The 64,861-nt window shown below is 35.6% G+C and overlaps 6 protein-coding genes across 13 annotated transcripts in view; 1 reads left to right on the plus strand and 5 right to left on the minus strand.

Moving 5' to 3' along the window:
* Positions 1-14,582: 14,582 nt before the first annotated feature.
* Positions 14,583-17,367, minus strand: LOC107653139 (torsin-4A-like). Its single transcript, XM_016439780.1, has 2 exons — positions 17,048-17,367; positions 14,583-15,398 (listed from the first exon to the last, which is right to left on the minus strand). Exons 1-2 carry the CDS (start codon positions 17,363-17,365, stop codon positions 14,583-14,585), a joined length of 1,134 nt encoding a protein of 377 aa, XP_016295266.1. The 5' UTR covers positions 17,366-17,367.
* Positions 17,368-28,666: 11,299 nt separating this feature from the next.
* On the minus strand, positions 28,667-31,512 carry LOC107653145 (RING finger protein 183-like). Of its 2 annotated transcripts, none has more exons than XM_016439793.1 (2): positions 31,407-31,512; positions 28,667-29,623 (listed from the first exon to the last, which is right to left on the minus strand). In XM_016439793.1, exon 2 carries the CDS (start codon positions 29,552-29,554, stop codon positions 28,976-28,978), a length of 579 nt encoding a protein of 192 aa, XP_016295279.1. In that variant the 5' UTR covers positions 29,555-29,623; positions 31,407-31,512; the 3' UTR covers positions 28,667-28,975. The 2 variants fall into 2 exon arrangements, with proteins under 2 accessions (XP_016295279.1, XP_016295283.1); XM_016439797.1 differs by having other exon boundaries at positions 31,381-31,512.
* Positions 31,513-35,394: 3,882 nt separating this feature from the next.
* Positions 35,395-41,513, minus strand: LOC107653158 (WD repeat-containing protein 31-like). Of its 6 annotated transcripts, none has more exons than XM_016439833.1 (12): positions 41,288-41,513; positions 41,072-41,082; positions 40,861-40,989; positions 40,665-40,796; positions 40,468-40,594; positions 38,838-38,912; positions 38,532-38,676; positions 38,348-38,448; positions 38,189-38,256; positions 36,830-36,971; positions 36,584-36,746; positions 35,395-35,599 (listed from the first exon to the last, which is right to left on the minus strand). In XM_016439833.1, the coding sequence occupies exons 4-12, from the start codon at positions 40,709-40,711 to the stop codon at positions 35,439-35,441; spliced, it is 1,029 nt and encodes a 342-aa protein (XP_016295319.1). In that variant the 5' UTR covers positions 40,712-40,796; positions 40,861-40,989; positions 41,072-41,082; positions 41,288-41,513; the 3' UTR covers positions 35,395-35,438. The 6 variants fall into 6 exon arrangements, with proteins under 6 accessions (XP_016295319.1, XP_016295300.1, XP_016295328.1 ...); XM_016439814.1 differs by adding an exon at positions 40,081-40,170 and having other exon boundaries at positions 40,558-40,594; positions 40,861-41,082; XM_016439842.1 differs by lacking the exon at positions 41,072-41,082.
* A 1,703-nt stretch (positions 41,514-43,216) lies between these two features.
* Positions 43,217-54,879, plus strand: LOC107653192 (solute carrier family 2, facilitated glucose transporter member 11-like). Of its 2 annotated transcripts, none has more exons than XM_016439867.1 (13): positions 43,217-43,407; positions 44,295-44,393; positions 46,031-46,191; positions 46,339-46,463; positions 48,525-48,654; positions 48,831-48,979; positions 49,933-49,982; positions 50,408-50,545; positions 52,046-52,156; positions 52,524-52,625; positions 52,835-52,910; positions 53,688-53,815; positions 54,060-54,879. In XM_016439867.1, the coding sequence occupies exons 1-13, from the start codon at positions 43,369-43,371 to the stop codon at positions 54,246-54,248; spliced, it is 1,497 nt and encodes a 498-aa protein (XP_016295353.1). In that variant the 5' UTR covers positions 43,217-43,368; the 3' UTR covers positions 54,249-54,879. The 2 variants fall into 2 exon arrangements, with proteins under 2 accessions (XP_016295353.1, XP_016295347.1); XM_016439861.1 differs by lacking the exon at positions 43,217-43,407 and adding an exon at positions 43,711-43,863.
* Positions 54,880-55,920: 1,041 nt separating this feature from the next.
* Positions 55,921-57,753, minus strand: LOC107653205 (glutathione S-transferase theta-1-like). The gene is made up of 5 exons (XM_016439875.1): positions 57,574-57,753; positions 57,271-57,358; positions 57,045-57,195; positions 56,735-56,908; positions 55,921-56,593 (listed from the first exon to the last, which is right to left on the minus strand). The coding sequence occupies exons 1-5, from the start codon at positions 57,695-57,697 to the stop codon at positions 56,420-56,422; spliced, it is 711 nt and encodes a 236-aa protein (XP_016295361.1). The 5' UTR covers positions 57,698-57,753; the 3' UTR covers positions 55,921-56,419.
* A 4,084-nt stretch (positions 57,754-61,837) lies between these two features.
* The window catches only part of LOC107653214 (serine/threonine-protein kinase Chk2-like), a 14,926-nt gene continuing 11,902 nt past the window's right edge, over positions 61,838-64,861 (minus strand). Inside the window, exons 12-15 of the mRNA XM_016439886.1 lie at positions 62,661-62,776; positions 62,447-62,532; positions 62,234-62,287; positions 61,838-62,015 (exon numbers count right to left, since the gene is read on the minus strand). Coding sequence (XP_016295372.1) covers positions 61,956-62,015; positions 62,234-62,287; positions 62,447-62,532; positions 62,661-62,776 — 316 coding nt within the window. The 3' untranslated portion in view covers positions 61,838-61,955. The remainder of the gene's footprint in view (positions 62,016-62,233; positions 62,288-62,446; positions 62,533-62,660; positions 62,777-64,861) is intronic.

Raw genomic sequence — 64,861 nt, forward strand, 5'->3', positions numbered from 1 at the left:
ATTGCAGGGAGTTAAAGTTAAAAGTTCAAATTGCGTGATGTAAACACAGAATTCTAAGAAGAAAAAGCCAGAATTGAGAGGAATTTTAGCGTTTATATCTCAAAAAATGCAAGATATAAACTCAGAATTCTAGATAAATGTTCACAATTCTGAAAAAAGTCAGAACTGCAAATTTTTATCTAGAGTTCTGAGTTTATATCTCACATTTTTCCCAGACATACAGTTTTTTGCACTTGCAGCAGACGGCTAGTTGGTTAGCAAGCGGGTCACTTGAGATGCACTGCACCATGAAATGCAGTGAACTTTTATGAGGATTCCTTGTGCAAGTGTTTGTGGCCTCATATGGACTAATTCCCCCGTGTACCTGTCATTAGCTTCATGATATGAATGATTTTATTCTGTCCAATCAGATGGCAGCACCTTCATGTCTCACCCTCTGTGGTCTGTGGGGAATGTCTGCTCCGGGTGAAACCTCAGGCCTGGCATGTTTACTTTAGGAAGGGTTTTACGGGCTTTGCGTCACCTTACTAAAATTAAGGCTCAAGGTATGAGAGTGAATATACTTGTGGGTGTGAGCGTTGAGCTGTATGACTTATGGTTTCAGTGGTGTGAAGCAATGTAGCTCGGCATGCGGTGACTTTAACATTGTGCTCTTTCAAGTATCTGAGCTTAATCATGCAACAATTGTGTTATCACTAAACTATGGAAGAACGTGCTTCCTCCACGGAAGAAATAAATCTCTTGTAATTCTGTCCTTTTTCTCACAGTTCTAAATTTATATGTCAGAATTCGGACTTTGCTTCTCGCAATTCTGAGAACAAAAGAACTGCGAGATATAATCTCATAACTGCGAGACAGAAAAAAAAAGGGTCAGAATTGCAAGATAAAAGCTGTGGGATAGAAATTCGTGAATAACTTTCATTTATTTCTTATTCCGAGAAAGTAAAAAAAGCATTTGCGAGAGCGAGATGTAAACCCAGCTCAGATAACAAGGAACGTTCTCAGAACGTTCTGACAACAGTCTTCAACGGTTCTCTCAAAGTTATGAACAAAGGTTCTTCCAGTAGAACATTTGTTCAGTGTTATCTGGTCTTTAAGGAGCCCCGCACATGACATGCAAGAAAAAATAAATAAATCGTACGCACGATTTCCTAATTCGTTCCCTCGATGTACTAAAACGTGTATACGATTATTATTTCGTTCCCTCGATTTGCTAATTTCGTTCTCTCGATTTGCTAAATCATGCGCACAATTTACTAATTTGTTCTCTCTATTTATAAATCGTGTGCACGATTTAGAAAATCGAGGGAATGAATTAGTAAATCGTGTGCACAATTTATAAATCGAGGGAACGAAATAGTAAATCGTGTGCACGATTTAGCCTACCATTTTTTTCTTGCATGCCATGTGCGGGGGCCTCTGTAGGTCTTTAATAAAATTATCAAAACGTTAGCACAAAAACATATTTATACATTGTTGGAATGTTTTTATTTTCTTGAAACCTTTTAGTTGGACGGTAATGTAACGTTTTTTTTAAATGTTACTAGCCTACATGTTTCAGAATGTTCAGAGAACATTCAAAAGCTACGTCCCAGTAAGGTTTGCAAAATTCTAAAATGGAATGTTTCCTTTAACGTTCCCATAACCAAAAACATTTTAAAAACTGGACGTGTTGAATGGTCAGAGAACATTCCGAAGTAACGTTTTCACAACCTAATAGGAACATTAGCAAAACTTACTTAGAACATAGGCTATTTTGGTCAGCTGGGAGCACAGAACTCAGGGAAATAAGTCATAATTGCGAGATGTAAACTCACAAGTAACAATTAGCTTAATTCATTCATTCATTCATTCATTCTGTGGTGGAAATGGGCTTCCATACTAAACAGCATTGCGGCTGCACCAGTCAGTGTGAACTAATGCAGACTTCATCTGGAGCTCTGAGTTTAATCTGGTGTGACTGTAGAGTATAGATTCTCAGTAACAGAAGGGAACAGTTCTCATGAGCATGTTTGACTGAGCTTGTGTTTTTGCAAAGGCAACAGATGCAACTTGACAGGCAGAACAGTGAGTTCTTGGTTTGTTAGCGAGATGTGGGTCATTGTTCGCTTTTAATTCTCATTACAGTGTGTCCTTCATGCCAAGTGTCTACGTGCTGATTATCATGACAGTTGAACGTCATTTATCAGCAATGCCGCTCATTAAAGACAGGGGGTGGACTGTTTCACCTTCACATACAGTAGCTACTTGTATTTACAGTGTGCCTTAATTACTTCTTCATTCAGTTTCATTCAAACTCATTTTAGTGCGTTGCATATAGTTTGATTAGGGTTGAATAAAGTCGGATCTCACAAAAACATGCTCCTTTTCACGCCAAAAAAAAAAAAGATGATATTTTGCAAAAGAAAATTAAGCTCATTCTAATATATTAATATCAGTTAATACAATTCATTTTTTGATGCATGATAATGTTAAAATAAATGTAAAGAAGTCTTAATGGTCCAAAAGAGAAGCTTACATCTGCATACATTTGCAAAATATAAATACAATATGATATAAATATAAATTCGCAAAAATAGAATTTTCTTAAATGTCCTTAAATGTGCAAACTATAATTTCTTATTTATTTATTTATATTTTGAATTTTTAAGATGACAGACAGTGTGTCTGTTTATAGGTTGGAATGCTTCCTCATTGTGTCGGAATGACAATGTCTGACCTTTTCTAAACAATTCAGTTGTCAAAGAAGGTGTGAGAACTCTGTGTGTCTGACACACGTGGCGTCATACGGATTAAGGCATCTCATGTGTCTGAAGAATTCAAGACATATTTGACCCCCAATTAACCATCAGCAAGTCTGCAATTTTAGACGAGGGTGGATCAAGCACTTACGCATTTGGCAGAAAGCTTTATCCGCAGGGACTAACAGTGCTTTCAGGTTATTCATATGTGTGTTTTGTTTGAGAATTAAACCTGTGATGTTTGTAATGCAGTACTCGACCAGCTGAGTTACAGGGTCACTTTCAACTCAACTGACAAGTCAACAGGCTTTAAAGGAACACTCCACTATTTTTGAAAATAGGCTCATTTTCCAACTCCCCTAGAGTTAAACAGTTGAGTTTTACCGTTTTCGAATCCATTCAGCCGATCTCCGGGTCTGGCGGTAGTACTTTTAGCTGTAGCTTAGCATAGATCATTGAATCTGATTAGACCGTTAGCATCTCGCTCAAAAATGACCAAAGAGTTTCTATATTTTGCTAGGAACTATACTCTCATTCCAGCGTAATAATCAAGGAACTTTGCTGCCGTACCATGTGTGCAGCAGGCACAATGATATTACGCAGCGCCTGAAAATAGTCCACAGCTAGGTAATATCGAAACTCTTTGGTCATTTTTGAGCGAGATGCTAACGGAGATGCTAAACTCAACTGTTTAACTCTAGGGGAGTTGGAAAATGAGCTATTTTCAAAAATAGTGGAGTGTTCCTTTAAGTCACACTGACTTCTTCAGAAGTGCATTGCTTACTTCAGAGGTCATGGTTGGTCTGTCTTGAAAGCTTCATATGTTTTAAATTCAAATCAAATTCTCTGTAAGGAAATGAATGAAACCTTCGGGAACCAGACTGATGCACTCTGTAGAAATCATTATAATTTGGTGTGGACCAAATGACTAATGATCGCAAAGAAATCACTGCAACGAGAGTTTGTTGAATGATTTATCATGAAATCAATGAAAACGAAGCAGGTGTACAACATAAGCGGATGTAATGCATCACACTTGCTCTGTATGAGAGATGAGAAAACTTCATGGGAAAGCATGAAGTCATTGTTGTTCAAGACTTCCTCTTCTTAGCCGTAATGTATGCTAAAACACACACGTACACAACTGTAAAGAGCTAAAGGGGTTTTCTGTCAGCCTCAGGTGTTATACGTTGTCATTCATTTTAGACAGGTGTTTGTCTCATGTTGTTTTCACAATGATGTAATGATGACTGCTGGGTTTCAGGCAGTGTAATGTGTGAGTAGTGAGTGACTAATGAGAAATTAAATTAAATTAAATTAAATTAAATTAAATTAAATTAAATTAAATTAAATTAAATTAAATTAAATTAAATTAAATTAAATTAAATTAAATTAAATTAAATTTAATTTAATTTAATTTAAAATGTATTTGAATTTGTATATTGTATATTGAGTTTAAGTGAATCATTTAAGAATTGAATAGAATTTTTTACATTTTAAGTTTTAATTTTAATTTTATTTACAGTTTTAGTTTTTGTTATTTTTTATTCGTTTTTCACTTTTTTGGTATATGGATTTAATTCTTTAAATTTCAGTTTTAATTTTAGTTCAGTTTTAGTTTTTATGTATTTCCAGTTCCATTTTGTGCTTTAAATGCATAATTTTCGTTTAGTTGAATTTTTCCATCTAATATTTTATTTTATTTCAGCTTTATTTAACAAAAATGTTTAATAGTTTTAGTTTGAATGAATAATAATAAATATAAATGCAAAAGATATATATTTAAATATTTTCTACATAAAATGTAAATACATTTAAATATTTTTTAACAACAATTTACATATGTTTTCTACATTTTATTGTTTGTTTTATTATTATGCTTATATAGAGCAATACAGGATTTCATGTAGAATTCAGTCTATTTGGTTTTAGAGTTACATTTAAGACTAGCAGCTGGATTCATATGCAGCATCATAATGACACAGTGACAGTCATCATTAGCAGAGAAGTCATATTGCATTAGCTCAGATATAGGAGGGGCAGATAGATTTAATGGGAAACTTGTCGTTAAAATACAAGTATATCTTTCATCACAGATGCCTGAGGGAGGTCAGATAATGTGTGTTTACGGAAGATAGAAAGATAAAGATTGTGTGTGTACGTGTTTGGAGTGTCATTTCTGATGAGACTGATGTTTATGTGGCACAATTGTGTGAAACCAGCTGCTAGTCAAAACAACAAAAATGTTGGTAAAGTGTCCTGTCGTTATAAACATGTCTTTACAGTGTGTTGTTCTTTTGTTAGATGTTAAGATTTATGCTTAGACTTTAACTTATTTACCTACAATTGTAGGTACCTAAAACTAAACTGAATTAAAATGCCTCATACATCTTTTCCTTCTTCAGAATTGTCTGCAGTTATAACAGCTCAAACACAAAATCATTAATTACATTAGATTAACTTTATTGATTCCCCAAAAATGAACACAATAGATAGATAGATGCACAATATATACTGTATATTAATCCATTAAAATTGACACAAAAAGTATAGCTTTGAAGTAGATTTTTTTTTAATACATTTTAGAATTTATTGTGGATCTCTTGGATTATTTTACTTTTAATAAATACACACCTAGTTGGCATTTCTTGTTACATTTGTCATTTGAATATTAATGCATTCTGCTCAAGGAAAAAGTAAAAATAAAAAATCTTTAACTGACATGATGTTACATGCAACTACTGTACATACCAAAAACTAAACAAATTAAAACTGAATTGAAAGCCATCATACTGTTTTAATCTTATTCTGTTATCATTTTTATTTTTCTTCTCCACCATTTTCTGCAGTTTATCTACAGCAGAATTTATTTTTTGTTTATTTTTCTTAATGTACATAATCATTAGATAAACTTTATTGTGTGTGTGTGTATAGATGTGTGTATACATATGTATGTATGTATGTATTTATTATCTTGTTTTCATATTTTATTTTGCTGCCTTTTAAGGAATTTAAAGATTAATTGAGCACTCACAAAGAAAACATTCACACAGAAAGATGTAATTACATATTTATTTGATTAATGATGCATATCACTGCTGGTATGTGGTCTTTGTAAGAGTTACACAGTGATTTTTAAGCAGACAAAGGAGGACTCAACACATCCAGACAGAGCACCGACATTTTACATCATCACACAATAATGTTTTTTTATCCATTATGAATATCCCCCGGAAACACGTTCAATCGCACACATAGTATTACACATATTTTACAGTCAATGACAGAAGCATTCCCAGACACACACACACACATACACACGACTGAGTCTCAGCACTGTACAGTGTTTAGCGCAGTGTGTGAGATTGTTTTTCACTCTGTGATTCATCACTTTCCCCTACACTGAAGTGACGTGCGTGCATATCAGGTTACAGTCAGAGCCTCAACCCCAGCGGGCGCTTCAATGAACGCAGGAAATCCAGTCCAGCACAGACGAGTTCATTCAGTCACGCTGCTCGTTTCTGCAGAAGGGCCCTTTCTTTTTTCCCCTGTGTGTGTGTGTGTGTGTGTGTGAGCGTCTGCACACATTCTTGTGGCCAAGTACGGCTGGAAACGCTCACTCAGCGAATAGACTAACCCCTGCAGCCCGCCGTCTGAGCGTCCTGTACAGCTTAGCATGCGTGTTTGCATTCACATACTGCTGTTGCATTTGGCACTGGCCTCAGAAACAGCTCCTCATTTCCCAGTACAAGTTGCATGACTGTTCGATTCCCCTGCATTGAGCCACGTCTGCCTCTGAAGGCGGCTGGCTGAAGGGATTCTCCTCAAGCGTCCAGCTTCGATCGTCCTGGGCCTGCGGTCGGTCTGGGACACCCTGAGTGTCGCAGAGCCCTTCCTCCATGTAGATTTGGAGAAAAAGCAGAGCGGAAAGCAAAAGCAGCCAGCGTCTGGCAGGATCTGACTCCTCTTTTGGCATGATCTTCCTCAGGCCAGGAGGGTAAAGGACCCGTCGAGCACGAGGTCTATGGGGTCTGGAAGGTTTTGGGGAGATGGAAGGCAACGACAGTGGTGGCTTTTCTCCATCTCCAAACCTTTCCAGACCAGAATGAGGATGTTTTGTGCATGCAGAGCACATCTTTTTTGGTGTTCTGTTCTTGTTTTTCTTGAAAATCTTCTGACTCTTTGTCCTAAAGATCGCAGCTTAGTCTCAAGTTTTCTTTCTTCTCAGCTTATTTCATTTCTCCTTTTTATAGACGCACTTGGGATGGGTGTAACCTGCACACCTGAGGTTTCTGGGCCCGCCTTGTATGCGGTTGAGTGGCTCCTTGGGTTATTTTTAGAGATGCACATTTGACAGGAAAGCCCTCATGCTCCGCAACATGCCTGGCATACTTGCTCATTTTCTGTTTTATTTGTTGAAACCGTTAACTGTTTAAGCATGTCGCTTCAGATGCTGATTAATATCACAATATTGCAACATTTTTGTGGCTTTTCAAATTAGTGTGTTTTCAGGAACGCCTTGGTTTGCTATCCTGAGAGAACAAACACGATCTATACACACTGTCTCAACAATTCTCAGGTTTTCAGTAAAAGTTAGAGGCTCTGCATCCGCTATTTGCACAATCATGATGCAAGTTGAGCAGTGTGTTGAAACAAAATGTAAGAAATTGGGTGTTTTTCATTGCTTGCATCTCCGTGCAAAACACATTACTTACTTTCTGTACTGTTTTTTTTTAAAGAAGTGCAACTGCGAGACTAGTACATCAGGCCCAGAACATCACACTTAGGTTTTCACAAATAGGTTTGGGTTATGTAATATTTCACGATGTGATAACTTCTTCAGGAATTTAATTTCAGTGTGACCAGTACTATAACCTACTTCATCAATAATAATTCATCAATAATAATAATAATAGCCTACTAATATTATATATTTAAGAAATATATGTAATATATATTTTATTTATATATACTAAAAATATATATAATTTCACACATACACACACACACACACACACACACACACGTGCAAACATGTAAATATTTCTTACATACCAGTATGTGTGTGTATTTAGATACATATAAATATACACAGTACACATATATTATGTAAACGCGAACTTTCATTTTGGTATGCGTTTAATTGCGATTAATCGAATCGATTGAATCGAAATCGATTAATCGTTTTGACAGCACTTACAGTATATATATATATATATATATACACACACACACACACACACACACACATATATATATATATTGTATATCTGTGTGTGTGTGTGTGTATATAGATATATAAAATATATAAAAATGTATATATATAAAATGATAAAAGTTGGCAGTTTTATGTAATAGTAATGTGATGGCTCATAGAATATATAAACACTTAATAAAAAAAAAACATACAAAATAGCTACATGATGCAAAATGTGAGGAAACAAAAACAAGAAATGATAGATAAATAGATAGATAGATAGATAGATAGATAGATAGATAGATAGATAGATACTTTACTTTCACCTTCGATCAATTTAATTTATCCTTGCTAAATAATAATAATAATTTCCTCAAAAAAAAAACTTACTGATCCCAAATTGTAGTGTACTGTATATTTCCAATAATTCTGTTCAACAGACTTTTACCTCATGGTATTTTAATCAGTCTGGAGACGTCAAAAAGTGATACATGAAGTGAAACAGTATCCACATCTGCTGCTGGTGCTATTTTGAGTAGTTTGAACAAGTTCTCAGAATATGTTATTTAAAGTCCCCAGTGATAATATTATAGGCTTCTAAATGGTAGTGAGCAGCCTGAGGCACAACGAAAGCAGACAGAACATCCTGGGCGTTTCTGAGATCTCAGGGAAAACCTGAAGGAGAATGTTTCGTTTTTACATTCCACACAGGATTATTATAGGCTCTGGCCTTCAAAGAACTCCTCATAGATGCTCATTTGTTCCTCTGTTGCCAAGAAAACTGACAATTCACTCACCTGGAGAATCTATGGGTGTTTATGGTTACTAATATTAAACACAGCTAGAAGAAAAGCCAGGCTCCTGCACAAAAGCGTGCAGATGGCACTGATGACTGATGCGCATCAGAGATTACAGACTCTTTGAACCTTATAACAGTCCTTATAATCACCACCCACACAAACATCCAAAATGTGCAATTAGTGTTTACCCAGATGTATTTTTTGGGAGAGTGATGGGGTCACGCTACCTTTTAGATGATGTCGTAGTTGTGAATGATTTCCACTTCGTGACCAGCTGTTTGTGGAGGCGTGTTTATATAGTAGCTGCTGCATCACTCACAAATGAACTTTCACATAGGTCATGTACAAACTCTTAAGTCCTTAAAACATTTAGGATCTCCTGAGCGATGGACATAGCAAACTACGGCCGAATAGTGTAATTATACTCCTTGATATTGCTTTTATAGCTAAAATAAAGATTATAAAATTCATGGTGAGATTCTAAGATTCTATATTGAACTGTCTACAGTTGTACTAAATTACACTTTTAAAAAATCCATGCAAATAATAAACAATGTACTGTATTAATATGATTGAATGTTTGAATGATTGTATTTTTTTTTACAGGTTTTATCTATATTTAAAATGTCAAACTTTGGTTTTTAAGGTTATTAAAAAAGTATATTAAGTATATTAAAATCATGTTCCATGCGGATATTTTGTAAATTTTCTACCATATATCAAACCTTAATTTTTGATTAGTAATATGCATTGCTAAGAACTACGTTTGGACAAATTTAAAGGCGATTTTCTCAATATTTTAGTTTTTTTGCACCCTCAGATTCCAGATTTTCAAATAGTTGTATCTCGGCCAAATATTGTCCTATCCTAACAAACATCAATGGAAAGCTTATTTATTCAGCTTTCAGATGATGTAGAAATCTCAATTTCAAAAAAATGTACCCGTATGACTGGTTTTGTGGTCCAGGGTCACAAATATATTAATTTATGTATTATATTATAAATTAAATATTTCTAATTTATATATAAAATGACTAATTTATATATTAAAGCTCAATGTGTGGTACCGGCATGTTCAGTCAACAGGTTGATTATGGTACAGTACATAGTCTTATAAACACCCCGCTGAATATAAACAGAAGGAGTTTTTGTCAAGGTGATCAATCACAAAATAAACTAGATGTTTACATATTCTGTGAACAACTGGGTGGTTCTTACCCACTGCTATGGAGCTGTTTGTCGTCGTCAAAACATGGTTTTGCAATAGCTAAGGTAGTCTTTTTAGAGTGTTGCTATGTGGTTCTGGGTGGTTGCTAGGTGGTTTCTTCCTGGCCTAAGTTAAAAGAGCCCAACCCTAGTCTCTATATGATATTCTGGTCCCTAAATATGGCCTGAGGGGCTCTTTCTGTGCTCGTATGTGGCATTTTTTCACCTTTTATAGTGTGGCAGATCAAAATCAAATCCTATTCACAAATCATTCACATCTGTACACGATCAGAAAAAAAGGTACAAACGCTGTAAATGGGGTGGTACCCTGTCAAAAGATACTAAATTGCACTTTTTTTTGTATTAAAATGTACATCTGAGGTACTAATTTGCACCTTTTATGGAGAAGAATAAGGTACAGAGGTGCACAGTAACTTCTGAATGTGCCTTTACCTTATTATTTTACCTTATTTATCCCTAAAAGTGCATATTAGTACCTCAAATGTACATTTTAGGGATTAAAGGTGTACCTTTTGAAATTTGTATCACCCCAGTGACAACTTTTGTACCTTTTTTCTAAGTGTAGCATATATGGTGCAGGACAAATGCCAAAGAGTTTGTTTAAATCACTTACCGTAAGCAATAATAATAGTGATGATTGACTTAGTAAAATGATAGAGTTCATTCTGCAGTAAGTGTATGCCAGGAAACTGATATCATTTCCACACAGGAGGTAAAATTGATGTTAATAGGCCTGTGATTTGCGTCACTCTGGGCAAAACTCGGGCTCTGCAAAAGCAGGAGTCCGATTTCAGTTTAAAAATTTTTTTTTTTAGTGCAGTGTGTTTTCAGTTCCTGATTTAATAGGATATTTTGTATGTTTTTATCCAGGTTGCTTCACTCTGTTTTCCTGTTTCTACTGCAATCTGCAATTCTAAAGACTTCTTATTTAACATCAATTTAATAAAGCAGCAAATCTATTGTATAATGCACAGTAATACAGCAGTGGAAAGTTCTGGAGCGCTGAAAGATCCTGTTGCAGTAAAATTGCTGGCAGCTATACAAAGTTAGTCTGGCATTGGGCTGAACCACAAAACGGAGGAATGTACTGGCCCTCGTCTCCACCTTCCCTCGGATATTAACTCTTTGTTCACAATAGCTGCACGCGATCTAGAGATCAGGTGCACAATCAAACCTTCACGCTTGACCTGTTACCTTTCAGTTTTTCTCTTATGTTGCCAAATGACACACTGGATGCTTCTTTGCAAACTCTAAATCGGTTGTGGTGCTGCTGTACTTTTTGCTGTACTGTCAGTTTGTGAGAGACGTGAAAATTCGACCCCTCCAGCAACTCCACTGGCCTTTTCCACACTTGTAACTATTTTGAACCACACTGATTTACCAGAAAGTTCAAAACACATAATTGAACTGACTGTAAATGCTGCTGTCAAGATTATGCATGTCTCAGCATTCATACTGAGGTTATTTAACCTCCCCATGGCACGTGCTTTAATTGCAATAAGAAAAGTGTGCAGTGAAAAAGAAATGAAAGCAACTATGCAGAATTGGGGCAGGGTGTTATGGCAATATATATAATATATGAATATAATATATATATAAAAAAAAAATAATTAAATATAATTTAATAACATTAGCTAAAAAAAAAATAATAGTGGATTTAACATCAAAATGTTAAAATGTATATTTTCTTATTTATTTGAGATATAAGTACAGTAAAGTATAGTAAAAATCTAGTTAATAATTATCAAGGCATGTTTTCAATACTGTTTATTGCAGAATTAGGGCAGGGTGTTATGGCAATATATTTAATATATAAATATAATATATATTTAAAAAAAATAATTAAATATAATTTAATAACATTAGCGAAAAAAAAAAATAGTGGATTTAACATCAAAATGTTAAAATGTATATTTTCTTATTTATTTGAGATATAAGTACAGTAAAGTATAGTAAAAATCTAGTTAATAATTATCAAGGCATGTTTTCAATACTGTTTATATATTAATACAATATATAATACTTAAAAAAATATATATATGCACAAATATTACAATACAATAGAACATTAAAAAGCAAATATTTATACATTAAAAATTAAATTTATTGAATCAGATGGACAAAACTGACAAAATTATGCTAAAAATTGCAGATGTATCTGAAACTATGCTTTACCTCGGCATAGCACTTTTTCGTTAATTTACCACAAATTTAACCCTGGATTAATGCTAACACTGAATTGTGGTGCCAATGGTAAATTACACCTAAAATTAGTCTTAAAAACAGGCTAATATGAGCAGTGCGAATCATTTCAGGATTGCATTAAAATGACTGTTAAAAATACTCCATGCATAGTGGAAAAGCCATGAATATCTAAATGAATTCACTGCAAATCCTTTGCTGGTGCAGTAAGAATTACTCATATTTCAAGACATTTTCTCCACGTGCAAGGTATTGCACATGGAAAGCGTGTGCATGTTTGGTGATTGCGTGACATTCGCTTTTCAGCCGTGTCTCGAAGTGATTAAAAGTCAATCTTGTTATGTTCAACATTGAGGGCTGTAGGCAGGTATGGGCTTTGTAATTGGGATCAAAAATGATTTGTGGTGGTAACCAGGCCTCTGTCTCTCACACACATACAGTATACACACAAGGGCGAAATCAAGATCAACCTGCCAATCACAGCGGAGGAAACAAACCCAAACAACAAGCAAGCGAAAACAGCAGCGCACACCACAAACACATGGCAGAGAAAGTTAATGCAGTTTTATATGCTTCTATATACAGTAAAACACAATTTAAATATTTCAATGCTGCAACAAGCAGCCAGATTAAATGTGATTTGATGGTTCTCTTCACAAATGCTTCTTCCTCAAGGCTGCATTACGGATAACAGTCACTTTAAGAAAGTAATTTTGCAGTTCGTTGTTCTGTTTGTTTCATTTTGAAACTCAAAGTGATTCACCTTTTAAAAAACTGCTTTGGGTTTAATAACTTAATGGCAATATTTGTGGGCTAATGTTGATTAGCAACAGCAATAAATAATCTTCCTTCATCCCTCAAATGACAAATATCGCAAGACACTTAAAATGTCATGTATATCCAGAAATAACCATTAAAATCCACACTGGTTCAAAAGTACAGGCACAATACTTTACAAAAGACTATGATAGATTATTATGATAGAAACCTGGTCTGTGTGAAAGTACAGTATATACTATCTTTTATCTTCATTGTCATGGTGACATAAAGCTGCTAAATCATGTAACTTTTGTACAAGATTCACAAGTTCGCCAGAAATCAGTGTGACGTAAAACACTGTTTATACAGAGCAAACTCTCTGTAACATGTGACCAGAAGTTCATCTTCTGAGAATTCAAAAGCATCAACTGCATTATTATTGCATTGCATTATTAATTGTTGATCGTTCTCTGAATATCTGATCTTGAGGACCATCTCTCAATTATTTTCTACATGGAAATCAAAATTTGACACAAATATTGTCAGTATTTGTATTGAATTGATCCTTTACAATTGTTTTTTTAGAAATGCTTTATAAAAAGACATGAATTATACATTATAAAATTGAATTATACAAAATACCAATTTTTAAGTGCCACAAGAGCTAAACATGAATTTCACTGCCGTGTAATGTTAATATTGCAGTTTAAAATAATAATAAAAAATACAAATAAAATAAAAATGTAATTCATTCCTGTGATGAAAAGCTGAATTTTCAGCAGCCTTTACTCCAGTTGTCGTTGTTGTTACATTTATTGTCATATCAGCTTCACGTCACATACCTGTATATAGATTAAAAATTCAACAATATAATAAAGACGTTTTTTTAGAAATGCTTTATAAAAAGACATGAATTACATTATAAAATTGAATTATACAAAATACCAATTTGTAAGTGCCACAAGAGCTAAACATGAATTTCACTGCCGTGTAATGTTAATATTGCAGTTTAAAATAATAATAAAAAATACAAATAAAATAAAAATGTAATTCATTCCTGTGATGAAAAGCTGAATTTTCAGCAGCCTTTACTCCAGTTGTCGTTGTTGTTACATTTATTGTCATATCAGCTTCACGTCACATACCTGTATATAGATTAAAAATTCAACAATATAATAAAGACAAACATTTAAAAAATTGCACTAAAAAAGACAAGATTTTGTACATATAATTCTTTCAAAGATTCTTTAAATGTACTGGTGGTAAAAATTGTACACATTTTTCTGGGTCCATCTCACAAGTTTGTCCATTACTCCAGTCTTCAGTGTCACATGATCCTTCAGAAATCATTGCCGCACTTTCTTATTATTATCAATGTGGAAAACAGTTGTGCTGATTAATATTTTGTGAAAAATGTGACGTTTATTTTCACGTCATCATCTTTGATGAATAGACCGTTCAAAAGAACAGCATTTATTTGAAATAGGACTATTCTGAAACATTATAAACATCTTCACTGTCCCTTTTCATCAGTTTAGTGCATCCTTGCTGAATAAAAGTATTATTTCGGTGTAGTGTAAGTCACTAAAATGTGATTTTGAGATGGCTAAAAAAATAGCTGAATAATGAGAATATTGCACATTTTCGGAAGCTCTCTCAAAGCAGGTTCACTTTTCCCACTACTTGTCTGCATCCAGTTTTTGCGTACTGTCTTCCAGCTGCAGTGTGATAGGACAGTTCATCCGCCAGTCTCTCTACATGACTGAGGTCGGGGTAAAACCCTTCGAGGGTCATTTCCTCTAGAAAGCACTGTATGACGTGTTCCCGCTCCAGCAGGGAAAGAGGGATGAGTTCGACCGCGGGCTCCATCCATAGAGGATGGATGAGAGACAGGGCCTGTCGGAGCGGTTTATGGGCCCCGGCGGTGGAGGCGTTTTGAAGAACATGAGCTGTGATCACCCTTTGCCCCAGACTGCTGAGAAAAACGTAAACCACGTTCAGAAACTCATTGGTCTGATTGGACTGAAGAAACGTCTGCAGGATGTCCAGCAGCGGAGGCGGCATCAGTTCCACCTCGTCCAGGATGAAGAAGGGAATCTGCTCCTCTTCCTCGGCTCGAGTCACTACCTCTGATATACGCTGAGCTAGTTTGGAGGCGCAGAGCTGCGCCGCGTCCTGTAGGGGGCAGTGGTGTTTGGATAAATAATGCACCACTAGCTTGTCGTCGACCACGGAGCGGAAGTGGCGCGCCAGCAGGCGACCCAGGTGGCTCTTCCCAACGCCGGATGCCCCGTGCAAAGACAGGGCAAGGGGTTGCTGGTGGGCGTAAGTGGACAGGTAATCGTTCAGATGCTCCATCAGCTCCTCTAGCGCCTCCGGCTGGCCAAACACCTCCCTGTGCAGCGACCTCTCCAAACCCTCGAGATCGTACTTCAACACATGGTCGTCCAGATTCTCAATAGCGTTGTAGACCTGGGAGAACAGGAACAGAATCTTTTTAATAATAAGTTATGCATGTAAATACACAGTTATATTAAATAATTCTAACGTTGTTATGAAAATTGCATTGTTATAATATTACAACAGCAATTTTTCTTTTTTTCTCAAGTTTCTTTTTGTGAAAGATAGAACCTGTAAAAGAACATATTGTGCAAAAGTCTCGGTCATGCTAGATTTTTCCTCAAAACATTGTTTTAAGGCAGTACTTGTGGATCTTTGTGGACCGTACGTTGGCTGTCAAAGTCGTTGTGCATACAAAAATCTCACTGGAATAGTACAATTAATGGCAAAAATTAATGTTTGGAGAATATATATATATATATATACTATTAAAGTATTCAGTAGTATTTTGAATTACTTTTTTATATTTTATATTTTAATTTTCTTAGTAATTATTAATTTTCTTTTCTTCCCATTTAGCTTTAATTTATTTTTATTTCAGTTTTTATTTTTAGTAATTTTAGTTATTATTTCTGTGAAATTTCTAAAGGTTCTCAAATTTGTAAGTTTAGGTTTTTAATATTCTAATATTTATATTTTACTTAATTAACAAAAACAAACATTCATATGAAGAGTTTATTTGCAAAAACAGATAACTCAGTTTTTTTGAAATTTAAAAAAATCATGTTTTTTATTATGTAATCATGTTTTTATTGTGTTTTATTGTGTTAGTTAGCTGTAATTTTTAGTTATTTTTTAACCTAATCAAAATAACCCAACTAAAGTCTGATTGAGATTAATTGGAATGCACAATGAAAAAGTTATCTGTTTTTGCAAATGAACGCTTCATATATATATAGTAAAATAATATTCATATAATGAATTCATATATACACTCCCCTCCAAAAGTATTGGAACAGTGAGGCCAATTCCTTTATTTTTGCTGTAGACTGAAAACATTTGGGTTTGACGTCAAAAGATGAATATGAGACAAGAGATCAACATTTCAGCTTTTATTTCCAGGTATTTTCATTTGCATCTGATAAACACAACTTAGAAGATAGCACCTTTTGTTTGAACCCACCCATTGGTCATGTGACCAAAAGTATTGGAACAGACTGACTTAAACTAGATTAAAGTGAATAAGACTTAATATTTAGTTACAAATCCTAACTGCATCAAGCCTGTGACCCATTGACATCACCAAAGTTTGCATTCTTCTTTTGTCATGCTTTTCCAGGCTTTCACCGCAGCTTCTTTCAGTTTTGGGGGGTTACTCCCTCCAGTCTCTTTTTTAGCAGGTAAAATGCATACTCTATAGGGTTTAAGTCTGGAGACCGACTTGGCCAGTCTAAAACCTTCCACTTCCTGCCCCTGATGAACTCCTTTGTTGCTTTGGCACTATGTGTTGGGTTATATCTTGCTGCATGATGAAGGATCTCCCAATAAGTTTGGTTGCATCTTTCTGTAAATTGGCAGACAAAATGCTTCTGTAGACTTCTGAGTTCATTTAGCTGCTGCCGTCATGTGTTTTAAAATATTTGTGTCATAGTCGGGAATATTTAAAATCCCGACTATGACATGTCTGGTAAAAAGAGGACGAACCAATGGTAGATGGGAGGAAACCTCTTTAAAAACAATTCACAGAAATGACACTGAAGGAAAAGATCAGGCAGAATTACCTGGATGAAGACGATCACGCTGAAGAGCAGCAGGAAAGGTTTCGCCCCGCTGCGCTCTTTCTTTGGCTTGAATATCAAAGTGTCATTTGGGAACAGCACACGGGACTTCCTGCGCTTGGACTTCCTGGTCTGGGGACTCTTAGGGTGCAAACTCCCATCAGACACAACCGAGTTAGTGCCCAACCTGACTGAATTAGATCTCTTTAGGTACTTCTTCTTGATCCGGATCATGGCTTTCAGCTGTGGAGAGAGGATAGACGTGCTTTGCCCACCTTCCTTTTCCTCATCTCCTCTCTCCTTTTCCACCTGAGCATCCATTGAAACCCCTTCACAGTCCACCATCGGCCTGGGAAACTGAGAGAAGCAAACGAAATGTCTACGTATGTTATAGTTTTTCACATTAGGTGTGTGTTTTATAGCATAGAGCTCCTCAAAGGTCATGCAGTTCTGCTAGAGGTCACAGTAGGTAGCGTGACTTGCTTTAAACAGTCTTGCATTTTGCTGTATCTTGGCAAATGCTTGATAATTAGAGGTAATTAAGAGCTGGATTTGGCAATAATAGACGTGTGTGTATGTGGATGTAGAGTAGAAAAGTGTAAAGCAAAGAGCATTATGGCCCTAAATCAACCTAATTGCTCGTTTAAAGTCTAAAAAGTGGCTCATAAATGGTTTTAGCTTTTCAAGGCTTTTTAAGGTCATTGAGAAAGTTCTAATATTAAATTATGCTCACATTAAAAGCACATTTCTGATACAGGCTATAATTTGCTGATTGCTGTAATTCCAGAGAGTCTATTGACAGTATTGACAAAAAATGTGTGGTTATGAATCACCATGCATGTCATATTATTAAGCAAATGTTACAAGTCATATAAAACATAATACATGCTCATTTGTGCCTGTAAACTGAGCAAAAGGAACGAGCATCAAACAAATCTTCATTTATGTTGAGAAATAACCAAGGAATGTGCCATGACAATATAAATTGTTTAAATTATATTCGAGGTAAGCTCTGCTACATCTCAGGATCAGGGTTAAAAAAAAAAAATAAAAAAAAAATGTAAAAGTAAACTAAAACAAAATTAAACATGAAATAATTATTTTATTTCTAATTTTTGATTAGTACTAAAATTACTCAAATCTAAAACTGAAATAAATGTGAACAAAAACTATGATAAATAAAAATGGAAAAAGTGAAAAAAAAAGACAAAAACAACAAAATTACTAAATAAAAATGGAAAATCTAAAAATAAGTTACAAATATTACTACAGGAATAATAGTATACTAAAACAACAATTCGTTCATAATTATAATTTTTAAGCATCTGACATAAAAACATCTTGCCTGGCAAGATGAAAAACCGGTGAAAATATATTATTAGACTTACATTAAAGAAGAGACCTAAGAGACCTTTATCTATTTGCACTTGTAGCTTGCGTTCTGCAAGTGAACGGCGTATTAATGTGCCATCTCAAAGAGGCACAAAATCACTTTCACTGACTTTTTCATTAACTGTTCCCTCCTGGTGGAATGACCTGCCCAACTCAATCCGAGCAGCTGAGTCCTTAGCCATCTTCAAGAAACGACTAAAAACACATCTGTTCCACCTTTATCTGACCCTCTAACTCTAGCACTTTCTATTCTATTTTAATTCTACTTTATCTCTATTAGCGTCTGCTAAATGACTAAATGTAAATGTAAATGTAATGTAGATTTCAATTAAAAAATATATCTTGAAAGGCTGTTTTCTAAAATTATTATTTTTCTCCACTTCAGCAATACTTGTACAAAAAAACCTTTACAGTTTTATTTACATCTATGTTCTGAAGGTTTTTACAGTGGTTTGTTCATATAACATTTGCCTGATTTCATATGAACATGGTGAAAATGTTTTTTTTTTTTAGTGGCCATTGACAGTATTTTCTGAATAATGAAATAATAAACAACATTATCCAAAATTCCCTCACATTTTGAAACATAGCATTTCAGAAAGCTTTTAATACAAAAAATGTTAGCAAAGTATGGCGATATCTAGATACTTTCCCCCGTATTCACCAGTGGTGTCTTGCCTTAAATATAAATGCCTTGTTTATTTAATGCAATGACAGTTTTAAGTGTGCCTTAAGTGTCAAAAAGACATTGTAGATGCATATATGAAAACATGACTGTATATTTTCATTTTCGGAGTGATGGTTGGAGAATGGTGTTTGTTTGCACACAGCTCTGTGAGGTCAGTTATGCAAACTTTACCATGCAAATGGTTCTGTTGCACAGCAGCAGTAACATAAAACACGAATATTCGCTCTTAAGAATAAAATTTATTTATTGGCATATGGTTCAGTGAAGAACCTTTAACATCTATGCAATGTTAAAGATATAGATTCCAAAACAGGGTTTTTGCAGAGACGCCATAGAAGAACCATTTTTGGTTCCCAAAGAACTTTTCAGTCAACGGTTCATCAAAGAACTGTTTTATTTTTCTTAGTGTGAAGAACATTTTAAAAACCTAAAGAACCACTATAAAGAACCTTTTGTCCAGTAGAAAGGTTCTAAGAATGTTAAAGGTTCTTCATCGAACCATAAATAACCAAAGAACCTTTATTTTTAAAAGTGTGCATCCATCCAGGTTTCTAAATAGTGGAAAAGTTCTTCAGATTTTTAAAGAAGAAATGGTTATTTTAGGAACTGTTCACTCGAAGGTTCTTTGGGCAACCAAAAAGGGTTCTTCTATGGCATAACCTTAATTTTTAAGAGTGTAAAGACAGTGTGACAATGATCTAGATTTGTTTTTGGCCACATCACTGACAGATGCCTGAACTTGTCTGATTATATGGATATGCAATATAACATGGGTCTTTACCTTGGAGGGATCAGTCTGGTATCAGCTGTGATGATATCATGCGACGAAGAGAAATATGTGAGTCATGAAGATCACAACGAAAGCAAGAAGATGAGAGAGAAAACAGAGACTGTTACCTTCAAAGTTGCACGAGGCGTCTACTTGCTTCCTGCTCCTTGAGTCTTGGTTCTGTTCTTTAAGGTGGTGATTTTGATGATTGACAGTCGATGTGATTCCCTCTTCCAAACGCACCAGTCCTGTCCACCTGTCGGATACCTGCTCACTCCTACTGCATTCACTCCATCTCTGTGTTTGAGCTCCACCCTCTCGCTGCCGGTTGTCATTTCCTCTTCCTATGATATGGAATAAACTGCAAACAAGTAGCCTGTATAGCAGGGTCATGGTAAAACTGTAGCGGCATGTTCAGATGGAAAAAGTCCCAATGCAAATCACATAGAAAACTGTGCATGCTTTAAATAACCTTTTAGACTAATTTGGGATAGTATAAATCATCCTATTATTAATATTTATGGTTTTAGGTTAAAGGGGTCATATGATGTTGCTAAAAAGAACATTATTTAAGATTTAAGGTTCAAAAAACACATTATTTTCCACATACTGTACATGATTGTTTTTCCTCTATGCCCCGCCTTTCTGAAACGCGTCGATTTTTACAAAGCTCATCGGACTGAAAAGCGAGGTGTGCTCTGATTGGCCTTTGTGATCGGAGAAATGACAAACAACAAGCGCTACACGGCTCAAAACTCGCATTTGAAACATCAGTGGCAAATCCTTTAAATATGAAAACTTACTTACAGTTTGTGAGTCAGAACAGCTGGCATTGTAGTCTACTCTCACAGGATCAGGAAACAGTCCTCCATAAAATGCGCTGCACACATCTGAATATTTGGGTTAAACTGTTCTGGAACAGTGTTGTAAATACAACTTAACCACTGATTTCTAGTTGTGTCCTCTTTTGGAAGACCAAACAAAGTAGTTTCGCTTTCACAACGAAACACAGCGTCTTCACGACATGGCTGCAGCGGCAACAACAATACTACAGCGAGAATCAAAGTTACGCCTTCTTTCTTTGAGTGAACATTTGGGCGGCGTTATGCAAATCTTCCCACATAGTGATGTAGATATGTGGGGGCGTGTTAGAACGAGCCGTTTTAGGTAGGCGTGGTTGACTCTTAACTTTTATAAAGAATATCTCTTTGGATTTGAGACTTTAGTCTTTGCAACTTTGCAGATCTTCTTTATGCACCAAGAGCTTGTAACACTCCAAAGAGAAAGGAAAAATTGAAATCGCATCATATGACTCCTTTAAGTCTATTAGAGCATGGCCTGCTGTCTTAAGGCTTTATGATCAAAGCTCTGTAGTTTCAAATCATAAAATGCAATGCGATAAATGATGACTGAGAGATGAACGAATAAACAGAAGCCTGATGATCACATTTGATAATCACGATTTTTCAAAAAATGTATGGATAATCAAGTAAACCTAAGTTGCTTCAGTCCAGTAGTGTTCATCTTGAAATATTACTAACAAATATAAAAGTTATTCTTACATGTTCTCTATAAAATCAGTATAGATTTCACAGCAAAAAAGGCCAGCAGGAGGACATTTGTACAATTATAAAGGCCTTTTACTTGCTAAAAAAGAATAAATTATCACCATCGACAAAGAGCTTGCAAGACAATAGTGTTTTTCCATTCCTACAATTGTTTAGCATAATCTTATACAATCATTTTTGAATGAATGAATGAATCAGTCTGCATCACTGACGTATCTCTACATTGTTCACAAATTGTCTAAATAACATTTACATAACCGCTCTGTGGGTGGAACAGAAAACTAATTTATTTCGCGTTATTTGCAGTCTATTTCACTAATTATTCAATTAGGGTAATTTTGCTGGAGGAACAGGATTCCTAACAGGATAATGAACAGTAGTAAGTCCAAGTGTCCGGACAGAAACAGACCATGAATTTATCCATGAAAGTTCATGTCCTTGAATTTCCACCTGACAGACGTTTGTCACAACGTTCGTCATCTGTACGTTTGTTTGTACACAAAACTGAATGACCGCTTGAGTCACGATCTTGAGTGGACATTGAGTTTATGTTTTCATGGCAACATTACATGGCAACACTTTTGGGATTTGCAGTTCTGATTTTATTGCAAATTACATATATTTTATGATATACAGTAGGGGAGACACACTTTGTAATTGAACCCAGAAAAAAAAATACTTATAATATTGTTATAAATAAATAATTATAAAATGACAACAATAAAAACATAACTTGCACTTTGAACGAATAAACCATATAACAACAATAAAAATAATAATACATAAATGTATTAAAACATATATTATAATTACAATTAAATTAGTATAATATTTATTTAAATAATAATAATTATTATTAGTGTTAGGAAATTGTTATTGATTTATTATTAGTGTTAATAATTATTATAATTAATAATATAAATAATAATAATAATAATATAATTAATAATCAAATAAATAAAATGTATTAGAATAATTTAATCAAAATAATAACATATGTTTTAAAAAAAATCTAAATATCGAGAAAATCGCCTTTAAAGTTGTCCAAATGAAGTTCTTGGCAATGCATATTACTAATCAAAAATTACGTTTTTATATATTTACGGTAGGAAATTTACAAAATATCTTCATGGAACTTGATCTTTACTTAATATCCTAATGATTTTTGGCATAAAAGAAAAATCTATACATTTGACCCATACAATGTTTTTTTTGGCTATTGCTATAAATATACCCCAGCGACTTAAAGACTGGTTTTGTGGTCCAGGGTCACATATATAAATAAAAAGGGTGAGTGTTTCCTGTTCTTCAGATAGAAAGGTGACTGATTACTCATCCACTGGGAGAAAGCCATCAGGAAAACCCACTGTATGTGGGAGTGATGTGAGTAACACTGCTGGTTTGTTTGTGGTGAATTGTACTGGCCTTGACCTCAGAGACACAAGAGCCACTCGCTCATCTGCCTGAAAGAGGGGAGAAATTGAGTGCAGTGGGAGGAAGTTTGTTTTGTTTGGCATTTTCATGCACTTCATAAGATGACATTTTTTGTCCCTGTTGTTCTGTAAAGCGTAACAGTGACTATTTCAGCAGATTCAGGCATTTCATTTTCTCCATAGGGATGAATGTTTCAAAAGTCTTCAATAAAACATTGTAAAAATTAACCAAACTTGACAGATTCATAGCAAAATTACAAACTTAGAACAAAAATGTATATATGAAAATTAAAAAAGCACTGAAAATCAAAAAATGAATGGTACAGTATAAAACTTTTGTTATTAGTTCTAGTTTTAATTGAAAATAAGTAAAAACTATTGCAGTAAAATCTTTGGGGTCAGTAAAATTTTCTTTCAAAAAATTTTTTTTTTTCAAAAGTGACAGTAAAGACTAATGTATTGTTATAAAAATTGTTACAATAAATGCTGTTCTTCTGAACTTCCAAAGAATCCTGATAAAAACATATGAAGCAGCACAACTGCTTTCAACACTGATAATAACAAAAAATGTTTCTTGAACATCAAATATGCATACTAGAAAAATTTCTGAAGGATCATGTGACATCGAAGATTGGAATAATGATGCTGAAGATTCCACTTTTCCATCACAAGAATATATTACATTTGTTTTAAATTGTTTTTATTTGAATAATTGTAGAGCATAAGCGATTTCTTTCAAAAAAATCTTACTGAATATATACTCCCTAGTGCTCAAAATCTGGATAGTAATCTTTTTCTTTCTATTTTTTTATAAAGTTGAAATTACACTGACTTCATATTTTATATCATTATGTAATCTCAGGGTTTATTGTAGATCTGTCTTTTATCCGTATATGTTAGCCTATCTGAGAGGTTTATACATTATCAGTACAAACCAGTTTCTCAACAGAGAAAATAAAGGGTTTTTTCTTACTTATGGAGATTGCTCTGTTGTAAGAAGAAAAAAAAAACACTTGCAAACATTAAAACAGTAATAACTGTGGTAAACATTATTTAATAGTACTTAAACATCAACAAAAGCTTTTCATGTAGCGTGCCACAACTCTCATTCTCATAAAGTACACACACACACACACACACACACACACACACACACACACAGAGACACACTAATCTTTTTCTTTCTATTTTTTTATAAAGTTGAAATTACACTGACTTCATATTTTATATCATTATGTAATCTCAGGGTTTATTGTAGATCTGTCTTTTATCCGTATATGTTAGCCTATCTGAGAGGTTTATACATTATCAGTACAAACCAGTTTCTCAACAGAGAAAATAAAGGGTTTTTTCTTACTTATGGAGATTGCTCTGTTGTAAGAAGAAAAAAAAAACACTTGCAAACATTAAAACAGTAATAACTGTGGTAAACATTATTTAATAGTACTTAAACATCAACAAAAGCTTTTCATGTAGCGTGCCACAACTCTCATTCTCATAAAGTACACACACACACACACACACACACACACACACACACACACAGAGAGACTCAACATGCAAAACAAATCTGACCTCCGCAAAAATAAAGAAAAGGAACAGACAAACCTCGTGCCAGTTCCCATGAAGGACACACATAACCAGCCCACACTAGTTTACTGAAGCGGACATACATTCATAAACACACACACACACACACACACACACACACATTCTTTCAATGAAATCTCTTTCTACATCAGAAACACATTCAAAGCAGTTCACATGCTGTACACAAGCAGAGTAGTAACACAAACAGACTGCTGTAATCCGGTCTGCTCAGTCTTTGTGTTGGCTTAAAGGGATAGTTCACCCAAAAATGAAAATTTGATGTTTATCTGCTTACCCCCAGGGCATCCAAGATGTAGGTGACTTTGTTTCTTCAGTAGAACACAAACGAAGATTTTTAACTCAAACCGTTGCAGTCTGTCAGTCCTATAATGTCAGTGGATGGGAATCACGGCTTTGAGAGTCAAAAAACATACACAAACAAAACCAAATTAAACCCTGTGGCTCGTGACAATACATTGATGTGTAAAGACACGAAACGATCGGTCTGTGCAAGAAACTGAACAGTATTTATATCGTTTTTTACCTCTGATTCACCACAATGTCGAAATGTCCTGAGCATGTTTGCGTCTTCTTCTTCAGCCGGCGCATGACGAGTCTTCTTCTTCTTCTTGCTTTACGGCGGATCGCAAACTTATAAGTGCATTACCGCCACCTATCTCTGTATCTATCCTAATGATCAAATGGACCATTGACACTCTATCTACAATCTCAATTGGGAGTGTCAATGGTCCATTTGAGAGATAGGTGGCGGTAATGCACTTATAAGTCTGCGATCCGCCGTAAAGCAAGAAGAAGAAGAAGAAGAGGCATCACGCGCCTGCTTAAGAAGAAGACGCGAACGCACTCAGGATGCACGCAGGACAGTTCGGACATTGCAGTAAATCAGAGGTAAAAAACGATATAAATACTGTTCAGTTTCTTGCACAGACCGATCGTTTCATGTCTTTACACATCAATGTATCGTCACGAGCCGCAGGGTTTTAATTTGGTTTTGTTTGTGTATGTTTTTTTGACTCTCAAATCCGTGATTCCCATTCACTTCCATTATAAGACTGACAGACTGCAACAGTTTGAGTTAAAAATCTTCGTTTGTGTTCTACTGAAGAAACAAAGTCACCTACATCTTAGATGCCCTGGGGGTAAGCAGATAAACATCAAATTTGTATTTTTGGGTGAACTATCCCTTTAAACATCATCTGACGTACATTAGCACTAGCTGCGACAATATGAAGGCAGAGATGTATGATGCATTATGATATCACCGGCTGGAAGAATCACTGGTGATCATTCTAACCCAGCGTTTACCTCACTACAGTACATAAAAATCATCTCTACAGTACAATCAAACGGTCTCTAGACCAGAACTTGCAATGTCTGTGGATATCTGATTCAAAATAGGCAACCAGTGTACATTGTACATTTATTTTAAGACCAGATATTTAAAAAAGGTCTCATTTTAAACATCAGTTAAAGGAATAGTTAATAAAATATGCTAAACATTTACTCAGACCGTCCGAGATGTAGATGAGTTTGTTTCTTCTTTCATCGGAACAAATGTGGAGAAATTTAGCATTAGCTTACATCACTTGCATCACAGATCCAAACAGCTGATTAAAACATCACAAAAATCCACACGGCAGTCTATCAATTAACATTGTGTGAAAAGATTCTTGTTTGTAATGAACAAATCCATCATTAAGATGTTTTAACTTTAAACTGTTGTTTACAGCTAAAATTTGAGTCCTCTATTCATAATATCGTTTTCTCCAGGAGTGCAAATATGAACAGATCAAGCACTGCGTACATGCCAAAATGGTCCTAAACACTTTTAAACAAATATGTTGGTGGATTTTGATGTGAGAGGACAACGAGGGATGGACTTTTTCACTGGAGGAAGTATTGTTATGGTTTATGAATTTGTATTTTAGCTGGTTGGATTACTTGTGGATCATTGTGATATTGCATTAATGCTAATGCATTAGCTCATGTTAAATGAGACCTTATTGAGTCATTGTGCTCATGCTGTGCTATTTTTAGATCTTTCCTATAGCACACTGATGTATTGATTTCAAAATCCTGAAAAAGTCCAGCTAGTTCAGTGCAAAGTATTATTTACTTCCTTCATTTTTTCCTCACATCCTCTTAAGCTGAAGTCACTTAAGTTACACAGAAATTAGTTTCCCCATTTCTGATGTTTCAGATGGCACACATCTTTTTATTGGATTGTTTGGTTTTGTCAGCCATACAAGGCAAGAGAGTGGGAGGGGGCAACTTCAAAGCTCTGGTACTTTTCCATTGCGTAGGCAGCAGCGTATTACTGAAGCTCCTTGAACGAACTCTGGCGAGAGGACGCCATCAGGTGCACACGAGGGGCAACGAATCTGCGCCTATCGCTATGTAATCACTTTGTAAAACAAGACCAAAAGACTTTAATAGCTGTGCTGGTATTAGAAACAGAAATAATTAATCAACGTAGTAAACATGCATAATAAAACAAATAATTAGCCTATGTAGTAGGCCTAATAATAAAAAAGTATTTTTCTTATTTTTGTTTAGCTTATTTATATTCGTTTTCTTCTTACGGAAATTAACCGTGGTTTTACTACAAAAAATAAAAATAAAATAATAATAATAATACAAAAAAAACATGGTTACTTAGGTTCTATAGTTAAACTATGGTAACCACAAATATGGTTTTGTTACACTAACCTTATGGTTTAACCACGGCATTTGTAGTAAAACTGTGGTTATACAAATGGTAGTCAGTATGCCAAAAAATCATGGTTACAACATTTTTACTATAATAAAACCATGGTTAATTTTCGTAAGGGTTGGCAATAAAGCCTCAGTCTTTTAGCATGCAAATGAAGCCAACTGAATAGAAATTTAATTCAGTATTGGAGTTCGGTTCAATGAGGAGGACATGGAAATACAAAAAAAGTTAATTCTATCTAATTCTATTAATAGACATGAATTTAACGCGGATGAAAACGAGGCTGTGAGGGAAAGAATTGCAGTGCGTTTAATGGATTGGACTGCTGTTTAACAATTTACCAGTCCAGCTGAAAAAACGTCTTTCCAACAAAACAAAACTCATAACCCTTTAGTATACAAAAACTATGTTTTGAAAGTTGTGAGTTGGAGAAAACTACAGGATCTAGGATTTTTATACAGTGCGTGCCATTGTAAATACTATAAATCTGTCCCTCACAGCCTCATTTTCATCTGTTAAAATTCAATATGGCGTCTAACCTGATTTGCAGTGGTTCTCAACAATAATTCAACTTAGCTGAATTGCTAAAAACATACAATAAAGAGGTAAACTGAAATAATCTTTTTAACTAATCTCTGGAATCTAGTTTCTGTTAGGGGGGAGCTTTGTCATAGTTACAGCTGAAATACCTTACCTTATATTGGGAACCTTTGAATATCATGTTGGATAATGGGAGGCCTTTGAGTCAAAAAGGTTGAGAACCACTGGTTTATAAAACAAGACAACCCCTCTTTACTGTGGTAAAGACATTGTATTGCACAACCTGCTGTATATAATTTTTATAATCTACAGCTGTATATAATCTATTTCATAAATATTTTGGAGATATAGTACTGACTATTATCCGTGTACTATCGTCCTCTTACATTTTGTGAAGTTACTATACAGTTATGAGTGCCCCCTGGAAGAATTTAGAGCCAGAACATACCAAAGAGTACCATAGTATGTTTAGAATTACCATCCCATACCACCAGATTATTGTCTGTAAGGAACACAAAACAAAGGTACAAGGTGCCATAATGTGTTGTACATTTAACATAGTAGTATCACATAAACACCATGGTACCATTACAGTACTTTTTTGTAACCACTATCCTCCTCAGTTATTAAACATAGCAGTAGACTTCATGACAAAGGAAATTCTGATTTGCCTGATGGAAAAATTCAAAAATGTGTTTGTCATGTTGTTTGTTTGTTTTTTTATGCTGTCATTTGACCTTTTGACGCGGATGCAGTCAGTGCCAGTAATAATAAAGCCCAAAGTATACTTTGCACAGTCGAACGCTCAGCCTTTCAAAGCCATTTAGAGTGCGCGCGCGCATGCGCGATATTGATCCCAGTGTCGCTTTACCTATCCAAACGTTTTGAGTGATAAAAATGTCTTTGTATTTGTTAGTCGCTGGTGTATTTTAATCCCCTCAGACAATCAATTGTCAATGCAGAAGTCTATATTGTTTTTGTTGTCGTAGTTTGTTACTGTTCTCATTCCATTTCTTTTCCGACTGCGAAACAACGGGCCGAACCAGTATTGCCACCTTGTGGACAACCTATTTAGTGCAAAAAAAAACAATTCAAAGCGCATGTGCAAGCTGTGCGTACATTGTACGCGGCATTGGAAAATCAAGCTGTGCACGATGTTCGTGTTACGCCACTGTACGCATGCTCTAGCGTACATGTAAAAACCACAGTATTTGGGCTTACTTCCTGTTGGTGATGATGATAACAATAGTGAGAATGACGGTCACTATTGCCACCATGCTCATAATAAAAGCTTTGCACAGTGGCATTCGCAGTACGGTCATCAGTAGGGACCTCTCTCTACCCCCGTCTCTGCCCCGCTGACCCTCCAAGCCCGCTGGGTTCCCGACATCCAGAGTCTGGCTGACGGTTTGCGTTAGGGCCGGGGCAGAGCTGGGCACTCTCTTCACCTGCAGTTTGCCTTTGTTGCGGTTGAAGCGGATGCTGTAGACGTGCTGCATGGCGGCTGGAAGGTAAGACAGCACCGTGGAGTCATTTGCTAGCTTGGGAAGACCCAAGTCGGGTAACGGGGTGTATGCGCGGCACAGAGGGCACTGGATGGTGTCGGGTTGGGTGGACTTCACGTTCATCCGTGCAAGACACTCCAGGCAGAAGGTGTGCTTGCATTGGAGTACCTTAGGGGTGTTGAAGACATTGTTGAACTGGCAGAAACAGATGGCGCATTCCAGATCGGGGGCCTCAACGTTGTCATCCACAGGTTTGTAGGGGTCATGGAGGGAGTTCGGGTCAGACTCCATGACAAAGGGAGGAGGTGAGGGAAAGGGAAGTCAACGGGCATCTTCAAGATCCATGGCGATGTGGCAAGTCTGAAGAAGTGCAAGAACAGTTCAGTTTCATGAGTTATAGACTGTTTTTTTCTACCACCACCAATAAAAACTGTCATTGTACACAATAAATATTGTTGGCTTTGTGACAGATTTCTTATGCTCCTCTATTGTAAGTCATCCTTGGACTGTATTGGATAAAATAAAATAATTTATAAATTATTTATTTATAATAAATATAATATATAAACATAATAAATTATTTGATAAAAAAAATCAAAATACCTGGTTTAGTACACAATACATATGGCTGATCTTTTTGTTTATGTTCCTTTATTGCAAGCTGCTTTGGATTAAAAGATTCTGCTAAATTTATTAAAAAAAAAAATTGTTTTTTAATTAAAAAAATTAAAACACCTGACTTTGTTCATAATAGAATATTGTTGGCTCTTATAATTGCTCATGTTCCTCTAAAATAAAATAAGATATAATAAGATGTAAGATAAATAATATAAAAGATAAATAAAATCCTGTGATGGTCTGGTCATCTACTGAGGGTGTTTCCCTTTAAAATTAAAATTAAATAAAATAATAAATAATAAAACCTGGCTTTTTACAAAATGAATATTGTTGTCTTTGGATAAAAGCATGTGCTAAATAAAATAAATCTGTAAACCTGTGATGGTCTGGCCATTCGTTGAGAGAGTTTCTCTACCTTCAACAAATTTATTTTGGAGAATGGATGGATGGATGAAAAAGAAAATCAAAAGAAAAAGAAAAAAATGGATTTGGATTCGCTATGTGTCGAATTTCACATATCCTGCTTTGGATAAAAGTATCTGCTAAATGCATGAATGGAAATGTCAAAACAATACAATAAAATAACATTGTGAGACTTATGAGCCCTGTATATGGTCATCATGTGTTTTGGATGTTGGTGTGCACCAATATTTTTAACTAGCTTGGCTTGCAAGACTTGCTTTTTCAACCAGCTTGTTCAAAGAGCAAATTTTGAACAAGATGCTTGACTTCAGGTTGCTCGGGATGGACTGTCCTTATCCCCTCACTATAACTTAGCTATCAGTGAATGAAGTACGACTAGTAAACAGACTTGTTTGTCGTTCTGCCCACGCACTAGATCTATTCGCATGAACAGATTTGCCTTGGAAATGCTTAGAGGCTTCCATCAAAGAACGGCCCAAAACTATGCAAAACAGCAGAAGGGTGTCCCATTACTGACACCCATGATGCAGACAGAAAGGATTGGGTTGATTCATTAGAGGTCCATCAGATGACCTTTGGTTTGGCCTCAACTGATCATAGTTTACATTTATGATGGCAGTACAGTCAAATAAGATGCGTGTAAATGACGCTAATGGCTTTAGCATTTAACTGCAATGTTTCTTAGTCTACGAACACCTGTAATTGTATTTTTCTTTTTTTTAAATGGATTTGAGTTGCTTCACAGTGTAAAATGCAAATGGGACGCTGAGAATTTATTACCTTACATTTACCTACATCCTATTTTTCAAGTGTTGAGAGATGCATAACACATTTAGATTTCCAAACCCGTCTTGGTCTCAAAGCCTTCTTCTTTTAATGGCATAATCCCATTTAACCACATTGGTTTTCAACTGGAGATTCATAAACTATTGGATTTGTGCTGTACATTTTGCTCGATTATAATCAAGTCAAGCAAAATATCCCATTAAAGTCATTATTGTTCTAAGTCACTCTTCCACTTCTACTTGGTATAAAGACAATACAGTCACATAATGTATAGATCCACAGTTACTCACTCATCTCAAGACGTCTCTTCTCTTACCCCGTCAGATGAGGCAGGTGTCCTGGACGTTGAGGCTGTAGTTTGCGTCTTTGTTGCCTTTTGGAGAGAATGAGATGTTAGTGTCTTTTCTCAGTGCCGTCTCTCTCTCTCTCTCTTTGTACATCTACCACGCATTTCCTGACATGTTTTACATAGAAAAACAAAAACACCAAGAGTCACTCCACCACTTTCTTTCTTTTTTAGTTTCTCTCTACCTCTGTGTTGTAAAGAATGGCAGCATTTGAATACTGGAGCAGCAAGCAGGAGGAAATGCACAGTGAGTAGTCAAATAGAGCTGCCAGGCAGATCGGCAGTGTAAACTCTACAATCCTGACCTGAAAGAGAGAGAACCGAAGAGGGAATAGAGAATACATACCTGAGCAGAAGAGAAGACCGTGAGCCAAAAGCCTTCTATCTTTACTTCACCAAGTTACTGTGACAGTACCATGCTGATATATATATATATATACACACATTATGTTTGCCATCTAGAAATTCTGCTTAAAATAAAATTATAAATACATTTTGGTAGTTCTGTTAATATAAACATGTTCTTATAATTTTAAGGCGTTATTAAACGTAACACTTTACCAATACCAACAGGGAAAACTTTTGGTTTTGTTCAAACGTTCTTCATACTCTTATTCATAAACAACAAAAATCAAGCTGCACGTTTTATTTCACAGATGTTTCCATTTCCTGCTGTGACTGCATGCAAAAAGAGCCAAAAAAAGGTGTTAAATTCATTGAACTGAAATCATTTATTTACGCAACGTGCAAATACATAAACATTTCCTTCAAATTGATAACTCCACACCTCAGCATTTACATAATAGTCAAATAAGCACATCAGTGTAACCTTCATATCTTTCCGTACCATTAAAACAACATTACATAATACATGTATGTCCTTGCTGGGTTTGGTCATCAATATTCTGTTGATGTTATATAGTGGCGGCAAAAAGTATTTCAACACTTTAAAATGTGTGTCTTGTCATTGCATTACAGAGCAAAATGTAGTATCGAAGCAAGCCGTTGACAAATGCTAAATATCATGATGATACACTCTAAAAATTGCTGGGTTAAATAGAACCCAGTGCTGGGTAAAATAGGGACAAACCCAGCAATTGGGCTGTTTTGACCCAGCGGTTGGGTTACTACCCAGAAGGTTGGGTTAAACATTTAACCCAACCGCTGGGTCAAAACAGCCCAATTGCTGGGTTTGTCCCTATATTACCCAGCACTGGGTTGTATTTAACCCAGCATTTTTTAGAGTGTAGTCAATCTGATTAACTAGACCTGTATAAATGTGAGGAGAACTGGCTTCATACATTCAAATGACCAAAACACCAGCCGATTCAAAGACACTAAGCAAAAATAATAAAATGATTCAATTTTTTTTTATAATACATTAAATGTAAACAAAATAAAATCCATACAATAAAACATGAATAAATATAATAAAAACATAAACAATTAAAATACATACTGTAAAAATAAAATAAAATGCAGTTCGTATTGAGAAAAGCACTAGCAGCATTTGCTTGATATTTTGTGGTCTAATGCAATGACATTCAGGCAGTTTTAAGTGTGACTTAAGTGTACAAATACTTTTTTGGGGTCGATGTATATTTATGCAGAAAGACATAAAACAAACAAATACTCTTTGGTTGGTATATTTGTGAAAAAACAGTTTCAAAACATTAAATGTTCTCATTACGTGTCAAATCAACATTGCCATGTTGGCAAGACAGTATTTTCTGAAAAAAAGCTGCAATCTTCTTTTTTATTCTAGAACTATAGTCCTAATAATAAAGAAATATATATATATATATATTAAAAACAACAATGACAGAAAGCACATTGCATGACTGATTTTCACTGACTTCCCCATCGTCTGATCATCTGTTGCAGGGAAAATATTGAGATCTGCTGTTTATGTATTGAATTCTCTAAGCATCCTCTCCCTCTCCTCAGGGTCTCTCCGTGTGTGAAACACAAGACCAGGCTGTTTACATAAATGTTTGAATGTGTTTATGTGTGTGTCTGTAAACTCTAGCAGCTTCTATGTGAAAAATGATTCAGCTTTCCATGTTGCCAAACCTGGAGTCTGTGTGAATGTAACTGTCAGTGTGTGTGTGTGTGTGTGTGTGTGTGCGTGCAGGGGAGAGAAAGAGACTGAGATTTGACATCTATGTGCTTTCTGCATGAATGATTTTGACCCATTAGCAATTACTTAATGAAAAGTGCAAATAAAAGGTCTCCAACAGGAGTGTAAAAAGTACAGGGAAATTATACTCGAGGTAGAGTACAGGTATGTTTTTTCCTCTAAATTTTACACACAAAGAGTCCACATTTAATTGTCGTTAAGCATTAGATACCAAAAATAAACATTATTTTTTAGCTTAAGAAATAGATTGTCCCATTAAATTAACATTAATATTCGATGCACAAAATTTGTTAACTTTTTACTCACAGTTTTTCCATTTTAATTACTCAAGACAAATGCTCAACACACATTAAAGTTAGCCCAAACTTTTTATCTAAAGTCAAGTTTGCACATCTTATCTTGGTCTTCGGTATAATGGTGGTTATAATCCAAGAGGTTTAATCAAATTCTTCACAATGTTAAATGTTATTGTGGCCACTTATTTTTCAGAGTTAAATGGATTTGGCAGTTTTAAATATTCAAATAAAAGTTAAGCAAAATTATTTGACTGGCTTGTTAGTTCAGCAAGCCTATATATATATATATAACACACACACACACACACTCATGTTGTGTTTCCATGTTTTATGGGGACATTCCATAGGCGTAAGGGTTTTTATACTGTACAAACTGTATGTGCTATTGCCCTACACCAACCCTACCCCTAAACCTACCCCTCACAGGAAACTTTGTGCATTTTTACTTTCTCTAAGATAATTTTTTAACTGTTTTAAACCATGGTGCCTTTTTATATATATATATTTTGAAATTGCAGGGACTAATAGTAGTATAATGAAGCATAAATGTTCTAAAATAATACATTAACATACAGTATATTTAAGTACAATTACTCCAGTACTTTACACTCCTGGCTTCCAAAAACTTATTCAAGCATATTCAGCAACCAAGCAGAAGTTGAGCGGCATTTTATTGCCTATGTCAGTTTACACAGTAACACACACACACACACACACACACACACACACAACACACACACACACACACACAGACAGACAGACAGACAGACAGACAGACAGACACAGACAGAGAGAGAGAGAAAAAAAACAGCACCCATCTTATCTCCGATTATTTTTAACCCTGAATTAAGCCATATTTGGAAAATGCCATATTGTAAATCATTTCTACAGGCAGGGAGTTTCATAGCCACTCAGTCTCATCTTTAGGTAAGTTAATTATGTTTTTACACCCTTTAATGGTTTGTGTATTCAGACGATCATACACTACATGGTCAAAAATATGTGGACAATGTTGGAACATTTAGACACATTTAGACAACTTATGCTCCTATTAGCAATAGGCCAACCTGTTAAAGAAATAGTTCACCCAAAAATGAAAATCTGCTGAAACTTTACTCCCCCTCAGGCCATCCAAGATGCAGATGAGTTTGTTTCTTCATCATAACAGATTAAGAGAAATTCAGAATTACATCACTTGCTCAGCAATGGATCCTCTGCAGTGAATGGGTGCCGTCCAAACATCTGATAAAAACAAACACGCAGCTTTTTATTTCCCAAGACATTAACTGAGGGTCTGGAGTGGTTTTTATGAGCTCTCATTTTGACGGCACCCATTCACTGCAGAGGATCCACTGGTGAGTGTTCCCATGAAGAAACAAACTCATTTACATCTTGGATGGCTTTAGGGGAGTACATTTTCAGCAAATTGTCATTTTTGATAAGTATAAGGTGTCCACATATAGTACTTTGGAAATGCAGTGTGCATTCTCATTTCCAGGAGTTCCAGTTATTAAATTTGTTCATTTTAACTCATCAGTTTGATTTTCCAGGCGGTCCAGATGGACTTCAGAAGCGAGCCACTTCAGTGAGGCTGGGCACTGCTCCCTGATCTAGATGCAGCTGGTGCAGTCCTGTGTTAAAACTGGCACACAGGAGACTGCTGGAGTCACATGGAGCCAGAGACACCAAAGGCCCTGAACCGTCCACCGTTAACGTGTACAAACATGCTGAAGAGAGAATATGGAGGAGACCAGAGTCAAACCATGAATATTTTAAGCAGATGTGACTCTTTTTTCCATGATTATACTAGCTTGACATGTTTAGCAAAAGATGTTTGTTTCAGAAAGCATGACACGCGTGAAAGAAAATGTGAAAGAGTGTCAAGTGTTGCTTATGACATTGTCATTTAAAGGAGAATTGTGTCATTTGCATTTAAATTCCACATATCATCAAAACCTGGCAAAAATTTATTTAATTTCACAGTAAATCACAGCTCTTAAATAATGGTTATCTAAGTGTATGTATCTAAAATGGATTTTAAAAACACTTTAAATTCTACTCACAGAAAAAAATGTATGCAGTCTTTATGCACATTAAATTATTTTATTTAATGAAAAATACTGTGGTAACAGTAATATTGTGTAATATTATTGTTATTTTAAATAAGCTGTTTTCTGTTTTAATATATTTTGAAATGTAATTTATTTCTGTGATGCACAGCTGAATTTTCAGCATCATTACTCCAGTCTTCAGTGTCACATGATCCTTCAGAAATCATTCTAATGTGCTGATTCACTGCTTAACAAACATTTCTTATTATCATCAATGTTGAAAACATTTGTGCCAAAAAGGAAATTTTCAGGATTATTTTATTTGAAATATAAATCTTCTGTATGTCTTTACTGTCATTTATGATCAATGTAATGCATCATTGCTGAAGAAAAGTATTAATTTCCTTCATAAATAAAGAAATAACTTGCTTACTGGATCAAATAAAATGTATATTCAATTAAAAGTATGTCAGCTAGAGGAGTAAGCTTCCCCAGATGAGTTTGGCTCCTCACAAAGTTTCTTTTTCTCTTACCTAAACATCTCAAGTTTTCTGACTTGACTTTCATAAACAGGAAGCTGGCCTATTAACCCATGAGCCAGCTGGCCAATTCACTTGTTTATGTTTGGAAACATAATACAAGTGTATGTGTGTGTGTTACCTGCAGTGTTCTGATCCCATATTTTTACTGAGCTGTCATACGACGATGACGCCACGAGGGCAGGACATCCGGGACAGGGAGGCACAAACACGCAGCATGCCGTGGTCTGCAGGTGTCCTCTGTATTCAGCCACCTTACAGCCGGGCTGCCTGAGGTCCCACAGCTACACACAATCATAAACACACAGACGTTTGAATTCATGCACATGGCGAACTGTGTCCTGGCAGTATCCGTACACACACTCACCGTGGCTTCACAACCCTGACCACCAAAGCCATTGCTGGACGACAGCAGGTGGTAACAGTTGGAGCTGATGTCACAGTGTGTCTGGATATACTGCTTTGCCGGAAATGTGTTAATGACCTGCCAGGTACGGCTATCCCACACCCTGAGACACACACCAACACACAAATCAAAAACATTAATATAGCGCTTTTAATAAAATGCATTGTTTCAAGGCAGCTTTACAGAAATCATGATGTTAACAATGCTTGCATTATCTTAACATTTTCATGCCTTACGGTCACATTTAGCAAATGGGCATCACTTGTTCACCTCTGCAGTGAATGGGTGCCGTCAGAATGAGAGTCCAAACAGCTGATAATGACATCATCACAATAATCCACACCACTCCAGTCCATCAATTAACATCTGGTGACATGAAAAACTGCATGTTTGAAAGAAACAAGATGTTTTTAACTTCATATCGCTGCTTTCGTCTAAAATACGAGTCCTCTATCCGTAATATTGCTTTCTCCAATGGAAAAAGTCGTCTCGACTGAATCAGGAGCGAAATATGTTCTGATCAAGCACTATTTACAAGTGAAAACAGACTAAAATAGTTCTAAACAAATATGTGGGTGGATTTTTAGATGTGAGAGGACAACAGGGGATGGACTTTTTTCTACTGGAGGAAGCATTATTATGGATTATGGAGTATTCTGGCCGGAAGCAGCGATATAAAGTTAAAACTAAAGATATTTTTTCTTATAAACATGCAGCTTTTCATTTCACAAGATGTTAATTGATGGACTGGAGTGGTGTGGTGGATTACTTGTTGATTATTGGTATTGTCTTTCTGACGGCACCCATTCACTGCAGAGGATCCATTGGTGAGCATGTGATGTTACATTTTTCCAAATCTGTTCTAAGAAACAAACATGATGGATTGAAGGCGAGTACATATTCAGCAAATTATAATTTTTGGGTGAACTATTCCTTGAAATTTTATTTAATGGACCTAAGCTGACATGAACTTACAATAAACAGTTGTATTTTAATAACCAACCTTAACAAAGATTAAAAAAAGTACTGTAACAAATGAATTGCTTATTGGTTAATGCATTAACTAACATTAACTAATGGGACCTTATTGTGAAACGACAAAGATATATCTAACTTTATCTAACTATATATGTGACCCTGGAGCACAAAACCAGTTTTAAGTCACTGGGGTATATTTGTAGCAATAGCCAAAAATACATAGTATGAGCTTACACAATCATGTAGCTTATTTGTTTAACAAATATTTCCAGAGAAATGCATCTCTGCAAACAATAACTGTTCACCAACACAACAGACCATATGACATATCAGCGATCTGACCTGATAGTTTTGTCTTCTGAGGTTTGGACAATAGACGTGCTTCCTGGTACCCAGCACAGATGAGTTACCTGAAACAGGACAGCACATGCTCATATTCAGGGACTATTAACACATACACTAGAATGTTAGAAGTCAATTTCTGAAGACAGCCTTTCTAACCAGGTTACGTGAGATGGTGTTTTTCTGCAGACATTCTCCGGACTCAATGTCCCAGAGGCGCATGGAGTTATCACGAGAGCCCGTGCACAGCTTTGAGCCATCTACAAAATGAATAAAACCACATTACTGGAAGGCGTTCGAGATTTTGTGGTCATAGCATGTTATTGTTTGAGGGTTTGTTCACCTGGACCTACCGCTACCCCGTTAACTACGAGCTCATTGCCACAAAACTCCTGGACGGGTTCAGTATCTCGACCCAAATCCCACATCAGCACCGTCTTATCACGGGACGCACTGAAGATCAAGGAACTTCCTTTAAAACAGCATAACTAAAGGAAACCAGAGAGATTTAAATACACACAGTACATAAAACACACTTATTCATTGAGGCATCTCTATGTTTACGAAATAATTAAGCAATATTTGTTTTATTCATTTTTTTCTCCACTAATGAAAATTGTTCCAAAATAAATCCAAGCTTTGCCTTTACCTTTGTAATCTCTCTGCTGTGGCCCTGGAATGATTTGCACTGTTTTCCAGCTCTCCAGTCATAGACAACAACAGCCTGACCAAAAAACAGTGACACAAATCATATTAAAATGCACATAATGTCAATCAATGAAAAATATATTATATATTATAACTATCATTGCCTGTTGATTTAAAGCCTTAAATGTGGAATGTGGAATTTCTGTGCCAATAGTGGCAACAATCTGAAATACAAAATTAACTAGATTTTTACATGCTTCTTAATGTTACACAAGCATTGCTATGCAATTGCTAAGATGTTCAAAGTGGTTTTAGCATGTGCTGTTGCTATGGGTTTCTTTAAAAAAAAAAAAAGAAAGAAAGAACAAAAAAATGTACTGACCCCCAAACTTTTAAATAGTAGTGTATATTGTAACACAAAATTTTGAATAAACACTGTTCTTTTGAACTTTTGATTTATCAAAAAATCCTGAAAAAAGTATCACAGGTCCCAAAAAAATATTAAGCAGCACAACAGTTTCAACACTGATAATAAATCAGCATATTATTATGATTTCTGAAGGATCATGTGACACTGAAGACTGGAGTAATGATGCTGAAAATTCAACTTTGCATCCCAGAAATAAATTACATTTTAAAGTATTTTAAAATAGAGAAACTTTATTTTAAATTTCGATAACATTTCACAAAATTATTATTTTTTTTGTATTTTTGATCAAATAAATGCAGCCTTGATGAGCATAAGAAACTACTTTAAAAACATTAAAAATCTTACTGATCCCAAACATTTGAACAGCAGTGTATACGTTTTGTTTTAATTTTAGAACTTCAACTTAAACTTGACATTTTTCAACTAACATTTATACATTACTTATTGAATTAGTCTGTATTTTCATATTTTAAGTTTTTCATTTCATAATTTTAGTTTACATTTTAGTAGTTAGATATGCTTTGTAATTTTTGTTACTTTGTTTATATACTGTATACACACACACACACACATTTCTATTCCTATTTCTATTGTTTCAGTTTTAATTTTAGCACTTCAGCTTAAACTCATTTGAGTTAAGGAAACAATTTCCAATTTTCATTGTTTTTCATCAAGTTTTTCAACTAACATTTATACTTTATTTTAACTAACAAAAATGACTTTAGATAGTTTTAGTTAACCCTTTGACATCCAACACTCCCAACACTAAATTAATCTCCAAACCTCCCTCCTATTCAATGCTTCTCTAGCTCACCTGGTCATGCCCTCCTGACACACACAGGTCAGAGGTCAGGCTGACGACACAGTTGACGGCATCTGTGTGAGCGGGTTCATACTGCACTACCTGGTCACCTGAATGTTTCGCTGCACAGTTTTCTAACTTTACTGGGTAACACCAATTTCTTTAAAGAAAAACAAATGATAAAATGCTGTGCAATGCCACAATTCAATCAGCTTTACCCACTTTATGAATGAGTTTTTATGAATTTATGAACACAGTAACCAAGGTGGGTAGAGCTCAGCAAAGGGTCAATCATTTTTGCAATTCCATTAATTCCACACTTAACCCTTTGACATCCAACACTCCCAACACTAAATTAATCTCCAAACCTCCCTCCTATTCAATGCTTCTCTAGCTCACCTGGTCATGCCCTCCTGACACACACAGGTCAGAGGTCAGGCTGACGACACAGTTGACGGCATCTGTGTGAGCGGGTTCATACTGCACTACCTGGTGCACAGGTGCAAGCTCCGGCCCCTCTTTGGCCCTGTCAACAATACAGCCTCAATAATCACAAATCCACCACAACCAAAACATCATTACTCATCATATCTCACTTGTAAAGGTCCGAGCGCCGCCGAAACTTGCTCTGTAGTTTCCCCATGCCTGTATGGGCGTCTAATCACCTGATATCAGGAGGTCTCACTCATCTCTCCACAGCACAGGCCATCTTCAAACTCTTTTGGGATCTGTAAGAATTACACAGTTGATGAAGACGTCAAGTCCCTGGCAACCTCACAAGGGAGCTATTACCTGCCAAGAACAGATGCTGATGTTGTGTCTCTAGCATAAGCTGGTAATCAGTTATGTATCGGGTTCAGTTATGTATGGACACAGCTTGCTTCTGAGAGCTCCAGGAAGACAGGGAGGGCGACCTGAATCCTATTAAGTGCATTAGTGCCTCATCGCATTAGGTAACAAGATGCAATATGGCAATATTTGGCCAAACCAATATCTCCATCACCTGCAATAAACCTTCAGATATGAAAAAGCTATTCAGAGAGAGAGAGAGAGACAGAGAGAGAGAGAGAGTACCGGTGCAGAAGGCATTGCTCTGTTGAAAGTAAATCAGCAAGAACTGCACGACAAGCATGCAGCATCGCTTTTAATCCATGCATCTGCTATTAAACTACACGATACACTTCTAGACGCGCATTAAATGCACCAAAACAAAACTTACCGTCCCAAGCCTTAAGACGCTTAGCCGGATATCGCTGTCAGTGTGATTGTGAAGGGCTCGCATGTGTGCGTGTTATGGCGGAGCTTGTTGAAAGTACGTGAACGAAGGATTTATCGCGCATCGTGATCCGTTTCGGCGGTAAATCTTCCGCGACTCCTCGAGTTCATCTTCTCCACGAGAGACGCTTTCGCTGTTACCAGGCGCACGGAGGTCACGTGAGCGCACAGGAGGCGGGGCGTCAGGTCACATGGATTTTCTAAACAAAAGGACCACTTGATAAATTTAGCAAAGCAAACAAAAATAAACAGTAAACACAACTAAATTAAGCTAAACAAATTAAATTAAATTATATCATTAAAATCCAAATTATTTACATTTGTACAGATATACATCAGTTTATGCATAGGTTAATAATAATCGAATAGGAACATCTTAATCTTACATCAAAAATAAGTCAAATAACTTGTCTATTCCATCAATTATTTATTTTTTTAGAAATGAGAAATTAAATAATCAATTTAATTTAATAGAAATGAAAGAATCAAAATTCTTTAAGGCCGTGGAAAATAGTGTAATATTCAAATTAAGCTAAAGAAATTATGCTCTGAATGGGAAAAATGTGTTTAGGGACAAAATATATATAAATGTCGCGGTAAAATTGTAATCATGTGCCTTCTGTTCAGGAAGAATTACCGTAATAACTTAAAAATAAAACCAAAACAAATCAAAATAAACAAAAACTCCCATATCTGCACGGTGCAATATGTTGTGCATTGTAATTTAAGTTTTTAAATATAGGCCATTTATGTCAAGTCAAGTCAAGTCACCTTTATTTATATAGCGCTTTTAACAATACAGATGTGTCAAAGCAACTGAACAGCATTAATTAGGAAAATAGTGTCAATAATGCAAAATGACAATAGTAAACATAAATTTTTCAGTTAAAGACAGTTCATCATTGAATTCAGTTATGTCCATACACTCTAAAAAATGCTGGGTTAAATATAACCCAGCGCTGGGTTATATTTAACCCAGCATTTTTTAGAGTGTACTAGTACCAAGTAAAACTGCATTTAACAATGTCTTGACAATTTTACGTCAATCCTTAAAGCAAAGTGGAGTTAAGCATTGAACTAACTCTCTAGATTAATATATTGCAATATATCTTAATTAACCCCCTTAACTAATTTAACTTACTTTAATTAACATAATTGTATAATTTGCTTGTTTGTATAGTTAGTAATACAAATAATTATATTATATTATATTATATTATATTATGTTATATTATGATTATTTGTAGTAGTAGTATTTTCCTGTCAATGCTGCTTGAAACTATTATGGCTAATAATTAAGTTTTTTTTTTTAAGTTAATACTAAAATGTTGTTTTCTAGACTCATTTCTCTTTGAAGATCTGCCCTCTTGTGGTCAATGAAGGCATGGCTACTCTCACTGAACAGTTCATATCTAAACTAGGCCAGTGGTTAGGCATTACAGAACATCTGAGTTTGGTGAAGCAACACAAGATTTCCTTCTGTCTCAAGCATTTGAGATAATCATCGATATAGCAGAAGCCTACCGTTCACCATACTTTAGACTTTAAATGTGCATTTTTTTTTCATAAAATGATGATACTGGTGTGGTCAGAGACTTCCAAACTGGTCGAGTTTCCTATGAACCAGAAAGAGGCTTATGGGCTCTGCAGGTCACATGACTGAAACAGCAACAATGTGCTCTTTGTGATCAAAGGCCAAACAACACAATGCTTGATATAGCTGAATAAATATTTCTACTCACAAAGAACAGCCAACTAGCATTAAGTATTTCATTAGTCATCATTATAAATAACTGTTAGAGGACAATTCAGCCGTAATCACAACATTTTATATGCACAATTCAGAATTTGTGCCTAAGGTAACTGTAAAGTGGTGGTCAACTGGAGCTTATGATTACACTAATGACTGCACACAGACCTACCGCCCTTCAAAGTTAATCTTTGTAGTGAGACCTAGAAAGCACGATGGAATAACTCAGTTATCACTCGGAACTTTAAATGTTGCTCTAAATGAATTAACTTAAAATGAATGGCCAAGAAGAGTCTCCGACTTTGAGAAGAAAGGTAAGCTTTCATTTGACTTTTGAATTTACGGTCCACAACAAAGGCTGTCCACAGCATTATCCACAGGACTGAACATGGAAAAGCAATTGACATGTATGTGTTAAAAGACAAACATTTCCTAAAGACACCCTACAGAGCTTCTCTAAAGGGAATTTCATCCTGAATTAACTCTGAACCCATGCAGTTTTCACTGCTCATGCTATGAACACCAGCATGATTGTATTTCAGCTGGTATATCTGTTATGCACCTTATCTAGAGCACTAAGAGCAGTTCTGTCCTAGGATGAGTTTGCATTTCAGAGACAGTCTGAATCCGTGATTAAGAGGCGTTTGGAATATTAAGTAAAAATGTTCAAATATTTTCAACGAGTTTCAAAAATGGGCAAAGACAGTGGAGAGCTTAAGGAATATCAACCTTTACTTAAAGACTTCAAAGAACCAGCTCAACAAATAAAGGTATGATAAAATAAAATAAATTATTATTTTTAATTAAATATATTTTTAAAAATACTATTAATTATTATTATTGTTACCAAATTATTTAATTGATTTTTATTCTTTTTTCAAATATATTTAACTTTTTTTTTTAAATTAAAATATTTATTACTAGTAGGTTATAATGTACTCTTCAGCATAGCAATAATGAACAGTGATGGATAGAACATGAAGTTGACTGTAATATTCATGCTCTATTTTCGAAGTCTTGCATACATTATTTTTTGTACTTTATATTTGCATGTATATTACATATTTTCACAACTCTTCACCGTTCTGTTGTTACCCTCCTTTTAATACTCTACTCTTAGATACTCTAAATATTAGCTGTTAACGATGAGCTGAAATCAGAATCACTTTCGAACATGCCTTTTGTACTCTGTTAACTGCAGGTTCCCAGTAAGTCTCTTCTTCTGGCTGTCTGGGCAGCTGGCATCGGTGGAACGTTTCAATATGGGTACAATATATCTATCATAAACGCACCTACCAAGGTAAGAACTTTGTGCATTAACGTGATTATTCTCATCACTTAAGCCCGCTTGTGTTTACATCTACAGCAGACTTTATGGAACATGCATTAGTCACATGGAGTTCAGTACAGCATGCATGTGTGTGATGCATGAGTTATTATTGCAGTAGCTCATCAGACTAAAAGTCACATGAAATTTGTAGTAAATATATCACATGGATTTGGATTCTGGTTCCTTGCACATTTTTTAATTTTGAATGTGACAAAAAGTACTGAATCCAAAAACCACATCTGTGACCCTGGACCACAAAAGCAGTCTTAAGTGTCAATTTTTCGAAATTGAGATTTATACATCATCTGAAAGCTGAATAAATAAGCTTTGTTAGGATAGGACAATATTTGGCCGAGATACAACTATTTGAATATCAGGAATCTGAGGGTGCAAAAAAATCTAAATATTGAGAAAATCGCCTTTAAAGTTGTTCAAATGAAGTTCTTAGCAATGCATATTACTAATCAAAAATTAAGTTTTAATATATTTACGGTAGGAAATTTACAAAATATCTTCATGGAACATGATCTTTACTTAATATCCTAATGATTTCTGTCAGGACCACTATCGTCAAAGATGATTGACAATTTGCATACAGTTTGGATTGGCGGTATGGTTCTGTTCTGGGCAAGAACTCCCTGCGCATCCATGCAGCCTAGCATGGATGAGAGCAGGGAGAGCAGCGATAACCCCCCAGGGTAAACAGAACAGAACCAACATAAATGTAGTGCAGATATCGTTAAAGTTCAATAATGTCATGTACACATTTTAGAATTAGTCTGATTCAAAGGAGAATCAAAAGGCTGAATCCTGACTGACAGAGGAGGAGCTGGGGATGGAGGAGGGTAATTAGCTATTGAGCAATGGGGGGACCTTATATATGAATGCTTAGATAGGTGTCGTATTCCCATAGGTTGCTGGGGATCAGCTGAGAGTCAGCTGATGCGAGCTTGACTAACGTGACCTGCCAGAACTAACGCTATTCTAGATTTTTGGCATAAAAGAAAAATCTATTATTTTGACCCATACAATGTATTTTTGGCTATTGCTACAAATATACCCCAGCGACTTAAGACCAGGGTTTTGTGGTCCAGGGTCACATTTGGATTTTTTTTTTTTTTTGTGTATACAGGCAAGACTAATTTTAACTACTGTAAGAGGTATCACTAATACATTAAGACAATTGTTTTGCATCACAATTTGTCTGAAATGTTAATACTTTAAAGTCTGTCTACAGATGCAAATAGATAAGACAAACACTAAATGTGTATTTTGGATGTTTTCTTTCCAGTAGTCAACATTATGCATGCAAAACAACAGGCCAAAATCTTAAAACTGACCAGTGCATGAAAAAAACACACTGGTTTGTCTGGTAGTGTCTGTTTTGCCTTATTTGTTAACCTAGGTTAACCATGTTTCTCAATCTTCATGCTTTATCTTAGATTAGTAACTGACCTACTAAGAATTGTTTACTTCTGTGGAATGTAAAAGAAGATAATTTGTGTCTCAGTGTTCTATTTTTGTTAATGTTCCAATTGTTCATCAAGTTAAAGCGCCCGTTCCTTTAATGCCAGGCAGTATTTATTGTCTTGTGTGTTTCCTCTCAGGCTGTACAGAACTTCATTAATCAGACATGGACTGAGCGCTACAACACTGAAATCTCCACCCAGGTGCTCACACTCCTCTGGTCCACCATAGTGTCCGTATTCACTCTCGGTGGACTTGTGGGAGCGTCTGTGGGGGGAACTCTGGCCATTAGATTTGGAAGGTGAATTCCAGCCAAAAATATTGTACAGAACATATTTGAATGACGTGAGCAAATGTGCAAGACTGGGTGGGAGGGGTCAAATGGGAAGTTTTTAGGGACGTTACAGCCCTGTTTAAATGAATTTCTAATTCTTTTTTTTTTGTTCAGGAAAGGGACACTACTGTTCAACAACGCCTTTGCTCTGTTGGCTGCTTTCTTCATGGGCTTGAGTTATCCCTCCAGCACTTTTGAGCTTTTAATCGTTGGACGCTTCCTGACGGGAGTAAACGCAGGTAGTTTTCAAGCACATAAAGTAGTGATGGTTGATCAGTTTTGTATTAGTATTCAATAAACATTGCAGAAATATTCAAAAGTTTGGGGTCAGTAAGATTTTTTTTTTTTTGTAAGAAATTAGTTCATTTTATTCAGCAAGAATGCTTTAAAGTGATTTAATTTTTTCTATTATATTAATAGAATTATTCTATTATTCTGTTTCAGATTTGAACTTTCTACTCACTATTCTATTCAAAGAATCCTGAAAAAAAAATGCATCACAGTTTCCACAATAAAAGCACTGTCTTCAACTGTCTTCAGCATTAATAATAATGAATAATAAGAAATGTTTCTTGAGCAGCAAGTTAGCATATATGATATATTAGAATGATTTCTGAAGGATCATGTGACTGAAGACTGGAGTAATGATGCTGAAAATTCAGCTTTGCATCACAGGAAAAACGCATTAAAATAGAAGACAGCTATTTGAAATTGTAATACTATTTCACAATATTACAGTTTTACTGTATTTTAACCAAATAAATGCAGCCTTGTTGAATGTAATCTAGATAAACACACACCTTGTCCTCTGTTTCTCGCTCTGCGCTGCTGCAGTCTGCGGATTGAAAAAGAACGCGCTGAAAGAGTCTGCCGCCATTTTCATATGAAATTTAAAGGGGACTGAGGCGATCACGAATTGGTGTACAGTTTATGGAACTAATTGCAAAATTTTAGGGGGGCTGAGTAGTCATTTTAGGGGGGCTATAGCCCCCCAAAAATGGCCTAGCGACGCCCATGAAAACCAGCATTAATGTCTTACTACAATCTATGTTAAAAATGCCTATATTTAATATTTCGTGAAACATGAAGTTCAAAAGAACATCATATACGAGATGTAATCTTTTGTAACACTATAAATGTCTTTCCTGTCACTTGATTCATTTAATGCATCCTTGCCGAGTAAAAAATATCAATTTATTTTAAAGAAAATCTTACTAAATAAGTACACAAACTAAATCGAGTTGGAAACATACAAATTTATGCATTAAGGCTATTTTAAATGGGTCCTATTATGCTTTTTCACTTTTTCAACTTTAGTTAGTCTGTAATGTTATAGAATTATTCTATTATTCTGTTTCAGATTTGAACTTTCTACTCACTATTCTATTCAAAGAATCCTGAAAAAAAAATGCATCACAGTTTCCACAATAAAAGCACTGTCTTCAACTGTCTTCAGCATTAATAATAATGAATAATAAGAAATGTTTCTTGAGCAGCAAGTTAGCATATATGATATATTAGAATGATTTCTGAAGGATCATGTGACTGAAGACTGGAGTAATGATGCTGAAAATTCAGCTTTGCATCACAGGAAAAACGCATTAAAATAGAAGACAGCTATTTGAAATTGTAATACTATTTCACAATATTACAGTTTTACTGTATTTTAACCAAATAAATGCAGCCTTGTTGAATGTAACAGACTTCTTTCAAAAAGTTGTAAAGAAATGACCAACCCCAAACTTTTGAATGGTAGTGATATTAAACATAATACAGCAAGGTATAAAACTACTCTTGAGGTATAAAAAGGAATAAAAATAAGGTCAATATATATAAACATCTAAAACAAAGGTACAAAAAGCACATATATTTAAACTAATAATTTACCATGCTAACAAATACTGAATTTTTGAATTTGTTACATTTTTTCTAATATTATCAATGCACAATCTTGCTTCACTCTGTTAAACCTTAAAATATTTTTTTTTAAATATAAAATTTAGTCTTAATTATAATTTTTTTTTAAATAATTTTTTGGATAATCAGTGAAGTAAAGAAAACATTCCCACAAAAGCAAAAAAACAAATAAATGTAAAGTAGTTTCATGGTAGTTACTGCGTTTTTGAATTTCTGTAATGGATAGAATTTGTTGGTGCCTTTATGATAAATTGCATGTGCTTTTCCTCAGTTGTATGTATCTGCTAAATGAGCAAACATAAATGAGAAGCCTTCTGAATTGTTACACACATTATGAGTGTATGTTTGTGATCCCATAACTGACATCTTATTTCTAATGACAGGTATCGCAATATGTGTGCAGCCCCTGTATATTGGTGAGATCGCACCTAGAGCTCTGCGTGGTGCCATGGCGATGGGAACTTCCATTTTCATCACCGGAGGGATCCTCACAGGACAAGTGATTGGCCTCAAGTAAGAAAAAAGGCAGTCATTCTCCATATAAAGAATATGAGGAGGGACCAAACTTGTTCAAGCTCAACACAGTGAAAAGCTTGTAGAATAAAATAGATTCCTCTTATGGCATGTCTGATGACAATTATAAAGATGTCAATAAAGATGTTAAGACTCATGTTTTGTGTGTGTGTCAGTGAGTTGTTAGGTAAGGAGGAGTACTGGCCCATCCTCTTGTCCACCGTCTGTATTCCAGCCATAATGCAGCTGCTGACTTTTCCCTGGTTCCCCGAGAGCCCTCGCTACCTGCTCATCGACCGCGGAGATGACGACGCCTGCAAAAAGGGTACAGGATGGTTTTATAACTATGTTGCACAATATTGTTAAAGAAATTATTTGTTGTAAGGCTAGTGGGATGTGGTTGGATAATACCCATTTTTAAAGGTAATGATAAAACTTAGAGTTTGAATGTCCTGAATCCTATTTGTCTCTCTGCTGTCCTTAAAATGTAATTTAATTTAATTTAATTTAATTTAATTTAATTTAATTTAATTTAATTTAATTTAATTTAATTTAATTTAATTTAATTTAATTTAATTTAATTTAATTTAATTTAATTTAATTTAATTTAATTTAATTTAATTTAATTTAATTTAATTTAATTTAATTTAATTTAATTTAATTTAATTTAATTTAATTTAATTTAATTTAATTTAATTTAAAAAATCAAGACTTTGTAAAAGAGCATAATAGGACCCCTTTAATTTTACTGTTAAAGTTATGTGATGAATTTAATAGTCTACGGAAAACAGCAGATTCAAATATCAACTGTCCATGTGAAATTTCTGCACAGTTTCTACAAACTTTTCCAATATGCTTCATGTGATAATTCAGAAATTGAACAAAAAAATTTATTTATATTTTAATAAATAAATCGATGAAGATAAAATAATTAATCAACAACCCAGGTAAACAAACCTCCATGAAAATTACAAAAAAAGTTAATTGTTTCCTGCTTGTTTTTCTAGCAAGTATAAGGTCACGAGTCACATTTAAACTCATGATTCCATTGAAAGAAAGATGGTGTTGTCATCTCAGCTGCATATAACCACAAAATCAGAATGTTTAAAGACTGAAGTGTAAAATCTCATTGAAATGATCACACTTGAACGGATGTCATGATGTGAGCACCCTGTAGGGAGCTAAATCCAACCCGTTGAGCCGTAACCAACAACAGAAGCGAGGAGAAGAGAATCTCGTGAGTAAAGGAATGTTATGCCCTTTGCCACTTTCTTTCAGCTCTAATGTGGTTCCATGGCCCGGATAAGTACCACGGAGAAAAGGAGGACATAGAGAGAGAGAGAGTCAGCGCTGTTGGTATTAAACCCAAAAAGCCCTGGGAGCTTTTTACGGACACTAGTCTTCGCTGGCAGCTCTTGACCCTCGTCGTTTTATTTTATTTTATTATTTTATTTTATTTTATTTTATTTTATAAAATATAAATATAAAATAATAATAATAAATTTATAGGTCAGTTAAAATACACTATCCTTCAAACATTTGGGGTTAGCAAGAATTTTGAATTTTCTCATATGTCTCATATGCTCACCCAGACTCCATTTATTTGATCAAAATTACATTGTAAAATATTATTACAATTTAAAATAACTGTTTTGTACTTGAATATATTTTGAAATGTAATGTATTCCCGTGACACAAAGCTGAATTTTCAGCATCATTACTCCAGTCTTCAGTGTCCGGAGAAAAGGAGGACATAGAGAGAGAGAGAGTCAGCGCTGTTGGTATTAAACCCAAAAAGCCCTGGGAGCTTTTTACGGACACTAGTCTTCGCTGGCAGCTCTTGACCCTCGTCGTGATCCACACGTCCCAGCAACTCAACGGCATTAATGCGGTGTGTATCTCACCCAGACAGCAGGAAACAACAACATCACATCAGTGGCTTGGATTATCCTTGACTGCGGATGTGTGCACTATTAAAACCAAAAAAACACCCCCTCCCTTCAAAATGGGATGTGATCGGCCTGCTGTGGTTTAAAACCTGATCTTTTCTCAGAGAAAATGATTATTAAAGAAAAAAGAAAAAACATGGAATCGTTCAGATTTTAGCTTTGTGGCTGTGACATTAACTTGAGCTCCTATAATGGGCATGAAAGTGATTTTGCACACATGCTTAAAAGCTTTTATGGAGTGTCATGTGAGATAACATTGTAGAACTGCAAAGCCAATGGTGAACCATGTACAGTAGGCGCAAACATTATTTAGACACTTTAGTCCTAACAAACAGATAATGAATGTCATTGCATTAAATAAAACATCAAACCATTGGATAGGCCAAACGTACATTTCTGAAAATTGTTTGTTATAATTTGGTGCTTAAATTAGATTTAAACTTTAGTTTATATCAAAGCGCTTTTCCACCATCGTCGAAGTTTAATTCTCACACAGTATGATTAAACTGTTCCCAACTTGGCTGATATACATAATATTTAAATATATTACGCATATTTTCTTCGTAGATAGTCTGGGAACGTTTAACTTTCTATTCGATGTAACTTTATCCTCCATAGTGTTCACTACAAGGGTTACCAGTGTCAACTACGTCGCCCATTCTTGCGTCACCAAGGTTACGTACGTACGTTCTAGGTTCTAAACTGTAACTGTACCGTAAAATGTAGTGATTTAAGTGTATTCGTGCACATATTTTTTTTGCCGAAGATATTACACCGAAATGTTGCTAATGTGACCGCACCTAAGAAAAAGTTTTAAAACGTCGTGTTTGCAATTGTTTTTGCTAAAAAGTGACTACTTCTGAAAACTCGTCATTATTTCCAGTTCATGTTGTCCGCACCCTTTTTATTTTTTGTTACTGTTATTTGTTAGCCTACTATCTATAGCCAGTAGCTATTGAAAGAAAGAAATAAAGAAAGAAAGAAATTTATATATATTTATTTATTACAATTTTTGGTTTGACATGGTACCCTACAGTTTTGCAAAGAGAACCATTCGGTCCAATGATGGTCTTTGTGTTAAGTTTTATTGACACTGTGCAAATGTTACACAAATTTCTGATCTAATGTACACCAATGCCAATATATGAAGAGTTCATTTGCAAAAACAGATAACTCCGTTTTTAACAATTTTCAAAAATCACATTTTTTTCATTGTGCATTCCAATTAATCTCAATCAAACTGCAGTTGGGTTATTTTGATTAGGTAAAAAATAACTAAAAAACACAGCTAACTAACACAATAAAACACAATAAAAACATGATAACATAACAAAAAAACATGATTTTTGAAAATTACAAAAATCGGAGTTATCTGTTTTTGCAAATAAACTCTTCATATCTACAGGTGCATCTCAATAAATTAGAATGTCGTGGAAAAGTAGATTTATTTCTATGCAGACTACATGTTCACCCAGGCTGGGATTCCAGCTGCCAAGATTCCATACGCTACAGTGGGAACTGGAGCTTGTGAGTGCATCACCGCACTGACATGTGTAAGTCTGGAATTTGTCATTATACCTGCACAAATTAATTTATCTCAGAATGCATGACACGGAGCATAGAAATAAAGCAAATATTATAACGTAGGTTAATACTATAATTGGTAAGCTATAGATTATGGGCAGATTTGGCATAAAGTTGTTATGCCAATGCCTGTGACATTATTCAAATGACAAAAAGTGACTTTATTCAGCTTCAGTCAGTTCAGTGTTGATGCAGATTCAGTCCTGTAACTGTGTAAAGTTAATCAATTATGAAGCAAGTTCAGTTCAGCTGTAGGCAGCTCTACAGAAGACAGTAATGTCATTATTCAGCCTGAGTCAGTTCACAGTTGATTCAAACTGATGTTGTGTGTTCCAGGGTCTTCTGATTGAATCTTTGGGAAGAAGAGCTCTGATTATAGGTGGATACTCTCTCATGAGCGTGTGCTGTGTCTGTTTCACCATCGCCCTCACTTTTCAGGTCTAGTGACCTAATACCTGCTGTTTTATTTCCCCCGCAATATTCATTTTGTGCACTGTGCCAATATTCTATTATCATATGTCGCTGTATAAACTAGAATCATACTTATATGGTTATGTTGAAACATGGCCTACAGTTTGTGATCTTAATTTTCAAACATTTGAATGTATGCAGATTTAATGATGTTTGTTTGGTGTTTCTCCTCACAGGAGTCCAGCCCTTGGGTTCCCTACCTTAGTATGATTTGTGTTTTTGCCTTCATTCTCAGTTTTGGCCTTGGACCAGGTGAATGAATGAGTAAAAAAAGAAAGAAAGCAAAGGAAGATTACAGTGCATGAATGTTTTACCATTAAAGGAATAGATCACTCAAAAATGAAAATTGGTTGAAAATGTGCTCACCCTCAGGCCAGCCAAGATGAGTTTGTTTCTTCATTGGAACAGATGTGGAGAATTTTAGCATTACATCAGTTGCTCACCAGTGGATGCTCTGCAGTGAATGGGTGCCGTCAGAATGAGAGTCCAAACAGCTGATAAAAACCACTATAATCCACACCACTCCAGTCCATCAATTAACATCGTGTGAAGCAAAAAGCTGCACATTTGTAAGAAACAAACCCATCATTAAGAAGTTTTTAACTTCAAAATGTAATAAAAGTCTGTATCCATAGTATTGCTTTTTCAAGTGAAAACGTCACATGAATCAGGAGAGAAATATGCACAGATCAAGCAGTTTAATCAATTAAAATGCCTTAATGATAGAGTTGTTTCTTAAAAAACAAGCAGTTGTGGATTACTTGTAGGTTTTTATCAGCTGTTTGGACTCTCATTCTGACGGCACCCATTCACTGTAGATGGTACACTGGTGAGCAAGTGATGTAATGCTAAATTTCTCCAAATCTGTTCTGATGAAGAAACACATTTTTGGATGCCCTGAGGGTGAGCAAATTTTCATCTTTGGGTGAACTATTCCTTTGATAAAAACTCATCTCTATCCACACTATTGTTATATTGGTACACACTGGTATAGTTTGATCAGTAATATCAATGTGCTTTGTGCTGTAGGTGGTGTGACAAACATTTTAACAACAGAGCTGTTTACCCAAACCGATCGGCCTGCTGCGTACATGATCGGTGGATCTATCAACTGGATCGCTTTCTTCTTCATTGGCATGATCTTTCCATTTATTGTGGTATATATGAGCCCGTTCTTTCCCTTTGATTGAGAGATATGGTTAGTCAGTTTTTATTACCGGTATTTAGAATTTCACAAAGCAGTTGTATTTCTACAAGATGGACCTTATTTACCGTGCAGATTCTGTAAAAAACAATCCAATGATGATATTTGTTAATTACTTATTGATGAGAGTTATTAAAACAAAGTGGAATTTAAATGTTTTGTTTTTTAACAAACTTCTCTTTCTCAATTTCTCTCAGAATGGACTAAAGCAGTACTGCTTCCTTGTTTTCCTCGTTGTCTGTTGCTTGGTGGCCACTTACATCTTCTTTGTGGTCCCTGAGACCAAGAACAAGACCTTTCTAGAGATTCAGAGTGAGTTTCACTCGAGAAAGAAGCTCATTGCTGCCAATGGTACCGAGGGCCATCTACTGTCCACACCGATGTAAAACAAATGATGCATTTACAAAGCACAGTATTTTAAAGGGCTTTATTATGTCTGTGTACTTATGTATGAATGTGCTAAAAATACCTGGAAATGTAAATCCAGAAAATATCTGTAAAATTTGTGACACAGACACTGCACTACATCATGTGCCTTCAAAATGAATACCGCCTTTTACATCAAGGAAAGTCACATGATGGTAGGGACTTTCAATAGCCTAGTATTACATCTTGTATGTGTTGTATACAAATGAAAACTACTATGCAAAAATATTACAAAGTAGCCTACTATTTTGAATCAGTGTACTAGGCTACTTGTATCTGTAATTACTTTTTATCTTTAATTCTGTAAAATGGATCCATATTATAATCTTAAGCAAGAAACATCTCATGAAATCATAGAATTAATCATACTTGAATTTATTTTAATGTGAGCAACAGTTTAAAGGAAATGTTTGCAAGACACAATTGTTTGTATCTTTCACACACAGTCAGATATTTTGTATTCTTAACATTCTCAAAGTTTGCAGATACTACAAGCACGAATCCACTGTGTGAATCAAGCTTGAATTCACTTCATTTTAAAGCCAACAAACATTTTTTTTTCAGTGTACAATGGTAGTTTTTCACAGTTCTTTTCACAGCATCTTTTATTCGTAACATCCTTAACATATTTTAAAGGTTTTCTATAAATAAATAAATAAATAAATAAATACTGTACAGGGTGCGATTTGTGAAAAAAGCAGGGCGGGGGGGGGAGGGGGGGGAGATTTTGAAAACTTTTTTTTCAGAGCAAGGCTTTAAAGTATAATGTCAGTGTAATCTGTGAACAAAGCACATCATAAACCCGTCTTTTTAAACAAGTACCAGATAATGTGTGTTATGTCACGAAATGTTTTTAATAGCCTACGACTGAAACTGTAGGCTATTTAACGTGATCACAATTTAATAAAAACATTAGGCCGATAAATTAATTTCAACGGTTATTCAAACAACGAATAAATTATATCTACCCCCTCCTACCCTGCGAATGTCGAGCCCCGGGACGCCCTCGCTGCTTAGAACAAATTAAGTGATAGAGTAAAATCTTTCCCCTGCGCTGATGGCTCGCGGGAGAGCTCGTTAATATCATTAAGCAGATGTTCAAACTCCAGTCCGAAACACCACTGGCCACGAGCTTTGGGCTCTGCTCTCACGGAGAATATTTACTTATATAGCATATTTTATTTTAGATAAACTAGAAACAATGTTTAATTTATAAAGTTTTATTTTGAAATGTAAGTCAATAACAATTGGCTGAAGCCACAGCCAATGATGAAAGTCTTTGCACGAGGAGACCCCGCCCCATTTTGGAGGTTCTGCCCACTTTTGGAGTTCACGCCCCATTTTGGAGATCTCCGGTTCTGCAGTTATACCTACTTGGGTCATCATGCAAAGAATCTGCGCAAAGGATCATGGGAGCCCGAAGTGTCCATCAGTAGTAGCCTTCGAAATCCTTCATTCCGAAGGGCCCTTTGAAGTGGCCAGTTTTGAGCACTTCGGTTTGGAACGACCCTTCAATATGGCGGCCATGATTGTTTTCACTCCGAAGTGCCCTTTGGAGGGCGATATATCCCGTTTGGAACGCACCGATATATATGCATCGCTAACTTTTTCTTCTTCTTTGACCTTTAATGGAGGTTGGCAAACCAGCTTTAGGTGCATCTTCCGCCACCTACTGGGATGGAGTGCGAGGCATGCTTCATTCATCTTTATTTTCACTATTATATTTTAACAGTATTTTATATTATATCACTCCAGTCACTGAAAGACCCACAACAACAATTGAGTCTGTTTTTTATTTACTCTATATGTTTTATTTTTAGGAAAGTCTATTGATCCCGAATGTCTTAACATTGTACCACTTTTCTTTATATATGGTTGTACAGTTTTGTGTCATTAATAATTACATTTATATTTACTGCTTTTGAAAATGTATGACATAAATAATTGTAAGCCATTCGATTAATTCCTAAAAAAAATGGCTTAGTATGTTGCACATACATTGTATTAGAAATTGCACAACCACAAGTTAATACATTGAGTAAACTGAGCAAACTGCATTGGTCAGACAGATTCATCATTGATCCCATAAAGTAAACTGCAGAAACTCTGTGACTAGCCGTGAAACATATCTTTACAGAGTGGCTTGTTTTGAACAGGGAGACAGTTTAGCTGTGAACTTCTCTCTTATTTGATAGACAACAGAGTGAGCTTCATCAAAGGAATCCGAGAGCGCTGACTGGACTTGACTCCTCCAGCTCAGCAGTTTGGGTCTGTCCTTCAGAATGTCCCTCCCACTGCACAGAGGCTGAAAGAGACAAGAGAATGTATTTTAAAGCTCTTCAGCCCTATAGCTTAGACGTCACCAAACATCTCAAGACAGGTAGGACTTCTTTATAACTGGTCTGTGGGAACATTCACAGTACGTTTAGCAGCTCTAAGCTCTCACCTGCATGAGCTCACAAACTGCTAAAAGGTCAGCCAATGAGATGTCGTCACCGCACAGGAAGGCCTGGTTCTTCAGAAACACGTTTTCCAGCTTGTCCAGTGTGCCATCCAGGTCTGCCAGCACCTTTTTAAGTTTCTCTGGATTCGCTGGATGTCCCATGCGTGGCAGTAAAACCTGTACAGGAATACAAAACCTGTGAAGTCTGCCAAAATCAGGGTCAAAAACAGGTAAATGTGGTTTAAAACGGTTATAGATGAAGAACAACATCGCTGCTTGAAATGTCATGTCAACTAACCACGTCAAACCCTACCTCGTGCAGGAAGATGGAGGAAATGTGTGTGCGCGTGTTGGCATGATTCCACGCTGTGTACTCATCCACTCGGGCTCTCTTCTCTGGCAGTTTGGGGTACCAGTGATCAGGGACATTATAGGCTGTCGCCAGATACTTCAATATGGCGTCACTGTGACACAAAACCAAAGCTTAGAAGAATATCACACATTTGATCTGTTTTTCTAGCTACACTCTCTCTTCTTACCTCTCAGTGAGAACAAATCCGTTGTCCTCTAACACTGGCAGTTTTTGCATGGGGTTGAGTTTGGCGAACTCAGGTGTTTTCTGCTGCGCTAGAGATTCAAGTTCAAGAGCATTAAAGTTGTGAAGTTCAACAAATGAAATGAAGTTTGAATTCATAAAGAGTTCTGACAACAAATATTAACACATTATTTTCAGAACAACTTTTATATAGGTCTGGATTTAAAATCATCTGGACTTTACAAATGCATTCAAAACGGCTCTCACAGCCTCCACTGAACAACACACGCACAACAATGTTGCTCACCTTTTCGTATGGCAATGTTTTCCACCGTGTGTGGTATTTTGTTGTCTTTGAGGAATATTAGTACAGCCCTGCAGGCCTGAGACACGAGATCTAAATAAGCTTTCACTGCCTGTCTGCCAGCCATAGTCAAATTAAGTGTGAGTCCTGTAGAAACAAGAAGTATTCCTGTTTGGGATGCCTCAGTCGATTCGCCCCTTTAATAGGGGACGGGCCGGAGGTGTGGTTGTGATGTGACTTCAGGTTTGATACAGGACCAGCACATCCCATTTGTTACATGCTTAAAATTGACCAAATCACAGGACGTCCCAGATGTCTTCAAATCACGGAGTACATGGAGGAAAGCCATGGGAACACAGGGAGAACAAACAAATTCACATAAATGCCTCCTGGCTCAGTTGGGATGGGGTAACCCACTGATCCAATGTGCCAGAAACAGATCTGATAACAGAAACATCAATATGGAAAAAGCTGTGAGTATGTACAGTTTGTGAAATGATTTAAGGTAGGTGTGTGTGTGTATGTGTGTGGGGAGTTTACTTAGGGTTTGACACAGGACCACAGTGTCCCATGAAGGACATTGTCTACAATTCCACCAAATTACAGGATGTCCCAGCTAGTATGACACAGTTGCCCTGCATACCATGTGTCTTTGAGAGAGAGAGAGATGAATGGGACACCATGACTGAAGCTGACTATGATATAATGTAGGATTATTAAAAAAAACAGAAAAGCTAAACTGACTCCTGGGAGTGAATTTTGAGGGGGGAACAGTTCGAATTTATTATGTTTTTAGAGGAATGAAGAAGATTTCTATATTTTATCCACTCAATACCCTGCTAAAGCTGTGCCAGTTCCACATAAATGTAGCAGGATCGTTTGTATCTGTATTTGTGCAATATTGACTTTCATATCCGGAATACATGTAGCAAATGAGAAAACAGCACGTCAGACCAAGAAGTTACTTCAGAAAAGTTAACTTAGTCTAGATACAACGACATTTGTTTTTGCCAAAAATCAGTACAAAACCGTTACTGTAACTGAACCGACTTCTCACAAATTCATATCTTCTGCTCTCAATACACTCAATGAATTCACAAATATAATGCATACAATTAAATAATGTGCCAATTCTTTTATAAATAAATACATTCTTAAATGTAGCTGTTTGTATTGATATTTTTGCGCAAGAATATCTGTAATCAAGTCTTGATTGACATGTGCAATAAGCTCTTCATCATATGTTGGGTTGCATGACTGACAGTAAAAACCATGTTTATTAATTTTTGTAGAAAATCTTACAATGTCTATTCATTCCAAATGTCATAACACTGAACCACTTTTCTGCACTACAGAAGACACTTTACAGTCTTTTTTACATTTTCTGCTTCCCTTGAGAATTTATAACCCTATGCACAAAAACATTACATTTATTCATTTAGAAAACCTTGCGTACATATTTCAAAAAGCAAAAATGACATCAACAAAACAAAACAAACAATAAATAAATAAAAATGCAAAGGCTACTTAAACCCCCGGTTTCAAATACAAGGCTTAAGCCTAGTCCCAGAGTAAAATGCAAGTCTGAGCGGTTTCAGCTGAAAGAACTTGCACTGACTGATCTTAAAATATATCAGTGCCTTTGTTTTGTCTCAAGATGCACACATGTTTATGTTTATAGAAATTACATAGATGTCCTAATTCAACTAATCCTGGCTAAGTCTAAAGCCTGTCTGCGAAACCAGGCCAACATGTTTCAGTTTAAACCACATATTAATCAAACATGACACTGCATATATCGGCCAGATGCGTCATTGATCCCGTAAGGTAAACTACATAAACATTTTGTCATGTTAATTGTGAATAGCTGTTACAGAGTGAACAGGGAGATAGTTTAGCTGTGAACTTCTCTCTTATTTGATAGACAACAGAGTGAGCTTCAGGAGTCCGAGAGCGCTGACTGGACTCGACTCCTCCAGCTCAGCAGTTTGGGTCCCTCCTGATGCACATGGGCTGAAAAATCAAACGAAACGTCTTAACGTGTTATTTTCTTACACATTTCCGAATGGATAGTCTGAAATAAATTCAAATCATTCGCTCGCCGTTCCATCGCTGTCTTACTGTAGGGACTATCCATTCGGAAATGTGTGAAAAAATAATGCGCACTTTAGTGAGCCTATTTCGCCAACAGATTCTGAGATACTACTACTTTCAGACGAATCCAGTCGGAGTTATATTAAAAATGGTCTTTGATCTTTCAAGCTGTTTAATGCCACTCAGCGGGTGTTGCAGTACATCAGTCCAAAAGAAGTTAAATAAAAAGTGCCCATCCTTAATAAAAAAGTGTCTCGCACAGCTCCGGGGGGTGAACAAAGTCCTCCTGTAGCGAATCGATGCGTTTTTGTCGAAGCCTTTGTTCAACCCCGGAGTCGTGTGAGACATTTTTTTATGGATGGGCGCTTTTTATTTAACTTCTTTTGGACTGAAGCATGCAACACCTGCTGAGTGCCATTAAACAGCTTGAAAGATCAAATACAATTTTTAATATAACTCTGACTGGATTCATCTGAAAGAAGAGTCATATACACCTAGGATGACTTGAGGGTGAGTCATTTATGGGCTAATTTTCATTTTTGGGTGAACTAACCCTTTAAAGGTGTCATCGGACGCGACGTGCACTTTTACAAGTTGTTTGAACTGAAATGTGTGTTGGCAGTGTGTGTACACAACCACCATATAATGATAAAGATCCACCCAGTGTTTTTTTTTAATCTCGTTAAATCATTTCCCCTTTCTCATATCAAGCCATTCTCAGATGCCTGTCTGTGTGACGTCACACAGACCCAGGCCTCACCCACGATTGTTGATTGACACTGGCGTTTTACCTTAGACCCGCCCTGAGTGAGCTGTCATCAGTCCGCCATTGTTGCACTGTTTATAATACTAATAGCAATTATAGTGAAATCAATTTCATACGAGGTATTAGAGAAGCTCATTTGCGCATGATTGCATTTTGGCGTCTGTTTTCATAGCGACGGAGTCTCCAGAACGAGCGCAGCATGCGCTAAACCTGCGCAGTTTTAAAACATCTGGAGCTCACATCTGCCCTTTGAACACAAGGCTCTCCAGATGTAGGGCTGAATGGGAAAGTTTTCAGTGGGTCTGTCCAGTATTGATGAACGTGCAGTTTGCAGATGAGTTGCTCACGGTGAACTGTCTGACTTAAAGGGATAGTTCACCAAATCACCAAAACAAAAATGAAAATTTAGTCATCGTTTACAAACCCACAAGTTGTTCCAAACCGTAATAATTTCTTTCTTTTGTTGAACATAAAAGATACTTTGAAGAACGTGGGTAACCAAAGAGTTTCTGGTCCTCAATGACTCTGATAGTATTTTTTTTTTTTTAAGTTACTGAGGACCAGGCAGCAGCTGTTTAGTTACCCACATTCTTCAAAGTATCTTCTTTTGTGTTCAACAGAAGAAAGAACTTTATGCAGGTTTAGAACAACCTGGGTAAATTATGACAGAATTTTCATATTTTTAAAGTGACAGGTTTATTTTGTTTATTTAGTGTAATGCAATGTGTTTATGCGGTTTAAGGTAAAAAAAACACATTATTTTCCACATAATGTACATAATGTACTCTCTTGTAACACTCCAAAGAGAAAGAAAAAATTGAAATCGCATCATATGACACCTTTAACGTGAAAAACACAATTTTTTTCTTGAAAACCAATATTCTTAATTTGGTTATCTACTGCTAAGATACCGCACCATAATCAGGGTTCTTACACCTTTTCCAAAGTCAAATTCACGCACTTTTCAAGCATTTTCATGGTTTTCCAGGTCTTTACAACTGAGGTAAATTGCGTGCTTACATACACATTCATGATAAATCATATATTATTGAGCTATTAAAAATGTGATAGCATCCTACAGAAGGGTGACAAATTAAAGGAAAACATGTTTCATGGTTCAAACTGTAAAATTCAGTAAGATTTATTATGAAAGCAATGCAATTGCAATTTCAATAAGTTTTAAGCACTTTACCCAAAATCCAAGCATTTTTCAAAACTCGAAAACACCTTATTAAAATTCAAGCACTTTCAAGGATTTCCAGCACCTGTACAATCCCTGCATAATCCAAGTGGAAAGAAAATATTTTTCATGTTGCTAGAATTGTCTGCTAAATGAATAAACAAGATTTTTGATGAGTTAAAAGTAATAAACTCAAGAGTAGAAAATGTTAAAATTTTATTTTGGACACAGGAAATGGTAGAAATACATATTTACAAAGTCAATACAGTGTTAGATGTTCAGAATGAATTGGTCGCAGGAAAGAGCTTTTAAAAGGGCACCAGGAAACAACTAAGTGTGTGCAATTCAAGGCCCAGGCTTCCTTTTGGATGGCGGCTCACCCTCTGCCTCTTCTGCCTTACGCTTCTGTGATGAAAATTTAAATCACATTTAGTTTTTAATGACAAATGTATCAGTGTGCATCTAGTCAATGATGTAATACATTTTGAAAGCAAATATTTGAATTCCTAGACTTCAGCTCTGTAATAGAAAACAATTACAACTACTATACATTTTTTTTTTAGCACTTTTATCCTGAATAAAAATCCACATGCAGCCTCATGCACTGTTTTTTGTTGTTGTACCTTGGATGTTTCACACTGCATCAGTTGGTCTGCAGTGTTTCTCATCTCGTCATCCTGTTACACAAACATAATATTTTAAATTTGCAGAATGCTGTTTTTTATTTTACTTAAAGCGATCACATTTCAAACACTATTAAAAGGTTGACAACTATCAATCCTAGCTGAATAATGCTCAACCACATTTGTTTAGTTAGTGGGTTTTTCAGCACGCACGTTCAACCACGGATGTGTCAGCGCCGCTTCCACGCTCAGACGCTTTTCAGGATCCACAACCAGGAGCTTCTTGATCAAATCTTTGGCTGAAAGACAAAGTAAATATATAACTTACACTGTATGCTTTTAAGTTTAAATATCTCTGACAATATAAACTGATATGATGTACATGCTATTAAACTATCCAATTGTCAATGGAGAGCAAAGACATTACCTTCATTTGAGACCTTCTTCCACTGAGATGGGATGAAGCGGTAGTGGCCGTTAATGATCTGTTCACGCACCGACATGGTGGAGCACTCGGAGTTAAATGGAGGATAACCACCCAAACTATGACAATACAGATACACACACAGCTTTAGGAAAAAATGTCATACATTCATATGTTCATTCAAGCTCAGTTTGCTTGAGTTTCAATTACGGGCTCAAAATGTACATATCTTTCACAGTTTCTACATGTTTTGACCAATGAATTGACTTTTCCAGTCATTTATGAATACTATAAAAGTATTTTCGCTAACACTTTACAATAAGGTCTCATTTGTGAATATTAATTCATGCAGAATTAACAATAGCTATGTTTCCATCACCCTGTTTTAATGCGCATTTTGAAGTATCGCATGAAAAACGAGTGATGGAAACGTAAAAGTTCGAATAAAAATCCCTTAATTCGCAAAAAAGTTTTTACGCTCGCTTGAGGTGGTTTTTGACTTGTGCGAAAAAAGGTTGATGCGAATAATGTGAGATGGAAACGCATTTTGCAAATAAATTCCTCCAAGCGCATTAAAAAAAGTCATGTGACTTTGCGCTATGGGACGGCAAAACTGAGGCGCAAGTAATTTATTATATATGAAAATTATTATAGTCTCCTACTTTTCTTAGTGATTTATAGTGCCAGTTTATCAGGAAGTGACGATTTTGAATGAACAACAGCTGTTTCCATCACCCTGTTTTAATGCGAATTTTGAAGTATCGCATGAGAAACGAGTGATGGAAATGCCAAATTTCGAATAAAAATCCCTTAATTCGCAAAAAAGTTTTTACGCTCGCTTGAGGTGGTTTTTGACGTGCGATTTGTGAATATTAATTCATGCAGAATTAACAATAGCTATGTTTCCATCACCCTGTTTTAATGCGCATTTTGAAGTATCGCATGAAAAACGAGTGATGGAAACGTAAAAGTTCGAATAAAAATCCCTTAATTCGCAAAAAAGTTTTTACGCTCGCTTGAGGTGGTTTTTGACTTGTGCGAAAAAAGGTTGATGCGAATAATGTGAGATGGAAACGCATTTTGCAAATAAATTCCTCCAAGCGCATCAAAAAAAGTCATGTGACTTTGCGCTATGGGACGGCAAAACTGAGGCGCAAGTAATTTATTATATATGAAAATTATTATAGTCTCCTACTTTTCTTAGTGATTTATAGTGCCAGTTTATCAGGAAGTGACGATTTTGAATGAACAACAGCTGTTTCCATCACCCTGTTTTAATGCGAATTTTGAAGTATCGCATGAGAAACGAGTGATGGAAATGCCAAATTTCGAATAAAAATCCCTTAATTCGCAAAAAAGTTTTTACGCTCGCTTGAGGTGGTTTTTGACTTGTGCGAAAAAAGGTTGATGCGAATAATGTGAGATGGAAACGCATTTTGCAAATAAATTCCTCCAAGCGCATTAAAAAAAGTCATGTGACTTTGCGCTATGGGACGGCAAAACTGAGGTGCAAGTAATTTATTATATATGAAAATTATTATGGTCTCCTACTTTTCTTTGTGATTTATAGTGCCAGTTTATCAGGAAGTGACAATTTTGTTCTCTTTGACTTGTTGGATGGAAACGATGCTTGTTCGCAAATGTTTTATGCAATATTCCAGTTTTGCGCATAATTGAAATTCGCAATTTTGGATGGAAACCCGGCTAATGACCAATAAATTTTTTACAGCATTTTGCAAGATATAATCATTGAAATTAATAGATTTCATAATTTCCTCACCCTCATGTCATTCCAAACCCTGACTGACTTTTGCCCCAATAAAATTTACTGACTAATATTTACTGAAAATGTAATGATTCAATAATAATAAAATTCTCCACACTACTTGTGAAGCTACACAAAATATTTTTGTATTAGAAACAGACCAAAATTAAAGCAATTTTACTCTCACGTTCATGAAAGAATCGTTTGATCCAATTACAAAAACTGGTCTGAATGATTCATTCACAAGTCAGACTGATCTGGTTCTCAAGTTTGACTCACTGAATTAATGATCCAGTTGTAGCAATTAAGAGTTCATTGGAGATGAAGATTATCAGTGAATAACAAATAATGAAGTGACTTGTGTGGTTAGTTGCCTTGCTCAAGGGTCTCACCTCAGTCATGGTATTGAGGGTGGGAAAGAGCCCCCCCCCACCCCCCC

Source organism: Sinocyclocheilus anshuiensis, unplaced genomic scaffold (genome assembly GCF_001515605.1).
Source record: "Sinocyclocheilus anshuiensis isolate Anshui unplaced genomic scaffold, SAMN03320099.WGS_v1.1 scaffold117, whole genome shotgun sequence".
Taxonomy (NCBI): domain Eukaryota; kingdom Metazoa; phylum Chordata; class Actinopteri; order Cypriniformes; family Cyprinidae; genus Sinocyclocheilus; species Sinocyclocheilus anshuiensis.

Bases quoted from the DNA above. Each gene is read 5' to 3' on its own strand.
- LOC107653139 (XM_016439780.1), bottom strand. From the start codon at position 17,365: ATGGATGCTCAGGTGGAAAAGGAGAGAGGAGATGAGGAAAAGGAAGGT. The intron at 15,399-17,047 runs GTAATTCTGCCT...CTGTTCTCCCAG, and splicing joins GCGTGATCGTCTTCATCCAG to GTCTACAACGCTATTGAGAA.
- LOC107653145 (XM_016439793.1), bottom strand. From the start codon at position 29,554: ATGGAGTCTGACCCGAACTCCCTCCATGACCCCTACAAACCTGTGGAT.
- LOC107653158 (XM_016439850.1), bottom strand. From the start codon at position 40,711: ATGGGGAAACTACAGAGCAAGTTTCGGCGGCGCTCGGACCTTTACAA. The intron at 38,449-38,531 runs GTGAACAAACCC...TTCATTTTGTAG, and splicing joins CGGGGTAGCGGTAGGTCCAG to ATGGCTCAAAGCTGTGCACG. The intron at 35,600-36,583 runs GTAACACACACA...TTCTCTCTTCAG, and splicing joins ATGGGATCAGAACACTGCAG to CATGTTTGTACACGTTAACG.
- LOC107653192 (XM_016439861.1), top strand. From the start codon at position 43,756: ATGTTCAAATATTTTCAACGAGTTTCAAAAATGGGCAAAGACAGTGGA. The intron at 46,464-48,524 runs GTAGTTTTCAAG...TTCTAATGACAG, and splicing joins CCTGACGGGAGTAAACGCAG to GTATCGCAATATGTGTGCAG. The intron at 52,157-52,523 runs GTAAGTCTGGAA...TGTGTGTTCCAG, and splicing joins GCATCACCGCACTGACATGT to GGTCTTCTGATTGAATCTTT.
- LOC107653205 (XM_016439875.1), bottom strand. From the start codon at position 57,697: ATGGCTGGCAGACAGGCAGTGAAAGCTTATTTAGATCTCGTGTCTCAG. The intron at 56,909-57,044 runs GTAGGGTTTGAC...ATTCCTGTACAG, and splicing joins CCTCCATCTTCCTGCACGAG to GTTTTACTGCCACGCATGGG. The intron at 56,594-56,734 runs GTGAGAGCTTAG...TGTCTCTTTCAG, and splicing joins CAGTTTGTGAGCTCATGCAG to CCTCTGTGCAGTGGGAGGGA.